General features: G+C 42.4%; 1 pseudogene; it reads right to left on the minus strand.

The window, feature by feature from the left end:
* Positions 1-3,812: 3,812 nt before the first annotated feature.
* Positions 3,813-37,760, minus strand: LOC147438950 (uncharacterized; annotated as a pseudogene).
* Between the last annotated feature and the right edge of the window lie 34,329 nt (positions 37,761-72,089).

Below are 72,089 nucleotides of genomic sequence, written 5' to 3' on the forward strand. Positions count from 1 at the left end.
TAACTAGTTTAAGTTGCATGGAAATTTTCATTTATAGAGCTTTCTGCGATGATTTTGTAAACTATCCCCAAAGAATTGACGTTATAGTTTCATGTGGCCCAAAAGTAGGTAAAAAAGTTTAGTTTGTGTAAGTGGCCCATGGAAAAGCCCAAAATTTCTCTAACTATGTAAAATTTTGCAAAAATGCAAAAGTTTATGAAACGATTTTCTCCTCCTTTATTGGCACTTCCTTAATTCTATAGAAAGGAAAGGTGTATGCCTAGGGAGTTTCAGCCCATGTACATTGGAGCACCCTTCAAATTTTGAAAGTATGTTTTATTCTTCTTCTCTTTAATCTGCGAGCTCATGCAACCCACCTACAACGGATCTGGCTCGCTCCTCTTACCAACAATTTTGAATGGCCAATCTTATACATCATCTCTCAAGGTCTCTCAATTCTCGCTTTTGAATGTCTCTATGTATCTGTGTATGCATGTTATTATATATATGTGTGTGTACATAGGTGTGTGTGTGTGTGTGTGTGTGTGTGTGTACATACACACTCTCACACACACACACACACACACACACAAACACACACTCAGATAGACATTTGTATACATAGCTCAGTTGGCCTCTAAAAGAATTCAATATGATATTTTGTGTGTGTATGTGTGGGCGGGGGGGGATAAATATGCTATATATACGTTTTAGAAAGTGCTCAAGAAAATTATTTGCTACCCACTTCATACAATGTTAAAACTGACAAAATAATTGTGAAAAATCATACGCATGACACTATACTTAATTCTCTGTAATTAATTAACTTAATCAAGTGGCGCGCGCGAGAGAGAGAGAGAGAGAGAGAGAGAGAGAGAGAGAGAGAGAGAGAGAGAGAGAGAGAGAGAGACTCGAATAACAGGTCTTGAACTTTGGTTATTTCATTTCCCTCTTGAATAATAGGTCTTAAGTTCAAGACTTGTTGCTCCTACTATTCTTCATTGGTTGTTTTGATAAACATTTCGGCATTGCAAGGACTTCCTCTCTCTCTCTCTCTCTCTCTCTCTCTCTCTCTCTCTCTCTCTTTGTATGCTCTCTACAACTTGGCCACTACCTTTTTTCCACCCCATGGCTCTTCAGGTCCCCAATCCCATAGGGAGGCTTCTCCCCCCACACCCCCCACGACTCTTCAACTTCTTGCAGGTAGGTGTCCCGACGGCTACTTTTCCCACGTGGCATTGGTTGAATTCATGCCTCCATATTAGAGAGAGAGAGAGAGAGAGAGAGAGAGAGAGAGAGAGAGAGAGAGATACATCACCTTGCAAGATAGTGAGCATGTTTGCAAAAGCAAATTAGCCCTAGACTAACCATCTCAACATGTATTTATTTCACATATCTTTGAGATGCAAGCATAAGGAGATTACATTGGAACACTCACTTTGCCTCCTCTTAACAAAACACAAAGCTCACCGATCTTGTCGACATATCATGCAATAGGTGCATTTCAACATACAACATTCTAAACATGAAGATCATCTATGTGAATGCATCATAGGTGTGCATGCCAACCAAAGCATTGGAACACTCACTTTGCCTCCTCTTGAAAGAACCTTGAGCTTCCTCACCGGTCTTGTGTTGGGCATATCATGCAATAGATTCATTCCAACATACAACATCCTAAACATGAAGATTGTCTATCTGAATGCATCATATGCATGCATGAAGATCATCAATTCATAATAGGGGGAAGAGGGCATGGGAATGATGTCTGGAGAGCTAGTAGTCATCAAGTCCAAAGGTGCTTTGGAGGTGCTATATTGGGGTAGAGGGGCTACCTAAAGGCAGCCGTAGTCGTGAAGGGTGCAGGGTGCCTATGACGAGGGGAGAAAACATAGGGTGTGGTGCTAAAGGGTACACACAAAGTCATATGTAGTGCCACAAGCAATAAACAAAAATGTCACAAAAGGGGCAGGTGGAATTGGCATATGAGCATTAAGGGTAGTGCAAGTTTTATTAAACAACACAAAATAGCAACAAAAGCCAGAGCGCAATTTGTCATCAAAGGTTCCTGCATTGTATAGGGCAGGAGATGGGCTCATTGATGGCCATAGGAAAATCGGTAGCTCGATCTGTACACACATAGACACAAAAAGAGAGAGAGGTTGAAACTTCTAACTGCTTCTCCGCGGCTACTCACAACCCTAAGCCAACAGAGGCTTTTGCAATTGGTCCCCTCTTCTTGGGCAAGGACTCTCTCTCTCTCTCTCTCTCTCTCTCTCTCTCTCTTTGTGGAGTGTCTCTTCACCTCCAGACAACTCCACTACTTCCCCCCCACGCGGACATATAATACACTTTAGCTTCTTCTTTCTCGAAGAGTGTCCTGGCATCCACCACCGCGTGAGCCTGAACATCCCTCTCGTTGAGAGACGTGGAGTGCCTACATGTGGTTCTCCTTAATAGAGTAAAAAGATAATCGTGGTCGTAAGGGAATAAAAGCATCGGACGTCAAAAAGGTGAGTGTGTCCACCTCTCTGCTACTAATCCATAGCCAACCCACATACTACAATTATTTTTCCAAGAGATTTCCCTGCTCTGTTTCTCTCTTTCTCTCTAATAACTTCTCGCTACCATACCATGGAAAGGAAAGTTTTAATTCCACATAGTATCCTTCGTGCAGCTTACACACATCCTTTGGGCACCATTGTTTCTACACATGCAAATAATCACGTACCCTCCCAACGCCTCTTCATCTCTTGTCATCATCGGCTTGGATTTCCCCTCCATCTTCAACATAGGACGTGCTATGTGAGCACGCTTCATGAGTTTTAGCACAAGCCTCGCCACGTTAGCCCCCGCATCATCTTTGATGCACGTCTCATCAAGCCAACCCTTGCTTGCCAGGACAACCCACATATCACCTCAGTGCAGCTTGTCCACAAACCTACATCCAATGCCACATGGCGACCTGCTGCTCTGAAAGGCAATGGCTGCTATTGATCCACCTCTCTTCTCCATGGCTTCTCACGAGTAAGAATGCTGCAATTATGACGGCCCCAACATGGCAAAAACTAAACTAAAGAAGCAAGATGAAACTCCACCAGCATGCTCATGGGTTTGTTGCCTTATTCAATTTGTGTTGGCAGTGCAACACCTATGCCCAAAAATGTTCTTCAAATGATTGATAAAACCAAAAACAGTTCAAAATCTTGATAGAGGGTTACACATTAGTTTTGTTCATACTAGCTGTTGCAATGCCTCTTGCCAAGTTGATGATGACATAAACTTGCTACCTTAGAGGCACAAACTTCAAACAAATCTTTTACTTTGGAAGTTGATGATGCCTCATGCCGCAAACAATTTCCTACTCTACTCAATTGTGACTTTCCTCTTATTTGTGGCTACACGCTCGAACACACCTCTCAAGCCTCTTCAAGGCAATGGCAAGGCATGGAGATGCCACACAGGATCATGCTTGGGAGCATCAACAAGTTGGTAAGCCACTCTCACGACCTAATAGACGTCCTACTGATGAAGAGTATAACTTTAAAGATGAAGGGAAGCAACAATTGGTGGATTCACATGGTAAAAGAGGAGGAGGAGCAGAGGAAGGCACCAGTGGATATTGAACGTTCATGCATAACTTGTTTGGAAATTAAGTGAGCGGGAATTAATCTTCAAGCAGAAGGCAAACAGCGAGCCAAACCCTTTGCCAGGATCAACCACCCCGCCTTCTTCAACACACCCATTTCCACCCTCTGCCTATCCCGCTTTGCATCCTCTCGGTGTCGGTGTCTTCACTGGTGCTGAGGATCACTCTTCTGCAAATGGCGATGCTAACGATGGTGAATATACGACCATGCACGTTGAACCTCAACAATCTTGTCTGGGCCCTTGCTCGCCTCTCGAAGGCCCGCCTCCTCCTCACCCACTGCTCTTGCACTACAATTGTAGCTTCCAAAGGATGGGCTTGCAGCGATTAGGTGGGCATTGACAATGATTGGACTGAGATGCTCACACAAGATGAGCACACTGACAGTGATTGGACCGATGCAATCTGAAGCAGGCCGAGAGGGAAGAAATAGCTACAATTGAGAAGAAACCACAAACAGAGGTGGATGACCAAAGGTTGTGTGCTGTTGATCACCTTCCCTCGATTAGTCTCTCCTCTCTCATCCGTCACCTCCCCCTGTTCACCTCTAATTGTAGGGCATCCTCCTGCACGTCCATGGGCTCGGCATTCTCTTCTTGCAAAGCCTTCGCCCTGGTGGCTATTCACCTCCCCTCACTAGCTCACATGCTTCACGTTCTCTCATTGTGCCACGTGGCATGCCAGAATCGCCTTCTCCATATAGAGTAGTATAGACAGTGACTGGACTGAGGCAAGCTGAAGCAGGTTGAGAGGGAAGAAGTAGTTGCAAATGAGAAGAAACCACAGACAGAGGTGGGTGACCAAAGGTTGTGTGCTGCTGATCACCTTCCCTCGATTGGCGACCATCTCTCCTCTCTCTTTCTTCCTCTTATTTGTGGCTACAAGCTAGTACACTCCTCTCAAGCCTCTTCAAGGCAATGGCAAGGCATGGAGATGCCACACAAAATCATGCCTGGGAGCAGCATTAGCAAGTTAGAAAGCCACACTCACGCCCTAATAGATGTCGTACTCGTACTGATGAAGAGTATCACTTGAAAGATGAAGGGAAGCAGCAACTTGATCCACATGGTAAAAGAAAAGGAGGATCAGAGGAAGGCACCCAGGTGGATATTGAAGGTTCATGCATAACTTGTTTAAAAATACATGTAAGGACATATTGTGTTTAAAATACATGTAAGGACATATTTGGTAGGCTTCTACCCTGGAATCTTCACAGATATCTTCAAGCTTCACAATTCCTTTCTTTCGAGTAAAAAATTCCATCCAGCATGGAATTGAACTGTGGACCTTGAGCACAGCGTCGTTGAATCGTCTCCCCTAGTCATCACATCAACGTTCTCAGTATGCTTCAACGTGTCGCCTACAATTAAAAGAAAAAAACCATTCTCTGTCTCTCGTCGAGGACGAGACCTTCTGCATCACATTGATGGAGGTGATCATGTTGCAAACCCCTCTCCCCCCCCCCCCCCCCCCCCCCCCCCCCCCCCCCCCCCCCTTTTTCCCTTTCCCTTCCCAAAGGGCCAAGAAGTAGTTGCAAATGAGAAGAAACCACAAAGAGAGGTGGATGACCAAAGGTTGTGTGTCCCTTGATTGGCACCATCTCTCCTCTCTTTCTTTCTCTTATTTGCCTCCCTCATGCATTGGTCCGTCACCTTCCCCTATTCACCTCTAATTGTAGGGTATCCTCCCGCATGTCCATGTGCGCAGCATTCTCTTCTTGCAAAGCCTTTGCCCTAGTGGTTGTTCACCTTCCCTCTACCTCCCCTCACCAGCTCATAGGCTCCGCGTTCTCTCATTGTGCCACATGGCAGGCCGGAATTACCTTCTACATAATAGAGCAATATATATAGTCTCTCTTCTTCTTCTTCTCTCTCTCCTCTCTTGAATCGGAGTAAAAGACAGTGCCAATGTCTGTCTTCAGACGCCTTGTTCCGTTCGTCCTCCTTTAAATGGACAATATGAGTTTTGAAACCTACGGGTTCAGACCAGGTGGTGGAAAACCTAGGCACAAGGGCGTTATTTCTGTGCTTGTTGGTTGAAACGTGAGTAGCTCTTCCTCCAGGCCCTCCAAAGTCCTCCCCCCCCCCCCCCCCCCCGCATCCCCGGAAGGGTTGCTATCTCTCTCAACGCCTCTCACTTTATCGCTCTTCCACCTGCAACGTTGTTCAGACGAGGCGGAGGCAAGCTCGAACCATACTTTTCTTCCTTCGGGCTCGTCTGAATGCAGCCTTAGTTTTGACGTCTCTCTCTCTCTCTCTCTCTCTCTCTCCTCTCTCTCTCTCTCTCTCTCTCTCTCTCTCTCTCTCTCTTCAACCGGAGTAAAAGGCAGTGCCAATGTTTGTCTTCAGACGCCTTGTTCTGTCTTTCCTCCTTTAAATGGACAATATGAGTTTTGAAACCTACGGGTTCAAGTGGTGGAAAACCTACGCACAAGGGCGTTATTTCTATGTAACAGGAGCTTGTTGGCTGAAACGTGAGTAGCTCTTCCTTTTGGCCCTCCACTCCTCCCCCCCCCCCCCCCCCCCCCCCCCCCCCCCCCCCCCCCCCTGAAAGGGCTGCTGTATCTCTCAACGCCTCTCACTTTATTGCTCTTCCACCTGCAATGTTGTTCAGACGAGGCGGAAGCAAGCTCGAACCATACTTTTCTTCCTCCAGGCTCGTCTGAATGTCGCCCTAGTTTTGACGTCTCTCTCTCTCTCTCTCTCTCTCTCTCTCTCTCTCTCTTAGCCTGCACACATGCACGCCGTCGGCAGTAGCTTCCGATGGAAAAGCATAGGGAGCCCACCAAGGCCCACCACGCCCTTGCACTAATGTAACGCTTCTTCAACTCCGGCAATCTGCACAGCACCAAGTCCGCCTTCACGTTCAACGCCGGTGGTAGCCCTTTGAGTGGCGGGAGCAGTATTGATTGATCCGGGAACTCTGCACGCTGTTGACAGAGTCTCTCTCTTCAGTTCTCTCACTAAAACGACAGGCACCACAAGGCATGTGCGTCTTTCGGCCGATTGGCACTCGAACACCTTCATCGTACCTCTCTTCGTTGCTGGTGCATGTGCGCACTCTATCTCTTGGCATGAGCACATAGCTCCAGCCAACTGGCTAAAATGAGTTGGGCAGGTGCGAGCGATGACATGGCAAGCACTTTTTGTGGCCGGACCATGGCTGGTTGGCTGGTGTAGAGCAAGGCTAACACTACAAGAGGCTCTTCATATTAGCGACGCTCACACAGCGACGCTCAAAAAAAAAAATTCCCGGCGTCGCTATGAGCGTCGCTATAAGCGTCGCTATGAGCGTCGCAAATTTACAAAGAAACTTGCGACGCTCATAGCGACGCTTATAGCGACGCTCATAGCGACGCCAGCTGGGGTAAAAAAAATAACCGAGCGCGCCCAAAAACTCAGATCTCAGATCTGAGTTTTTCGGCGCCCTCAAGCAAAGAGCAGGTAACGCTCTCCCTCACTCTCTCTCTCTCTCTCTCTCTTTTTCTTTTACACACACACACACACACACACACACACACACACACACACACACACACACACACACACACACACACGAGGAGAGGAAGGAGAGCCAGGTATGCTCCTTCCCTCTCCTCATTCTCATGTTCCCTTCCCCTCTTTCTCTCTCCCTCTCTCTCTCTCTCACACACACACACATACACACACACACATAGTGTTTTTGAGAGAGAGAGAGAGAGAGAGAGAGAGAGAGAGAGCGAGAGAGAGTGCAAAAACGCACACACATACATAAACAAAGAATGCACACACACATTGAGAGAGAAAAAGAGAGAGAGAGAGCATGCATAAACAAAAAACGCACGCATTGAGAGAGGAAAAGAGAGAGAGAACATGCATAAACAAAAAACGCACACATTGAGAGAGGAAAAGAGAAAGAAAACATGCATACGATCCAAAAAAACGCACACACATTGAGAGAGAAAGAAAGAGAAACTAAGGGAGCGTCGTAGGAAACTAATTAAAATTAAAAGACCTAAAGATCTAGCCGACGAGGAGTTGAACTGAAGACCTATTATTCAAGAGAGAAATGGCATAATCAATCTATCATACTTGGCATGGGTGATAGAAAGGTTATACCATTTATCTCTTTTTATTGGCACACACATCCACACACGCGCACACACACATGAAGAAGAGAGTTATAACGTCGTAGGAAACTATCTTAAAAGACGTTAAAGATTAGGTTATATGTAGACTTACATTAAATTAGATTTAGGTTTATTTTTAACTAGATTTACGTTTATTTAAGCTAGATTTAGATTTACGTTATATTAGATTAGATGCGGGTCTCCATAGACTGCGATGCCTGCATGAAGCGGGTGAAGACAGCCCTCAATGGAATATAGGGTATTGCTGCCTTCAATCATGGTGGGCTCCGTCGATCCAAAAGTACTGGTGAAATGTCTTCAGAAGATAGGGAAGAAGGTGGATCTTCAGGGCGGCAAGAGTCACTACATCCCCGACACAATGACCATCTAGACAACCTCTAGTCATTAGACTTACGTTAAATTAGATTTAGCTTTATTTTTAGTTAGATTTACGTTTATTTAAATTTACGCTTATTTACGTTAGATCGAGTCCACGCAAGAATTACTTACGGTTTAGGGTTTAGAGTTAGACGAACAGTGAAAAGATCTACTGTGAAAAGATGTTAAGATGAAGTGAAGTGCTACAGCTAGAGAAGAGGCAAAGGGATTTTGTCCACTACATGCAGTATCATGTAGACGTGGGTGTCTAGATTTCTTGTACCCACAAATATAGGTATTGACCAATAAAGACGAGATTATAACCCGGTGGTTCTGATCTCCGTGCACCTCTAGACCGAGGTGTGCGGGGATTGGACATGACTAGAGAATGTGAGGTAAAGAGAGAGAGAGAGAGAGAGAGAGAGAGAGAGAGAGAGAGAGAGAGAGAGAGAGAGAGAGAGAGAGAGAGAGAGAGAGAGAGAGATAAGACGAAGAATGCCAATAGAATATTAAATTTGTTGTCCAGGTTATAAGTTTTTTATCCTCATTATGAGTAGCGACGAGGATGTGGGACCGTCCAACCGAAACACCTATCTCTCAACGAGGGTCTTATGTCCTTGTAATCAATGCAAGCATGCTGTGCGACGGACAAGACGTGTTTCTTTGCAGCACGTTCGCGAATTTGGCGAGTTCGATCCATCTATTATAGATCGAGTTGTTGCCAATTATAACTCGTCGGACTCTGACGCTGGCCAACAAGCAGCAATCTTGCAACCCAATAGACGTATTCGCAGGCGCTTTGGTCAAGCAGCATATGTGAGGCCACAAGATGTAGCCTCTGACAGCTCGGGGGATGATCATGCAGAGCACATTCCCAACGAGGCAATGTTTGAGCCCGAGATTGATGAAATGATCGAGACGATCATGGATTCAGAAAGGCTTATCTATGATGATATGAAAAGTGAAGCCGATACATCATTGTATAATGGAGCACGTATGTCTAGATTGAAAGCACTCCTGGTTCTTCTCAACATGCAGGCAAAGTTTGGATGGAGTGACACTAGCGTCACAGCGCTTTTCAGGTGATCTATTACAATTAGTTTACTTTAATAGAACTCTAAATGTATAATGATCTGATAGATTTTTACATGACTGTATCATATTTTTATGTTGTGTAGATTGCTGAAAGAGCACATTCTACCAGCTGACAATGTGATGCCAGATTCCCGAGATGAAGCAAGAAAGATTTTGCGAAACTTGGGGATGGATTACAATTCTATCCACGCTTGTCCTAATGACTGCATTCTTTTCAGAGCGGAATACACAGACATGGAGAAGTGTCCGAAATGTGATTCCGAAAGATATCGAGTAGATCTCCACGGGACAAAAATTCCACAAAAGGTTTTGCGACATTTTCCTTTGCTTCCTCGCATCAAGCATTTCTTCGAATGTAAGTCCATGGCCGCCCTAGCATCATGGCATGAGGAGAATAAATCTTCGGATGGTGTGCTACGAATTCCTGCAGATTGCGCAGCCTGGAAACATATAGATGGAACATGGTCGGATTTTGCCAGGGAAGCTCGAAATTTGCGCTTAGGCCTGGCTATGGATGGCGTAAATCCATTTGGTCAAAGATCAACATCTTACAGTGTATGGCCCGTTGTCATCGTCAACTACAACATTCCCCCGTGGTTGACTACGAAGAAGGGGCACCTATGGCTAAGCTTGATTGTGCCAGGGCGATATAAAGTGGGGAATATGGATGTGTATCTTCGTCCACTATTGGAAGAGCTACAACAATTGTGGATTGGCATAGAGGTGGTGGATATGAGCCGACACACAGGACGACGGAATGCTTTGATCAGAGGTATTCTAATGTGGACCATGCATGACTATCCCGGGCTAACAGAATGCTCAGGTGATCTATTGACACTCCTCTCTTAGACACTGTAAATCTTGTTTTTCCCCATAGTTGATCTATTATCATGTGTATACATGCAGGGCTTCAAACAAGCGGATACAGAGCATGTGTCACATGTGGACCTAGACTGAATGCATGTAGGGCACCCTCACTGAAGAAGCAAATCTACGAAGGTCATCAAGCGTAAAATGTGTCAGGTACGTTCATAGTGGACTTTAATATCATTGCATAAAATGTGGACTTTAATATCATTGCATAAAATGTGGACTTTAATATCATTGCTGCACATACTTTACAGTTTATTTTACCGGTTGCCATTGAGGGATGTTTGTCTCTCGACATCCGTAACACAATCTACAAACTTGCAAAGCTGGTGCAATGGATCTCACAAAAGGAGATCGACGTAGACTCCATACCATTCGCCAAACTAAATGCTGCGGAGCTTGTGTGCATGTTTGAGAAACATTTTCCTACTACAATACTAACCATTCAGGTGCATCTTCTTATTCACATAGTTGATGAGGTGGAAATAGCTGGCACAGTTCATTCCAGATGGATGTTCTTCTTAGAGCGTTTCATGAAAACGCTTAAGGGATATGTGCGTCAAAAGGCACGTCCGGAGGGTAGCATGGCAGAAGGTTGGTTGGTATCAGAGTCCCTAGTGTACATTGGAGAGTGGCATTAGGAAATTTTGGAGGTCATTTGGAGGGCCATATGAAGAGAGAGAAAAATAGAGCGCGTCCAATGAGCATGAAGGCTACGTTACGTAGAAAAGTACCTGGAAAAACTCAAAAAATAGGAAAATAGCATAAAACTTTCACGAAACTAGGATTGTAGCATAGTAATTTCTTTACTTTTACCGAGCTTTTAGGTGCTTGCGTGTGGTCCCACTTCTGATATTCTCTCATGGTCATTAACGTACTGGAGGGTGACCATTAAGCCCGCACAAGATATTGGAATTTTGAAACACTTTCCCTCCATTAGAATGCTTTCAAAGTGAATCTCCCTCCACTAAAGCTTTTCTCTGAGAGTTATGGCATCCACGTCTTCTCGCCCAAGAGCCTCAAGGTGTTTACTGTCTCTCACACCAACAAACAACAACGGCACTTTGCCTAGAAGGCCAAGTAGTAGCATATCCTCAATTACAATACCAGCTTCAATAAGTGCAGACAACCAATGGGTTGGACAAAGGATAAACAAAGGTTCATGGGTCCTCATGCAACCAAGAAGACCCAAGAGGTTTAGTGGTATCAACGTTTACCGCTCAGCATGGAAAGCCAGGGTGTTGGATTTCAAAGTTGAGATCGGCAAAAGATCTGTAAAGGAAGTTCTTGTTCAGCATGTGTTTACCCATCCAGAGGTGATAGCAAACGGTGGAAATGTATCAAATATACATCAACCACGTTGCAATTGTAAGTACTCTTGACATGTGAACTTACTGATACTCTCATTATAACTTTTCTTATATATTTTGCAATGTTTCTCCCGCTTGTTATGAGTAATGTCTCTACTCTTCACAACTCAATTACATTAGATTTGTCATTTGTACTTATTGATACTCTTAGTTTAACTCTTCTTTTATATATTGCAGATGTTTATCCCTCTTCTTATGAGCAATGGGAGCCTGTGGAGTGCATAATAGGCCTCTTCCATGTTGTACATGCCCATATTGGTTCTCTACAGTATTCAGAGAGGAGCACCAAAAGATTGGCTGATGAGGGAATCTTTTTTTATGACCACTTTTACCAACTCAGCTCAGGCAATAAGAATGGCATGTTGGTGAAACTACCTCTACCGATTGATTGGAACACTGTGGACTGGCCAGTTCCCGAGGAAACAATGGTGGAGGCAATGCGAAGTAAGCTCTACAAGGATATACAAAGGTCTCTGCGTAGCTCTGTTCCTACCAAACTGGTTCGAATTGCAAACTTTTGTCCTGTTGCACTCTTCATAGAGCTGTTTCATAGCTACAACATCAGAGTTACAAAAACTATGTTCATGTGCAAGTCATTTCAGCAGTCATCCTGTGACAAACTTCTTGACAAAGGATGGTATGCAAAGGAAGAGATTGGTTTACGGTGCGAGGTCGCGCTTGATACTCTAGTTGTCAAGTACATGATTGCAAGCCAATCACTATTACTCTCATTTTGGTATATGCGATCACAAATGCTAAACGGTAAGTACATTCCTATGGACCAAGTTTCTGCAGGTTTGGAAGATAATCCTACTGTGGATGTGGAAGTGATTGATAAAGAGAATGGCCTACTATTGGTGGTTACAATAAGGGAGCTATGCAGTCTTCAGCATTTGCGAAATGACATCATTGAAGAGTCAATGGACAAGGAACTATCAGATTTTTCCTTTTTCTTAGCTGGCCGTAAGGTGATGCGGCGAAGAGAAAAAGATATTTTGTGCAAAGAGTTGGATGGTCGGGTTGAAGTAGTGTCAATGTAACAGATATTCTTGTAAACCCAAGTGTATACAAATGACTTTCAAGACATGAAGTTTATTGATCTCATTTTTCAATTGTGCCCTGTGAAAAAGTGTGCTTGAAATACATTTGTTTACCACGTCAAATCTCTCTCTCTCTCTCTCTCTGTCTATATATTAGAAAAACACAGATAGAAGAATCATCTTAATTCATTAGAAAGTACAAACTCGTCCGTGAACAATGGACTGAGATACAATTTCTGTAAGTATGGAATCAGAATATCTTCAAGGTAAAAATCGAAGGAATGCCCCTCGAAAGAAGGTGGTGAGATAGTTGTTCCCGGCGGATTTAGTTCTCCCTTTTCGGGAGTATCGTCAATTAGTAGTGTATTAGTTGCATCAAAGGGTACACCGATTTGGCTAAACGGTTTGTACAAAAGAGGTAATCCTGGTTTTTTAGGGTGGTAGTGGCCCTCAACAGTAACGCATTTTCTTTGATCATACAAAAAGGCAAAATCTGACGTGTGAGCTTGGCATACACTGCAAACTATTGCAACTAGTGGCGATAAGTTTTGCCTTTGCATTGAAGACCATATGCCAACTCTGAAGCGCGGAAGAAGAAACTCAATAAACTCCTTGGTTCCTGGACGAACCACGACTCGACAAGTTCCCATCCGAAACGTTTGCAAATCATCAAAGGGTCCTCTGTCACCGAGAGGCACCCGCATCAGCAGCAATCCATTGACGTCCAAGATAATCAACCTCTGTAAAAGTTGACAAGTACATATAAGTAGTTAGAAGCTGAACATATTTTGCCATACTTGAATAGACATTACCGGAACAACCGTATCTACAGGTAGCAAGGGTCCATACTGGGTCTCTGTAGTGTTCATGTCATTGTTGCTCTCCTCCGCTTTATCTTCATAGTCATCATTCAAAGCTTCATCAGGGGTCTCCCCCATGGCCCTTTTTGCCTGATTCAAGGTTGATCGGCTTGCCTCATACATCCTTTCCTGATCCATATCATTTTGCTCGTCCCGAGGCCTGCTTTCCTCATCCATATCCTTTTGCTCATCTATAGGCCTGCTTTCCTCATCTTCGGTTTCAGCCATAGGCTCTTTTGGCTGTTCCACAGGCTGACTTGCCTCTTTTATTGTCTCCTCCGGTTGAACCTTAGCTGCTTCCATATGCTCATTTGTCCTTTCCTCATCCTCGACTCTTTGATCTTCTGCTGATATGACACCCTCGGCCCGATGCGATTCCACTGTATCGGATGTAGGGGTTTGTCGTGGTGGCACGTCATGTTTTGGAAGATCAATAGTGCGCTCATCCAAGCCGCTATCTTCAAGCTCTCTAGGGCTAGACATAGTAAGCAGGTGTTGTATTAAACTTACCCGGTATCTTTGCAAATAATCATATGTGTAGTTTTTTAAAGCACTCTGCAAAATTGAAAGACCACATGATGAGAATTCTTTTATAGACTAAACCAAAACTAACTGAATGCATTGCAAAATGGGTACCTTAGTCATGAAAGGTTTTAATGCAAAGTAGCTTTGCAGGACATATTCTGCATGGAGAAGACATCTCCAGCCGCAAGAATTCCCATCGGTTTGATTTGGGACAGGTACTTCTTTGATTGTGGCCTTGTATAGTTCATACCTTCCACATAGCTTGCCATAGGCAAGCAACAACCTCTTTATACAACTGCATTAGGCAATGTCAAGATGTTAGCATGAGGCTTCAAATTTACATGGATATCTATAATAAACACTTTCTGACACAAAACACTTACAGCCTAATTTCAGGGTGGGTTCCTTTTATTGAATTGAACACCCACACTGGTGGTTGGTCAACATCAAGGCATATGAGACTCCAGTGATGGTTGTTCTCATATGGGAAGATGATCACAGTAACTTCCAGCATAGCACAGTGGCGGAACCAGCTCTCAAATGTCCCAGATGGACTATTCTTTTGTCTAATAATTACAGACATTTGTGGATCAAGGAGAAACACCTCTGTGTGAGTGTGCAGTGGGAGTTGACTTTTGATCAGGCTGCAGAGACTCTACCTGAGTTAGCAAACCTATTATCTGAGTTTTCAAAGCTAGCAAGATAGTAACACTTACTTAAGACAAGCATAGATAATTGTGTCTGAAATCTGAGCATCTGGATTCTGCAATAAATCAATGTCCACCTTTTCCAAAGCTAGGCTTCTGGTTCCATCTACAAATGGTATCTCTGCAAGCAAACCATTCTTCATTGAAAGCAGAGTTTCTTGATTCATTGCCTCTATAGACAGGGTCACATTGCACTCTGTTTGTTTCTGGGACACCTCTGCTACTTTTGCTTTCTCCTGAAGCTCTGCTTCCCTCATTTCCTCTGTTTGGCGAGCAATAGTCTCTGCCTTTGCCCTTGTATTCACATCATGTGTGACATCTACAACTGTGAGCTGAGGCACTAGCTCCGGGGGGTATAACAAAATTTCTCTCATTTTCTTGTCCTTGCACACATTGGGGACCAGCAGTTTGTCATACCTCCACCTTATTCTTTTCAATGTCTCACTATCTTTGTCCATTATAGTAACCCTGTGGGCATGGGCTGCAACAATGGTCATGTCACTGAAGTACTCCAGTAGAAAGTCCTCAGCTGCTTCCTGTAGAGCCATCAATGCCACCACCTTCCACCTTTTGGTGCCCCAGGTAGCTTCATCACATATGGACCTCACCATCCTCTGGAAGGGCAGTTTTGGTATGCATAAATCTACACATTTTTGTGCCTTTCTGATTTCTCTGAAAAGTCCCATGCAGGTTTGGAGCTTCTTCATCCTTGGCCCTTTCAGAATTTTATTTGGTTTTCCAAGTCTTTTCTTTGGGTTGCTGATCTACCACTTGCTTTCGATGCTAATCCTGGACCCTTGCCTGCCTTCCTTGCAGTGGCTTTTGTTCTAGCCATCTTACTGTACACCAAAAGAAGAGTCTCAATCCCCTTCTCTCTTTCTATGAATCTCTCTCTCCCTCTCTCTCTCTCTCTCTCTCTCTCTCTCTCTCTCTCTCTCTCTCTCTCTCTGACTCTCTGTGACTCTCTCTCTCTCTCTCTCTCTCTCTCTCTCTCTAGCTTAGCATATATAACTAGAGAGAGAGAGAGAGAGAGAGAGAGAGAGAATCCACATTACTAAAGGCGCGCACAGACCACTGTTTAACCTCAACAAACACGTCCGCGCGCCGTTAGTATAGGTTAAAATAACACACCGATACTCTCTCTCTCTCTCTCTCTCTCTCTCTCTCTCTCTCTCTGCTCAATGGACTGTACTAACGGCGCGCATAGACACATGAACTACGGGTATGACTCTCTACGCGCGCCGTTGGTATAGAGAGAGAGGGAGAGAGGGAGACAGAGAGAGAGAGAGGGAGAGAGATTGTGTGTGTGTGTGTGTGTGTCTGTATTTTTAAGATGTGTGTCTGTGTGTAAGTGTGTGTGTTTGTGAGTGTGGGTGTGTGTGTGTGTGTGTGTGTGTGTGTGTGTGTGGGTGTGTATATGTGTGTGTGTGTGTGTGTGTGGGTGTGTATATGTGTGTGTGTGTTTGTGTGTGGGTGACAGAAACAGAGATAGAGAGATTTAGGCAAAGCCAGAGGGAGAAGCAGACCTTCTTTATCTCGCTGCGTGGGGTTGCTGTCGGAGACGCAGGCTTTGCTCTTGCACACTCTCTATCTCACTCTCTCACTCACTCACTCTCTTTCACAAGGTGTAGTTTTTCTCTCTCTTCACCGCTTTATATGGCGTACAAAAAGTATACGGAAATAATTATGACCACACGTGCGACCGCATGCAAATATATTTTAATTGATTGTGACACGTGGGGCGCCGCCGTGTGTATCCGTTAAAGGTGTGATTTTGAGAGAGAGAAAGAGAGAGAACAATAGAGAGAGAGAGAGAGAGAGAGAGAGAGAGAGAGTCTTAGAGAGACAGAGAGAGAGAGAGAGAGAGAGAGAGAGAGCAGATTGTCACAAAGAGAGAGAGAGAGAGAGAGAGAGAGAGAGAGTCTCAGAGAGAGAGAAAGCGTGATCAGCTTGTCACAGAGAAAGGGAGAGGGAGAGACACAGATTGAGAGAGATAGAGAAAGAGGGAGTCCTTACTCTCAGAGGGAGAGAGAGAGAGAGAGGGAGGGAGAAAGACAGACTCCGCTTGACACAGAGAAAAGCAATGGAGGAGACACCTCCCTTTGAGTTCCTGCAAACCCCACCAAAAAAAGGTGATCTCTCACTCTTTCTCTCTGTATATCTAGCAGTTGGTGTGTGTGTGTGTATGTGTGTGTGTGTGTGTGTTCTTCAACACACACACACCTCAATACCCATAGTTCCATAGACAAATACACAGACACATCCTCTCTCTCTCTCTCTCTCTCTCTTTGCATTTGTCCATTGGACTAAAGGCGCACGAGGAAGGGAAAGTTCCTTTGGCTACTCTCTCCGCGCGCCGTTAGTAATGCTATTTCTCTGGCAGTTGTACTTAAGGCGCGCGGAGAGGTTTGCACAAGGCACATTTCCTTCCTCGCGCGCCTTTAGTCCTATAGACAAATGCAAAGTGAGAGAGAGAGAGAGAGAGAGAGAGAGAGAGAGAGAGAGAGAGAGAGAGAGAGAGAGAGAGAGAGAGAGAGAGAGACTAGGTGTGTTTCTGTTTTGGTGAGAGACAGATATATTTATTTATTTATTTATTTATATTTATAGATATATTTATATCTATAAGGGGAGAGAGAGAGAGATCATGATGGTTTGGTTTTGGCAGAATTGTCATGTTTGCTCATGGTTTTGACTTGTTATGTTTCTTGATGATTAGGATTAAGGTCCAGTAGGCAGAAGAGGCTGAAACCAGATCCAGGGCTTGTGCCAGGATTTCAAACCTTGCAGGCTCAGTTGCTTAATGTATCTGCCAAAAGAACTGTTGACTTTTGTCAGGACATATCTGAGGAAAAGTTTCTTGGTGAAGACCAATCAGAGAGGTCACCAGGGCAAGAAGATTCCTCACCCGACAAGGGTGTGGTGCCCTGTAAGGTACATCTCAAGAAAAATACCAGAAAGAGAAATATAGACTTCTCCGATGATGCAGATGTGCTAGAAAGTACAAAATGTAAAGAAAAGGAGGATGTAACTTCTCTGGAAGACCCAGCTGCAACTGATGAGAGGCTGTTTGATTTTGCAGCATCTTGTGGTGCTGGGGACAAGTATGATCTAATTCATTCTATGTTTAATCCAAAGTTTGACATTGAAGACCTATTAGCTCAGCACAGTAATTTCTTGCAGTCCTACAGAGATAAGTTTGAGGTGATGGTGCAGGTGGGAAGGGTTGTTCTGCCTACTATGACTCTTGTGCATTTAAATGACTGTGGTGGAAAGGGACAGGGAGTGAAGAAGTATAGGGAATTACCACCCTCTTGCCGACATTCAGTCTGCCCTTTGCACCAAAAAGAATGCAAACTCATTCAGGAAGCCTTTGGCTTTATGATTTACCTCAACAGCCTGTTTGGATTCCTCATGCAGAATCCTGATGAGGTGTTAGAGGAGCAGGATGCAGCACCAGAAGAGGAATGCGAGGAGACAACTCATATGCAAGAAGTCGAGGAGGTTGAAGACACAGTCGACCTTGAGGTTGAGGCAATTGAAGTACAAAGAAGTAAGATGCTCTCCGTGAAAACCACAGAAATCAAACTTCCATTGGATGTCAGTAACTTCACTGAGAAGCATGCTCAGATGATGTTGCCAGCTGTGCCTGAGTTCAGGATTGGAGACAGGACCTATATCTTCTTACATGATGTGCAAAGTGTGTTTTATTTAAGGGAGGATTTCTCCCTGGCTATTATTTCCAGAGTCCAAGAGGAGAGGAGTGGATTTGTTTCAGAGGATAGTAGTGATGATGAGGCAATGGAAACATCCAGCAATCCAATGGAATGCCTTCGAAGATGCTTTGAGAAAGCTGAAAAATACAAGGAGACACTACCTGATGAAGCCACCTTCCAAGCAATAAGACAAAGCCTAAGACCATCGAAAAGTAACAAAGAAGTGGAGGATTGGTTTAACCATTCAGGTCAGGGGTCAACTACATCTGTAGACCTGTGGCAAGAAAACCTCTTTCTGCAGGACGAGAGCTTCATGGTATCTCTCTCTCTCTCTCTCTCTCTCTCTCTCTCTCTCTCTCTCTCTCTCTCTCTCTCTCTCTCTCTCTCTCTCTCTCTCTCTCTCTCTGTTTGTGTCATTTCTGACATTGTATGTGCAGTCTTGGATTGCTGACAAGGATGACTTCCTTCGGCGCCGGACAAGAGAGTATCGAGGAAGGGATGCGGCCCTAGCACAGTACCTTTCAAAGCTCTGCGAGTCACCGATAGTAGTTTTTCACAATTCCATGTCACAAGAGGGTTCAATAGCAACTTACACATTCAAGACACTATCACGCTTCTTGGGTGGACCGGTGCTGCCCAAAAGTGCAGATAAAGTCATTCTTGTTGACAAAGTGTTTGCTAGAGATTGTTTTGGTTACTGCCCAGGCTATACAGGTGGTCGGGCAGCGTATTACTACACGTACACAGCAATGGCACTAGCTCTTGGTAGACAAAACCCAGATGAACTTTTAGAGTATGGCAAACATCTCATGATTCGTTACAAGGGTGACGTGCCAAAAAACAAAATTGAACCTGCAAAATCTTGATACACTTCAAGTAGCAATTGTATAAGATCATGTATTACATAAATTTTTTACAATGCCATCCACTCAGAGTATCTTTCTCCACTTGTGATTCACATACACCATTGTCTCTCTCCACCTTCGTTGACTTTCACGAGCTCCGGAGTTGTTGTATGCCATTGATCTTTTAGCTTTTTGTTGTTGTAAATGTCTGATTGCTTGTGCTGTTGCTGAATTTGCCAAGACTTCTTTTGCCTGCATTCGATGAATGATTCTACGATAGAACCATTCAAATAGTTCTCTCAAACTGTTAGCCTTGATTCGAGAGCCACCATGTCGTGTGTGCCTGAAATAAGCATTTCTCGCCATGTAATGAGACTTTTCCATCCCTTGGGTATTCCATATTGCCGGGTTCCCATACTTCTGTATAAAATATGGCAAATGATTGAAGATGATGTGCTGGATATGAAAACAGATTAGTTAGAATGTTTTACACTCACATATTTGCACATAAGAGAGAAAGAAAAACATGATAATACCATGTAGTGAGTAATCTGGGTGTCTGTCCATGCTGTCTTGAATGATTTTTTCAGAAGGTTGAGATTTTCCTTGAACTTGTTCATATCACCTTGTGACCAGTCATCTTTGTCGCACATCAAAAATAGGATGTCTATTGATCGCCAAACCTCAGCCTTCGCGTTACGAGTAGTTGGTTCGTGGTCTTTGACTGCAATATGTAGCTTTTTCCAGCTCTGATACTCTACCTTGCTAACATAAGATGTGTTATATATTTTTCCATGTTTTGTTAGCTTTGGATCTCTTGTACCTTGGGGCTTAGATAAAAACCTCCGTGCCTTCACCCCACCGATGGATGGTTTGCATGGGACATCCTTCTCAGCAGTTGATCTCTTTTCATCCCGCTGGATTTTCACATTGCCACCATGAAGCCCCATATCCGACAGTACCATTTCTAAGCACTGCAAGGCTACTTGTCGTTCTGCAGAGTTCTTAATCTTCCAAGCAAACCCGATGTATAAGTAGACCAATTTCTCTACAATTCTACAAAGGGCATGCATTGTACAAATGTGAACATTCACAAGTGGTATTTTCAAAACTGGTCGAAAAGCAGGATCCTCAATGTGACGTGTTGGAGCTTTTCTCCACCACTTTGGGTTCATGACCTTTGCAGGCTCCATGCAGAACAAACACGGTGACTTTGCCATTGCACCCATTCCACAATTATACATGCACTTTAATGTTTTAAGGTCACCTGCAAGATGCCACTGAACTTGAAAGTCTCCCCTTCCATCTAGACGTAGTACCTCTCCCTGGTTAGTCTGTCGATCAATCAGCTCCGGAATATTAGTTCGATGGAACACCCAATATAGAATCTCATGATCTTCTTTCTTTACCTGCAACACAAAATAAATGAGACTTAAGTAGATCTGAATATTTGAGCTTACTTGAGAATATCGCTTACCTCAAACGCACCAAGCCACCATATGTTAGATTCTGATTGAACACTAAAATATAAAGGATCATCACTGGGACACTTTGAGAGGGCTCTATTCATTAAAGTAATAGTAACACGCTCTAGCTTTTTCTCTTTAACAAGCTCACACTCATCCAGTTTTAACACAAAATGTAATAGTCCACGTGACTCTTCAAATGTGATGTTGTAAAACTCCACCATTCTCTTCTGTAGTATCCGCAGGTCCATAAAAATATTGTTGAACTCATCATATGCCACAGTGTTGGCTCCATGGCCACTGTAAGTTGCTTTAATATGAAAGGGCTGTCCAAGATAGTCTCCCTGTGCCTCGTTAAGCTGAAGCCTCTCTTTCCAAACACTTGAGGCTGATGGTAGAAGTTTGGATTTTATACCCTTCCTAACAAAGATGGATGAGACAGACTTTTGGATAGCCGAATATCCTCTTTTGCTTACACCAAGTGAATCAAGTGTGCCTTGTATCTCTTTTGCAGGCACTGAGTTCTCTGAAATAAAGCGGTCCACTACATTTCTTTGTAGAACCTTAAACTTCTTGTCATGTACTATATTTGCTGCCAGGCTTCTACTTATAAGTGGCTTCAATCTCTTTCCTATATTGGCTTTGGGGTCAATGTTTTCCTTGTCAGGATAGATTGAGTCTCTACATGAAGACAATGCATAAGTAAATAACAGAAAATTTGCTTCACTAACACTATTTAGGCACATGAAAACAATGCATAACAAGAAAAAACAAAGAGATTACTTAACTAAGACAATGTAGCCAACCAAGAAGCATCACCTTAATGCTCGGATTCTTTTCTTGAGACCTCCTGATGCAACCTGCAATGTTTCAAGATTGCGCAATTTCTTCTTTCGGATACGACCACCCAAGATGGTGTCCTTCATTTGACAACTTCGCACCTTTTCTTTCAGTTCTTGTACCTCTGTTTTATGTTGCAAAATGGTAACCTGATCTGTAGAATGTAAATGTGAAAGGCGAACAATCTCACATTGTTGAGATTGGAAAATGCTCTTGTAAGTTCCAGCTTCTCTTGTAAGTGATTTACAATAACCCAGAAGGCCGTTTTCTCCATCACCAGCAAAGGTCAATAAGCTTGTAGGATTGACAAACGGTGGAGACGCATTAGTTATTGGATTCTTAGGGTAGAGAGAGCCTCTCGTCCAGATATCTATGTGTTTAGCTCCTTGAGCTCTGAGCGTGTCTATGGAGGTGGGAGGTATATGTGTGTTTGTTTTACTGCGCTTAATCAATGGTTGGTACTCATTGTCCAAATCAATGTGAAGGTGATATTTGGCTCGTTTGTGGGTAACATTTGTGCCATTTGAGGAGTGCGCCATTAGCCAAATGTGCAGGTTTAATCGAAAGTGAATAGCGGCTGCGGATTTGTCCCTCCATGTTAGCCTCATTCCCTCCGTATTGACGTTGTTCATTCAATACAACTAAAAAGAGTATTATCCCTCAATCACTACGAACGAATGTTCAGAGGGGTAAGGAATCTACTTAAAGTACACTTTTTGAAGTTTTACTATGAAAGACCCAGCTCTTTTATTTGTCATTTTTTCTAGAGAGAGAGTGCAAAAAATACATTTTCTTAGAAGGCCCTCCAAATGACCTCCGAAATTTCCTAATGCTAGACGGATTTGATAAATCCCGGGACACGCTATGGCGAACCATAGATGATGAGCGCATATCTGGGATTGTCATGTGCAATCTCGGTGTTGAGAAGAAGATGACGGAAGATCTAGAGGCTAAAATCAACCGATTTTGCATGCTTCACAATCCAGTGATGCAAAAGTGGATTTCACAATATGAGGATGCAAAGCAAGAGCGACAAAGGGCACGAATCGAGTGGAGACGGGGAAGACGACCACCGATGCACTATCCAGCGGTTCTGGAGAGCCTACCAACCTTCATGAGCTTAAGATGGTTGCACAACCAATTGAAAAGCGCACAACAATGCGGTGACGAAGTGACTGAAGAAGAGTGGGAGTACTCTCGGGGTTGCGCGACCAAGGTAAGTTTGCAATGTACGACTAGCAAGTGACTTTATTTATAAACGTTTGAACGGCCACTCATAATCTTTGTTCGTTGTAGTATAAGTCATACACAGCAGCATGGTGTAAAGGTCGACATTTTAGGGTGGAACGAATCGACAAAAAGCGTTTTACTCAAGATTGTGGAATCATGGCAAAATTTGAACAGTCTAGTCGACGACGTTCCTCTGATGCAGATCCCGTGGTGGCGGAACTCACTTACTTCGGCACGCTGCAAGAGATTTTGAGGATCGATTACAGAGGATTTTTTGTCGACTTGTTCGACGTGCAATGGTTCAAGATAATCATGGAGGGTCGAAACGCTACTGTGCGTAGAGGAGAGTCTGGTTTTCTTGAGGTGGATTCTACTAAGAAATGGACTGACCTAAGAGACACTTTCGTACTACCCGAGCATTGTGAACAAGTAAGTATATAAATAGTTAACATCCCCCTTTTACAAGTTATGTGCTTGAAAGCTCTCATGTAAGTTATGTGGCTCTGGCAGGTAGTATTTCATCCTACAAAGTCTACATCAAACTGGTGGTACGTCATAGAGGTAGCCCCTCGTAGTGCAAGGACGTATGAAGGCTACCATGTGCCAATCACAACGACATCAATGGAGGAGATCAGAGAAGATGCTCAATCAGAAGCCGCTGCGGTGGTGCCAGACGAGCATCAAGATGCTACTACTCTATATGGGGTGCATGCAGAGGAGCTACAAAATGAAACAGAGGATATGTGTTTAAACGGAGAGCTCTATATAGATATAGGAAGTTATGCTGAGTTATGCGAGGATGAGAGAGAGATCTCTTAAAGCCACAAATATTGTATTTGAACAATTTTGCTCCGTGCTGTAAAAGCTCTAGCTCTCTAAGTAGCTTTCTCGGTGTGTAACGCTCTTTTCTACTCGCGCTCACATCTTTTGATTGAAAATTCTGAGTTTTCGACTTGCCTCTTCTATCACTCGATTCATTGCGTCATTGTATTTATATGCGTCATTACGTCATTGTATTTAATGGTCTTTGCGTCATTGTCTACTCTATTCATTCAATATTAAGTTTAAATATTCATGTGTTTAATGCAGGTATGGATGATGAGGAGTTTCTTTCTTCTTTGTCACCGCAGCAGAGACAGTGGTACGTGGAGCGTCATCGCTCTGGCGCATCATCGCGCGTTCCTACACCATCCGCATCTCCCTCTCTTTCGGAGCATTCGGCGCGCTCCGAAGCTTCGGCGTCGACGAGACGAGCGTCACACTCGTCTAGACACCGGCGCTCTAGTGGTGGCGGTGGCGGTTGTTGTGGGGATTCCGCCACCGATGCCTCCACACCGCCTCGTGTTCGACGAGGCTCTTTACCCTCCCCTTCTTTGCCCGCCCCCACACCAGCCACAGCATCGCCGTCTACGCCAGGTTTTGCACGGCTGACTGTTCCTAGAAGCTACACACCTCTACCTACTCCGCCAGGAGCCACCCCACTCGACACTCCTCGCTTCGGCGCCCAGACGCCGATGGAGACACCTGACGTCCGTACCCCCATCGACACGCCGCTAGAGACCCCTGCCGGGACACCCAGGTTCACACGTCACCGGCCAGAGGGCTTGCCTTACTCCGTCGACATCAGCGGTGGCATCATCATGGATGATGACGGCAAGAAGGTGATCTCGCGCATGCGTGGTCTTTGCTCTCAGCTGTTTAGACACTATATACTAAACAAATGGAGTGAAGTACCAAGTGATTTAAAAAACAGAGTCATCAGTATACTTCATGATGAGTTTCCCGTTCCAACACGGGATCAGCGCTTCAATGAAGACCTGATGAAGATTCGAATGCGCGAATACTGCAAACACAAGCGTTCCGAAGTGCAAAAAGCAATCAAGAATGGGTGGAATAGGCCAGATTGGCTGGCCAAAGAAGATTGGAAGAATGCGAAGAAAGCAGCGCGCGAGAATCCCGACAAGTGGAAGCAACAAAAGGATGCAGCCAGAGCGCGAGTAGAGGCAGGGAGCTCGCACCACTTGGGGAGCGGTGGATGGGCATCATTTGAGGCCGATTTTGTAAGTCTTTTCACATTGCTCTTTATGCATGTTCGATAGTTTAGGGTTTATGAGTTTTTTAGTTCTAACATAATGAAATCTTTGTATGTTTTGACAGTGGTCGATGACAGGACGTGATCCCACACCGTACGAGCGCGAGTACGCAGGCAGGAAGGGCTTAAACGCCCTGATGGACATTCTCAGTTCTCGCGGCGGCATGGTTAGTATTAGGGTTTACTCTTTTTTATTTTTTGTATTGTTTTATAAATGTCGTTATATGTTTATATTTACTGAAAACTGTCTTATTGTCTTTTTTTGCAGAATCCGACAGATACGCCGCTTGGACGCGATGAGACGTCTGATTAGACGACTTCAGTTTAGCCGTAGCTAGATAGCATTAGTTTAGGGTTTCTCATAGCTTATGTATCATGAGACGGATTTTATACGTCTTTTTGAACCATGTATATTATTACATTTGTCACCGCAATTCCTTTTGCCAATCAATTCTTTATGCCTATGATGTTGTACAATTGTCATTATTACATTTGCCAATCAATTCAGTTTGTCTATGATGTGTACAATTGTCAATTTTGCAAACAATGCGTCTTGTGGGTGACTATTTTGGGTCTATTATTTACCTTTGCACTTTTTTTAAAAAGTGAATCAAGTACAATATGGTTGATGGGTGGCAGGGCATTCAATGCCCTGCCACCAAAAAAATATTCTCTCAGGCGTCGCTATAAGCGTCGCTATTTATGGCTCTGTAGCGTCGCTATATGCGTCGCTATACTATTCTGTGAGAGAGTCGCTATCTGCGTCGCTATAGGCGTCGCTATGAGCGTCGCTATATAGCGACCCCTATAGCGACGCCTATAGCGACGCCTATAGCGACGTAGATAGCGACGCTCTCGTAGCGACGCTTTTAGCGACGGTTATAGCGACGCCGGGGGTTATAAAAACCCAGTGTATTTCCGTCGCTAAGAGCGTCACAAGAGCACACAACCTCTTGTAGTGTAACCCTCCCTGGCAAGCTTTCTGCACGTACTGCACTCTCTTCCCACGTAGTTCTCTCCTAGCTGTCGTTTTCTGGGCCTTTGATCCTCCGACAGGCAGCCCTGTTGTGCTTAAGATCAACACTAAGGCAGTCGGCTACCTTCTTCTCCTCCTTGCTGGCTGGTTGGCCACACCGGCTCCATGTGCTAGAGATATCTCTCTCTCTCTCTCACGTGTTATTTCCAGAATCCCACAAGGCAAACCCTTCACACCCGCTCAGCTACGACTTTACATTGTACAATTGCTCTTCCTTTCTCCTTCTCTCTCTCTCTCTCTCTCTCTCTCTCTCTCTCTCTCTCTCTCTCTCTCTCTCTCTCTCTCTCTCTCTCTCTCTCCCCCATGGCATCCACTCGCCATGAAAGGTCTCTGTTTGTGCTCTATGGAGCTTCTATGACCGAATATTCATTTCAAGTAGGGGGCTGGGGAGCCTCTCGCACGGATTTGTATGCTCGCAAGGTCTCTCTCTCTCTCTCTCTCTCTCTCTCTCTCTCTCTCTCTCTGTGACAGAGGACTCTTGGGATTGTTCCTACTTCTATTCTTCTTCTTCTCTCAAGCTAGCTAAGTGTAATGTCGAGTCCTTTCGTTACTGAATTCGTCTCCTGGCCTCATGGTTCAGGCTGATGTTCTACTTCGGGGATACAGGGGCTGGAACACTCGACGAGCTCTTGCTGCTTTGAAGGATATATTTCCAAAGGTAGTACACCTGCACGCACATTCTCTCTCTCTCTCTCTCTCTCTCTCTCTCTCTCTCTCACACACACACACACACACACACACACACACACACACACACACTTTTTTTTGTAAATCTATTGGATTAATTTACATGTGGGAAGCCTCAACACTAGGAAAACCCACCATAAAGATCTATACAATGGAAAATGAGGAAGTCACTCTATATAGGAGCAAACTTCCAAACTAGAAACGTCATAGAAAAGTATCAAAGTCGTGATGTCTATGTATTTTAGTCTACAACAATCAAACAAGGTTGTCGTAGAGAGCCTCTAAAGTGAGCGTAGAGTTGAAACTTTCGAGATTGAAAAAAAGTAACATTTCTTTTGGACCAGATCGAGGAGAAGGCCCAAAATGTGACCCAATGCATGAAAATCGCATGCGGACGCAATTGCAGTGTGAGTTTTTCGAAAACCTAGAAAAGTTTCCCAAATGCAGCAAAAGGAAACCTCGAATACACATTAGGAAAAGTTTGGACTAAAAAATGGGCCTTGTAAGAAATGCCAAGTTAGCTTAGAGAGAGATAATAAAAAGTCCCTAATTTCATTTTTGATGTTCACTTTCAAAAAAACTGGATATCAGATTTGGGGGGTACGTTTATTAAAACTCTCAATTAGTGCTCAGACAATGATAACATACGACCGCTCCGAATTGAATGCCGATTATCTCAATCTTTTGGATTTTTCAAAACTAAGATTTGGCGCTCAACAAGGTGCATTGAATGTTATTCTTCTCCTCAGTTTCGCGTCTCTCTTGCTTTCCGCCTGCGCCCGCGCAGTCTCTTCCCTTGAGCTCTCTTCCATTTGCTCCACTCTGGTGCTCTCCTCTGTTTTGAGCTTTCTCATTCACCAAGTCGTCTCAATGTCATTATCATCTTCACACAGAACTCAGACGAGGAGTCAAAACGATGTGTATCATATGCATATTGAACTGTCCAAAGAATACGAGCCCCTCCAGAAGAAGAATAAGCGAGGCATCCTTTTCGAAGCTTCAAAAGAGAACTTTAGACTTCAAGGTAAAAAAAGCGTCGATCTTTGGGTGGATGGCAGGATGTATCTTGAGCATCCTGTCACCAACTCAACTCCACCGTTCAGAAACATAACGTCATTGCTGAACTACGCAGGAGACGGTTATTCTGGTTTATATGGCTACACCAAGCATTTGGCGACGGCCAGAAGTGATATTGTTAAGCTTGAGAGAGACCTTGCACACAAAGAAAACTTGTGCTTGAAGCAAACTGTGACAGAGTGCGCTCAGCCAACTGAAAGGCAAGGATGAAAGCATCACGCAGCTCACGCAGGATCTCAGAGAAAAAAATACTATCTTGGGTCCTCGGTTAAGAGAACGATGCTTACGAGACATTGAACAGTTGAAGGTTGGTTCTGGAGGTTTGAAGAAGAGGGTTAAAGCAATCAAGTAAGATTATCATTCAAGCAGGTTTAATTCATCTTTACATTTGTAGTTTTATATCTTACTTTTCATATTTATGCTTAGATCGTTGCTACATCCTCAGTCAAATATTGACAGCAACACACCAACTTCTTCAATTCCTTATGGTCTCATACTAAAACGCAAAGATGTCGCCGGACTTTTGGATGATAAGCGCTACTGCAAGATTGTTTCTAAGCAACTTGACACTCTTTTGAAACAGAATCAACTCTAAGCACGTGATGTTCAGTCAATTCTAGATGAAGCCAGAATATCCAACAAAGGTTATTCTATAATTTTTAGGTATGTCTGGTGTTTGAATCAATGTCTTCGCCTGTCAAATCAAATGTCTGTAATTTTTAGGTATATTGGGTATGTGTAGCATTTGAAAACTTGGAAATAGTACATTTACTTCATTTTCTGTTTACAGAACTATGCAGCAACAAAGTAAGAAGTTCAATCTCAACCACACGTTGCTGTCAAATCCTTTCTCCATTCGAAAGACAAGACTGGAGGTCAACCAGGAAGTGCTTCGGACATTGGGCACTCCTTTTCACATTGAAGCAATGTACAGATCGCCATCAGCAGAGGAAGTGGTCTATGATAAATACAATAATATATTTTATGATTTAGTAGCTTTGCAGACATATATTGTTCAATTGTTCGAGGTTTCTCAAGAGGAATGCAATGGAGTTTTGAAGTTTGTGCTTAAACTGGATGAGTGCGAGCTAGTGAAAAAGACAAAGGTTGAGCATGTCACAATAACACTTATGAATAGAGCATTAGATGAAAGCATTGCTTCAGACAACCCTAGAAACTTTAGCGTGCAATCCGAAAACAATATTTTCTTATTAGCCACATTCAAGGTTTGATATCAACAAGTTTTTGCTTTACAAAATGGTTAGACATATATATTTCATTTGATTGGTTTGGTTTTCCCATTTCACGTGCCTGCAGAGAATTTCGATATTCTTAATTGGATTTTCCATCAAACAAGTATTCCTGAAGTCATCAGTGAACAGAGAAATGGAAAGACACTCGATGTATTAGGCAATCCGAAAACAATATTTTCTTATTAGCCACATTCAAGGTTTGATATCAACAAGTTTTTGCTTAAAAAAATGGTTAGATATATTTCATTTGATTGGTTTGGTTTTCCCATTTCACGTGCCTGCAGAGAATTTCGATATTCTTAATTGGGTTTTCCATCAAACAAGTATTCTTGAAGTCATAAGCGAACAGAGAAATGGAAAGACACTCGATGTATTAGGCATGGGTTCATACACAGTAGAGTGGCATGGCATATTGCTGGAGATCTCAAAACCTAAAGTGTATGTACAATATCTCAAAAGGAGCAACAAGTAAAAGCCCTTGTTTGTATTGCATGGGAGGAGTCATTGGTCTTGACAAAAGAAATTGGAGGAGAGCACCGGACAGGCACTTGCAGGACCTTAACTTTCGCTCAATGTTGGATATTCCACTATCTAGAGTACATATTTGCACGATGCATGCACTCTGCAGAATCATTGAGAAACTTATGTTTCTGTACATTTGTTTTGCTTGGACCACTCGGCCAACATCAGCAAAACAAAGGGCTATATAATCATTGGAAACAGTTTTCTCAGATATGGGCTTGCATGGAGGACATGTGAAAATAGAGCAGGACGAGAAGAGGTCTAAGAATGGTCGAGATGTGCCAAAGAAGTCGTCTATTGGCGGTGTGAAAGCCCGTCTCTTCTTGTCGATGCCAACAAGTGGCAGACAACGCAAAAGCCAAAGTGCTCAGGAAAGGTTGACATTGAGATACAACCGGTGGAGAAACCTGCATAATGCAGTGGTTGACCACGCAGACAATGGTGCAGCAAGGACTCGCAAAGCGAACGTGTGGAAAAGTTTGGATTCCATATTCAAGTTTTGTGAGCTCAATACTGGAGAGATACTGACTATACATTGTTTCAAGATGCTCTGGAGACCTTCCACAGGTCTTTCATAGCTGCATGGACAAATCAACACATAACTCATTACATGGTATATTACTTTATTTGATAAAATTGTGATTATATATTTACATATAAACAATAGGCTGGTCTTTTTTGCAGCATATCATATGCAACCACATGCCTTGGTTTGCTAGGCAGTATGGTAGCTTGGCTATACGGTCTACACAAGGTATGGAGAAAACTCACTACCAAGCCCGTACTGGCTATTTCAGCCACACTCGTCACGGAGGTGGTGCAAACAAAGCCAACAGTTTGGAGGAACTACATCAATGGACTTATCGAAAACTTATGCATAGAACACACCGAAAGGAATGTGTCAAAGACAGTCAGATTGGCCAAGCAATGAGATTAGCAAGCAAACGACGGAAGAAGGAAATATGGGAGGCATCTTCTGCGGCATCGCGACCTGCAGCGTGGCGACTTTAAAAGGAACGCATTGGAAAAACTTGGACAACTCCGACTCAAGTTGTTTGAGACTTCCTAATGAGAGCACATTGTAACACAATATAATTTATTGTGCCAAGAGAAGACAACCAGTCACAAAAGTGAGAAACATAATGTACTCATTGTTTTGATAGAAAATGTACTATTTTTTGGCATTGACAATATACATTGGAGCTTCTCTATTCTTCATCTTCATCAGGAAAAGTTACAAAATATTCTAGCCTTCTTGCCTGCTATGTGTTATCGTCTTCTTCTTGCCTTGGTCTTTTGCAACCTAGTCCTGCAGGTTCGTTTGTCGACAGTACATTTGTCTCCACCTCCACAACCACAAGAGACATTTCTTCAGTAGGCAGATGCGCAATTGGTTGTTTATTGCAAAACATAGCATGCTTGTCATACTCTAGTAATTGCACAGGGTCAGTGATTTCGCATGCCAAACCATATGCTGCTTGGGTCAAAAAATAGCGACTACACAAACCATACATTCCTGGCCCTTGGCCAAACATATACAATGCGGCCTTTTTTTCTAAAAGCATTATTTTATCTGTGTTCCACCTAATGAAGGCCCCTCCTAAATATCTTGAAAGTGTCTTCAACGTCATCAAGGGTAGCTCCGCGTTGTCATTGGAGAAGGACGAATGGAAGACCAAAAAACTCGGATACTTAAGATTCTTTATGTATTGGCCGAGAGAGGAATTCTTCCCTAAATCTCCCATGCCTCGTCCACGAGGGCGAGGAATGAAGGTATCATCATAGACCACCAACTGTAACAAATTAAAGTTATGAAATGAAATAAGTAGAAACCAAAAGGTAAGGCAAAAAAAAAAGATTACCTTCTGGTTTTCATCTTCTTCAAGTAAGTCCTCATTCCATAGGTTGATGCCGCCCTGACCTCCAGTGGGCGCATTGGAGGTTGAGGCCAAAGATGATGAAGAAGTGCTTGCCTTACCCATTTCTTCAATCCCTAGATTTTTTTGCACTTCCATGAACTCCTTTTCTGTTGGAAGCGTGTTCTCATACCTAGAAACATCATTGTAAATCATCACAAGTGCACTTGCGGGGTCAACGAACTCATCCTCATTTGCATGGGCATCTATAACAGAATACTTGTCGTGCTCAGGGTCAATGATAGCATCATCCTCTTTGAGATTCTGTGCCACAATGGCAAGGCAATAGTCTTCTCGAAGGTCAAAAAGCTCCATAATGTCATTAAGCATGACATACTACAAATCACCAATAGGTATGGTAGGTAGAACACTAGTAGGCAAAGCACCCTCCTGAAGCTGAACTCCCTCTGAAACCTGCAAGGCAAGGCTTTCCCGAGACTTGGGCTCTTGACCCTTCCTAGTCTGATCCTCTAGCGAGCCCTCTGCAGCATCAACATGCTCATCCAAAATTAAATGCAAATATAAAATAAAACCTGCATAATATTCAGCCACTCGACACTTGCGGTTATGAAGTGTACACTTGTAGTCTGTTATCCGCAAGTGCACTAGCAGCTTAAGGCAACTCCTAGAAAATATGTGTTTCTTGGAGGAGTCCGAATTGATATCCTTCATGTAAACAAAACGAACTCCTTGTATCTCGATAGTGCCACCGGATGTTTGCTATTGGTAGGTCTGCTCAAAACCTGATAGGTAATGTTGCGCGGAGACAATCCACTCATGCAAAGAAAAATCTGGATTGAACATCAGCTTGATCTCTGTCTCACGCTGCTGAAGCCCAATGCGGTATAGAAAATGAGATGGTTTGTCTTGGGGGGCATCTTGAGAGCAAGGCACTTCCTCCTCTGCTTCAACATTGAAGGGGTCCATAAGAGAAATTCAAAAGCGAAGATAGACGAGAGAGCACAACATCCAAACAAAGGGCAAATGGGGGATCAAGTCAAATTTATAGGACTCCCGAGGACATGGATGACATCGATTAACGTGTATCATGGGATTGCCGTGCATCATGCAGTCGCCGTGATGATTACGCCATGTGTCAGTCGCCGTGGAACGGTCGTGCCACAACGCGAAACTGGTGCCGCCACTCCACAGAAGCACCGCTATCGCGTTTTGACGCGACAGCTTCTTGTCGCGTCATAATGCGATACAGCCAATCCAGAGTACTCGAGAACGCCCCGTATCGTGTTGTGACGCGACGCCTTTTTGTCGCGCCACAGCGCGATACTTGTGGTCAAACTAGCCGGGACCTTACTTATCGCATTTTGACGTGACAACATTTTGTCTTGCCACAACGCGAACACTGCAATTCGGAACCATCAGGGTCCGCCTCCTCACGTTGTGCCGCGACATACCGTTGTTGCTAGGGCAACCCGTTGGGGCGCTTCTTTCCTCGTCATGCCACACCGCAAATAGGCAGTGCCACTAATTTCGGCACCACCAATATCGCGTTGAGTCCCGATGTGCCACGTGACGCGTAATCATTATACTCGCACGCTTCTCGTCATACCTCGCAATGTCATGATTAATGCAGCCGCCTCGTCTCATGATTAAGATGTGATTATACTTATTCCGCTAATATAAACACCCCCCCCCCCCCTTTTTTCTTATCATTTTTTCCGAAGTGTCTCTAGTCACTCTACGTTTTTACCCACATCCAGATTTTCATATTTCCTCGCATTCTTCTCGTTCAGGTCATGGCCCGCACAAAGCAAACAGCAAGGAAGGTTTATCCTGGCCAGTCTGGTCCGCAGGGCCAGGCTAGCTCGTCTGCAGTGCAACTGTCAACATCGCAGGTGATTCCGGGCAAGACCATGCCGCAGTTACGGGCAACAATGCGAAGAAGAAGATACGAGAAGAATAGGAGCGTTCTATTCGAACTTCGTAAGCTCCAAAAGCACATTTCATTGGCAATACCTAAACTGCCATTCCACAGAGTTGTTCGCGAGATTTGCGAGAAACATAACTTGAATTTCCAGTGGTCTCGAAGTGCAATGGGGTGCTTGCACGAGGCCGCCGATAATTTTTTTGTAGAGCTTTTCCAAGACAACTACATTCTCTCGGCCCACGCCCATAGGGCAACATTGATGCCGCGAGACATCAACACACTTCGCCTTCTCAGGTTCAGGTATGACAAAACAATATCGCCTGGCGGTATTTCAGACCGAAAGATGCACAATATTCTTAGAATACCACCTATTGACAAGGTCAAAGTTCATGAAGTGTCTACACAAATTCATCGATACAGCACTCGTCTCAACACCGAGCGCGACACAACAGAAGACGATAGCGAAAGATTGGAGAATTTACGCATTGAGATGATGGAGGAACAAATGGCAGATGCCATCAACGACGCCAACGCTGATGATTTGTCATTGCTGTTTTCATATTTCCATGTTGGCCTTCCTCTGTGGGGACGCATTCTGTATTTTCCCTATCACCCCCACGAGATTGCAATTTTATAGAACCGGACGAGGGAACTCACACACTCAATCATCAATTGCTTGCTTTGGTGCGTGCTATTCGTTTTTTCACAATAAATTCTTTTAATATATTGAATTTTGTATGACACGAATTTCTTTACAGTTTTGTAGTTTCAAATTTGCCTTGGAATATGCAAAATGATGTCGCCGTCCTTGACTCAAACCTCTCGGTCGTTTTGATGGCCGAGAATACATCTTTAGTGGAAGTAGTTGACTGGTTCCAGTCAGTGAACATGGAGATGGTAAATTTTTTTGTTTTGGCTTATCATGAAGGGTACGCAATGTTTTCAATATTAAAATTATTTTATCTTGAACTCTAATTTGTTGTGATGACATATGTTTTGCTTATGTTTATTTGTAACACCGCTCATTGGAGTCTTGTTCTCTTACACCTTGAACGAAACCGGTGCTACCTTGCTAATTCATCCCATGGATTTCATGGTGAAGTACATAGGTAAGAGGTTTTGTATTTTGTTCGACATCGCATAGAATTTTGTTAAAAGTCTCTTATGAAATTTAATTGTATTTTGCGCAGATCTGTTCGGAAGCTTGTGTCTGCTCTTGAAGCTTTAACGCAAGAGCAGATATATGATAATCTTACGATTATTAGTTGCAAAGTCCCTAAGCAGGACGATGCCTACTCTTGTGGATGGAGGGTTTTAATCAATGTAGAAATTTTGTTAGGGGTCATGCTTGATGGAAGTTGTAGAAGTGTAAGCATTTGACACTCGTTTACAGATTTGTATCTTAATAAGTTAGTAGCTATGTTAATAAACATGATGTTCTTAACGCAGGTAAGAAATTTGGCAGATTATTCAAAGGCTGATGTTTCTTCCTTTAGAAACAGAATGATTGAAAACTTGATCAATTGCGCGACCATGCGTCCAGACGGAGCACGTGATGCTTTTATCCCGCCAGCACCAAGGCCTCCGCCTAGGCCTCCGCCGACAAGATATCCCTTGTCTGCCATACCGACACAAGCACATATCAATATCTCCCCAGATACCTCCCCAACCCAAGATCCCACCAGCTCTCGTCCTCAAGAAACAGCTCCAGAACCCTCAAACCCCCCACCCAGCACCTCTCCTGCTCATGAAGCAGCTCCAGAGCCCCCAAACCCCCCACCCAACACCTCTCCTACTCATGAAGCAACTCCAGAGCCCCCAAACCCCCAAGCCACCACCTCTCCTCAACCTCAACCAACAGCCCCCACATCACCGCACGCACAAGATTAGAAAGAGATTATAAAATGTACTTTTGACAAATTGATTACAAGCAGTGGATCGAAATTTGACTTTTGTTTTGATTATGGTTCAAAGTTTACAAAAGTTGTGTACAGCTTTCCAAAAAATTGGGAGAGTGAGAATCCAATGGTGTTTGGTAATGTAAAGAGATGCCTTTGTCGAGTAATCTTTGAGAATAGTATTTGAATCATTGTGTACAGTTAGTTCACTATTTCAAGTCTGTCGCTGGTAATCTGTGCACAAAGAGTTTTATTTTCTTGTCTGTGAGGTACCTGCAATGCAACGTACGTGATAAGACATAGGGATACATGAGCACGATAGAAACATTAACGTATAAAAGTAATATATGTAGCTTAGTACCTTTCGCATGTTACACTTGAAAACAAATTTTGAAGGCAAATTGAGATCGGACTCATTTAACAGATCCTCTCGAACCTGTCTTAAAGTGACATTTGATATGACCACAACAGCTGTAAGCAAATAATTTGAAAACCATATCTCGATGGACATCAAGGGATTAAAAGCATTGTCACTTAAATCTTGATCCATAGCTACCAACTGACCGTTCACTCGATGCCACCTCATGTAGTAGAAAGAAACTATAAAATTCTGTGATACTATCATACACTTGCACACAACCGAGCGCTTGTCAACTTTGCACAAAATGCCTTCAGAATCACTGACATCCCAATTATGATCCAAAAAATCAAGGCAAGTTTGGGATTTGCAGATGAACATGGTTTTTGTTTTTCTAACCTCCTCATCGTGGAAGAAATCTATAAAGACATGTAATGGCATAAATAGACTGACTCGTACTTGCTTACTTGCAATGTTTGGTCGCAAACACTTCAAAATTTCCTGATGAAGCTTGAGTTTAAAACACTCAGAGGTTTCTGAAGTTGGAACTGGCCACTTTGGGGAATCTTGTTGGGGAATAGGGAAAGGTTTCAAAGTGCCAAATCCATGGACAGAGCAAGGGGCGTTGTAAAAGTAGTCGTAAAAGAAAACTCCCCTCTCTGTGAGAGCTCTTCTCGCACTAGTTCTGTACATAAGTTCTCCCACCGAAGCATGAAAAGCATCAAAAATACCAATTATGCAGTCAACTGGTTGCAAGTCTTCTTTGTTAGAAGAATACATATCTGCAAAAACAAAAGATAAGAGAATGGTCACAAGAAATAGTCAACAAAATAACTTGAAGGATTTTTAAAGACTTTTTAGCAATATAGTAGTCACACAGTTTAGTCTATGAGTAGGAAACCCCAAAGGTGACTGTTGTAGTCGTAGTTCGGAGTGCATATATACATGCTCAATGAGCACCTCTTTCACTGTCTTTCCCGTTTGAGATAAGCGAAAATCTTTCACACGTCCTTTGTAGTTGTTGATGAATTCATTTTTGATCCGTTTTCTTCTTCTTGTTTGAAGCAGAACCCAACTACCAATGGTGACTGTGGTAGACATCCAGCGACCATGGTCTAAGTCAAAGCTGTTGAATAGTTCCACAGATTTAACAGAGGCAGATGGTCGCCATGGTCGTCTTCCTTCCATCTCTGCTTCTATTAGCTGCGAAGTGACACTACGCAAAAACGATAGAAGAAAAGAGGCTCACTAGTTTACACAAGAAGTAGTAGCTTGAAAAGTGTTCATCAAAAGGTGTGCCTCATTGAATGTGAGTTATGGCACATTCGGTGTTCGTCGGCCATGGCAGGGGAATAATTTGCACAAATCGCGTCGTATCTTCTTATTCAGATCTTTTTAACATAAAAAAACTCTTTTTTGAAAACGCAAAAATTTGAGATAAAAATCAAATAAATTGGAGCTACCGTTGTGGTGACTCAAACTCTATTGGTCGAACAACATTCTCTCTCTAACGCCAAAAAGTCCTTTTTTGAGTCCAAACTTTTCCTAATGATTTCCTTGAAAGCACAAGCAAGAAATCCCAAGAGTCGGGGCAAAACCAAAGAAGATGAGGAACTGATTCCATTCGATTCGAGCATCTTCGGCAAGATGAAGAGGCAATGCGACGAGAAGCCAAAATCTTACCCACCGGTAATATGCCAAGCATGAATCTCCATAGAAACACTCTTTGTTTAAATAGAAACTTGCTTTTCCAATTGATGGAAAGAACCATTTTCCACCACCGCATTGACTTATGCATGTGCCAAAGCAAATTTCCATGAGACTGTATCCACGGAGGAGGCACAATAGCTCTGTAAATTTGCCTTGAAGTCCAATTCTGCATAGAAACAAGTTTGGAACCTGGGGAATTACCAATGAGTTCCCAATCTTTAAGCCTATCCTCCTCATTGAGTATTGGTATAGGTATAAGAGGAGCAAGCAAAGCACATATGTCCCTCCAAATTGGTCGATGGTGCATGCCCAAATTAAGTGTCTGACAAGCACGGGGAAAAGATAAGACACAACCATTTTCATCCACAACATCCTCAATACGTCTAATACCCATTTTCATCAAGTTGTAAGCCTTGACCGGTTGAGTAACTGCCAAGGGAAAAGGAAATACTGCAGACCAGTGAAGGCTTTCTTTCGCAATGAGTTACCATTCAAAGAGGATCTTCCGGACCACTTAATCTGAGAAAGTACATGGTTCCAATCCAATATCAATCTTGTAGAGTGAGGGCAGCGAGGTATGGTACCTTCAAAGCGACCCAATACAACTTCCCATTGATCAGTGATCCAATTACCATATGCCTTTGTGTTCATAGAACTGCACATAGTAGCTAGCATGCATGACCAAGGTTGTACTTGCACGAAAAAATCAGCCAGCAGTGTAGCTTTGCGTGCCAAAAGATGGAAATGTATGTTCAATATATTAAGCCCACCATGCGATCTTGGTGTACAAGTAGACTGCATTCTCAACAAGCGTAAAGCTTTGCGTTTGGGATGTGTCTTCCATAACAATTCCATTGCCTGCGACATAAAGGCTGAAATGTCTTTATGCGTCCAAGACAGCAACGACAAATAGAATTGAACATGTGCCATCACAATGGATTATACTATTCGTAGTCGTACGTGAAGAGGCCAAGTGGACAATTTCCAATATCTCAGTTTCTGTGCAAGCTTAGCAGTCACCCATTCCATTTGTTGTGTCGCTGTAATGAACCAACCAATCGGATAACCAAGGTGACGTATCACATCATGTGGTGATAGCAGTTGTCCAGGCCATAAAATAGAGTGCCAGTCGCAAGAATTAAGAGGCAACAAAATAGACTTTTTGAAGTTGATATGCAAACCAGCTGCCATCCCAAAATCTGACAAAATCTTCATCAAAGCTTGAAGATCCGCACGATCATTTTTAGGCATAAAAAAAGAGTCGTCCGCATATGCTTGAGGAAGAAAAGAAGGACTCATTGGAATTTGCACTCCATGTAACAAACCAGCGTCAACCATCTGGAATTTGCACTCCATGTAACAAACCATCTTGTCAACCATCTTTTGAATCTCTGGACACTTCACAGGAGAACATCACCTCTTCATGAATAGGTGCCAATCCTGGCATGCACCTCTCCCAAAGAGTTGCACCTCTTGCAAATGAAGGGTCGCATCCCCTTGAGATTCTCGGCCCTGGAGTATGCCCCTTGCCCTAGCATGCCCTTCATCCTTGCGCCTCTTCATCAATCGATGCAACCCAACATTGGCAGCTCTTCGTAAAAGTCTACGCATGACGTTTAAGCAGCAACGTATACTTTTCTTTTTAAACCCACTTATTAGCCAGCGATCTTGTTATCAAGTGGCCAACCCCATATTTTTTAAAACTCATGTGAAAGCACCCTTTATTTTATAACTTACGAAGTCAAAAGAAAAAACATAGCCAACATTCTCTCCTTACGCACGCTGATCCCACCCTTTCCTTCAATGCTGGCCCCTCAGCAAGTACCGTACTCCAGCACGATGGCAGACGAATTCCAGTATGTGCCCATTCCGTAAATTTTATATATAGACCAAGTTCTTGAAGAAGCAGTATCAGTGAATTCCCCTTGAGGATTTGCAGGTGCTCCCGTCCCAGAAGGAGTACTCGCCTCAGAAAACATGCCCTTGCACCTGTTCGAGAGTTCCTTTTGAGGAATCACCATGCCGACATCACAAGACGACGTCGAACAGTCGAAAGACGCCCTCGCTCTCATCAAAGAGCAAATGGCCACACTTTCACAAGTCTCGCATCACTACACACTCGTTTGGATCAGATGCAGACGCAAAACAATTCCCAGAATTGTCCTACAACTTCTCGAACTACACATGCTAATTCAACACCTTCTTCTGACGGTTTAGTGGACGAATTGAACGAACCAGATTCAACTGATGAGGTAGACAATCGCGAACTTCAATTGCTTTGTAAAATTTTTAATGATGCACAGAAGAAGAAAATGGATGTTAAACGGCCCAAGCCTTATAATGGTTGTTGCAACAAGCGTGTGTTGGACCAATGGCTGTTCAAAATGGAGGTTTACTTATCAAACACAGATTTGGTCGAGAGTAAAAAAGTTGCACTTGCTAGCTCTCTACTCAAATACACAACATTTCTTTGGTGGCAACGACGGGTTGCTGATGGTAAACACACACCTTCTTGGGATAAATTCCGGCGTGCTATTCGCAAGGCGTTCGAGCCTGCCAATGCGGATTTTCATGCCCGGTCCTCTCTTCGCCGCCTGAGCCAAACAGGTTTCTTGGCTGCGTACATCACAGAGTTCCAAAGGCTAACTTTGGAGATAGAGACCCTTAGTCCCTCTCATAAACTTCACAACTTTATCGACGGACTCGAACCCAACCTAAAGGACGATGTGCACAAATACAAACCTACCACCTTGGATGTTGTAATAGCCTATGTGGAGCGTCTTGGCGATAATTGACGCCTTACACGGAATTTTCTCCATGGTGATGAGGACAAATCTTCAAATAGCTCTCGCTTTTCACAACGCAATCGCAGAGAAAACCATATCCAAAGTCAACAACATCAATCTTAGTCCAGACAGCAAGCAACAAAGCCTTATTCAGCTTCAAGGTTCTATTCTCAAGGTCGAAAATCTCAAAGCATATCTTCTTCAAATACTGCACACTTGATCGTGGTAAAGGACGTGATTTTTCTCAAGATCGGCGTTCTAATACTCAGCAAGGTTCTTTCTCAAATGCATCTTGGACTTCAAAGAAGGATGGTTTATGTACAATTTGTGGTGGTGACCATAGATGGTATCAATGTCCAAAGAGACCAAATCCGTCTAGTTTGAAATTGAAATTCCAACGCGGAAACATCATCGAATTCTGAACAACCAGATTTTGCTAAGGATAAAAGAAAATCCGTGGTCAATACGATTTGTGTCCAGAGGATACGACTATGCTTATGAAGCATGCTCAGTGCAATTCTTCAGTTTTGGAGCCTCTCTCAAAGCGAGTTTTGAGCCTTCTTGGAACTATCAATGGTCGCTCCATCAATATTTTGGTGGACAGCGGATGCTCGAATAATTTCGTCAGTACTCAGATAGTTCCATAGCTTGGCTTACCAACTCAGAAGACATCTCACTTATATGATGTGGAATTAGCAGATGGATTAATTTTACTTGTGATGAGACAGTTCGACAGTTGCAGTTCGGTGTTCAAAATTATGCAGATCGATTGGATTTCGAGGTCATGCGCTTTATCTTACTACGACACGATTCTTGGTCAGCATCGGTTATTTCAATATGATCCAACCTTTAGCTTTCGAGGACATACTATCAATTCGTTCAAAGATGGATGCAAACTGATTTTACATGGGCTTTATCATGCGGAACGAGTGATTCAAGCCTCACGTGTACTAGTCAAACGGCATGATACAATGGATTATGAAGTAAATATGATCTCCGATGTAGATGCATAAATTATTATTGATGAAGAAGTTTTTCCAAGTGATACTTTGTTACCAGACAAAGATAAGGACATAGTTGCAGATTCCGAGTCTGAAGACGACTATACTTTCTTTGATTCTTTGCTGGATGATGATATGCTAATAGCAAGTCATGAAGTAACAGTTTCTGAAAAAGATTCTGAAGAGTTTTGGGATTCATTATTGGAAGATGATTGTAGTCTCAATCTAAAATCCTCTCTAGTGATTCGCAAAGTTGAAGTTACCTCATCTGAAGAGTGCCCTGAGAAGATTTCCTCTTCACCAAATGTTTTGCAGTTATCAGAAGATCTTAAACCAGAAAACTTACGTCGCATGAAGGATTTTGAAGATCAGTCTCTTGTTGCAGTCAACCTGATTAAGTCAGATTCTTCAAAAAAGTCTTTGAACAATGCAATGACATGGGATTTTGCAGTCAAAGCAAAAAGGTTTCGCAAGAAGCAAAGGTTCAAGACAAAGGTTTTCGATAGCTCATAGATTGAAGATTTTCAAACATTCAATGCTTTTCCAGAGTTCTATCAACATCAGAAGTCATTTCTTTGACACGGACTCTCATTTTAAAAGGAAGGGAATGTCACGATTGTGACTATGTTACAATATTACATCTACTCTTAGTTGCAGATACGCGAAGTGCCATGCCAAGAAGGACCCCTACGCTTGGATGGTCAGGACCCTTCGCTCAAGAGACATCCTCTTCACCAAAATCCACACTCCTTCGACGATTGGTCACACCCCTTCGCTCTATGGGTGCGACTCTTCGCTGTGCCTTTACGTCTAAAGTCCGCGTGTCTCGTCACCATGAGACGTATCTTTTCATTTGTGTCTCTTCGTCTCCTATATAAGGAGCCTATTGTAAAGTGATTTAGTTTGTTTGTTTTTGTCTTTTCTTTTCTTCTCTTGTGTCCCTTGCTTTTATAGTTTTATGAGTGCTTTATTCCCTCTTATAATTCGTGAGTTCAGACTATTCTGAACTTATGAAGGTACATTCATTCAATCAATCAAACACACATTCAGTTTCTTGAGTCTTAGTTTGATCTTAAGTATGAAGTTTTAATTCTTAAATATAGGATTAGCACCACTAATCCTCACAATGGTGCTTCTTGAATGATGGAATTCTCCAAGAAAAAATGGGAGAGATAGTTGTGCAAACAATGCCAAAGACTCCAAAGCTAAGAGGTTGATCTGGATGGCACCTTCCTTTGTTGCTAACAAATCGTGACACTTGCAATCAATATTTTCATGTTTGCATGTCCAATGATGTGATCTATCATGTCGAAGAATTTATGACTGCAAATATCCATGCTAGGATTTCTTTATATTGAGGTGGTCGAGCACGCACACCAAGTCAACTACCCTCTCGCAGGTGCACCACAACCGTAACCCCGGGTTTATAGTGTTATCATTTCCTATGCTCAAGGCTCACAGTCCTACGCGCAATGGCAGGTCTTGCAGTTCCCTAAGTGAGAGAAGCGTCCTTGGGCGAAATGCTACAACTCACGCTCAAACATGAGAGAGAATTTTTTTTTTCAAAGATTAGCGGATTAGTGCAAAATCACAAAGCTTTGATATAAGAAGTAACCCTAGCATCAGCCCTAGTGTTTGCAGATCAGCCAGCGTATTGCAGTTTCTAGCGTTGGCAATATGCTCACCATCTGCATTGTGAGCCAATTTGTGCCGGATCAGTCGTGCAGCCCTGCATTTTCAGTTTTCAGCCCCTTTCCTCGCTGGAAATGCGGTGGATATGCTAACGCTAGCACCTCTTTCCTGTAGCCCGGTACTTCGATAGCCCATTGAGCCTCTCCTCGGCCATTCCCTCGCCGCATCGAGTGCTCCCATTGCTGTCCATTATCGGCTCCATCATCATCTGCGTTTTCAGCTCTTCTCACATCGGGAGAGCAAATCAGCCGCACATCTTCTCCTTAGTGTCCATCAACAACCCCTCATCGACGGATCCAAAGGTGCATCCAATCAGTCCTGGAGGTGCTTCATTTTGACATTCCCCATTCTCTCTCATGGACACACATATGTCCCATGGTTTACGTTGTGCCATTGGTCAGATACGTACATCCTCGCATCAGCTCGAGATTGAGACTGGTAGATTCAGAGGGATACCACCAGACAGCAGGTTATGCCGCTTATGCGAGATAGAGCCAGAGACAGAGTTACATTACATATGTCATTGCACAGTGTACTGTGAGATACGGGGCCGTTTCCACTGCCTATTCAGAGAGGGTTTTAGTCCTTTATCTAGTCATGAGTTATGAGGATCAAAAATGTCTTGGACTATATCTACTTGAGCTACACAAACATAGAGACACTTTACTGGGGAGAGCTAGAGAGAGACAGTCTCAGAGACAGATTAGAAATTTCTTTTCACTAGATATGGGACAGCCAGAGGAGCAGCCACCACCGCAGACCTCGGCCCAGACTCACTCGACAACTACTGGCACTCTTATCGACCGAGCATTGGAGCTACGGAGATCCAGATGACCACGACTAAGGAGAGGAGCTACACAGCATAGACGGAGACTACAGCAGAGGATTCGAGCTATACTTTCTTGACACTCAGAATGCAGATGAGGATGGACCCTCACCATTTCTCCACCCCCCATTTTGTCATTGTTTCACATTCACATAGTTCTAGCTTGTAGCAGTAGTATTTTGTTCTAGTTTTTCTTGTACCCAGACATGGTATCTGATTCACTATTTTGTAACAAATTGGTCTCATAGGTCATTATGGCCTTTTGAAGAAGTTAATATAACATTTCATTTCATTTCATTTCTCTCTCTCTCTCTCTCTCTCTCTCTCTCTCTCTCTCTCTCTCTCTCTCTCTCTATATATATATATATATATAAAACTGGAACCATCATTCGTGCTAAGTAGCACACATTCAAGCAAATAAGAAAATCGCCAATTTAACATGTTGGTACTTGATTGATTGGCCGGCCTGATTGAAGGCTCTGTGCTAGTGTAGTCTGCCCTAAGGTAACCAATTATTCAGCCCATCCTCTTTCTCAAAACAGTGACAAGAGGCCCGTGTATTCTCTACTGAAAAGGGGACTATCACTGCCCTAAAGAGGTTGCCTCAAAGGCTGCTGAATTGCAGTTGAAGAGCCAGTACGTAGAGAGCATGAGTGAGTACAGAGGGCAGCCTTCTGCAGCGACCACCTTAGGACCACAGAAACATCTGAGCTATCCATCCAAATAATGCTCTAAGGGCTTGGCAAGCACCCTAGCTGCCAAAACTACCTACTATGGTGCTAGCATGCCCCAAAGTCTTCCCCATGGCTGAAAACAGCCGGTCTCCAGCATGTGATTCCTGCTAACTTCTACAATCACACACGAGGATCCATGTAAATAGAAACTGAGAAAATACAGACCAACTCCCACCACCAGCTGGCATGTTTGCGCCTTGCTCACAACCACTAGTAGTGTCCACTATCACCCTCTTTGGGAGTGAGGTGGACCTATCAAGCTGGATCATCAAGGCCCATAAGCTCTAGTAGTTTTGTTCATGTCGCCAAGCCATATCAAAGAGAGCAAGACGTTGCTTTGGTGCCTCACCTCGATCAAGGACTGGGCGTCCCATATCAACAACCCAGACACTAGCTTGGGTGTACATGCAAGCATTGCCAAGGGGCTATTGTCCAAGTGTGGTGATCACACAAGATAGATCACAAAATAGCCCAGGGTCATATTACAGGACTTGATATCCCAAGGGCCTGGTTCACACTGGCTGGTATTGCTCAGGCACCCATCTTGATGTGTAGGGACGTACGTAACAGTGTCAATGTGGTTTGCTCATGTTTTTTTTTTTGCGTCTCATCAAGAACAGCTGGCTTGATAATTCAAATTGTATGCAGACCCAAATGGTGTTTGCATGTATTGCTTTGGATGTATTGCTTTTACCCTTTTCTCATTGGAGAGACGCAAATAGACCCTCACTCCTCACAGTGGCATTGTTGTTTGCTGATATCATTAATTCTACATAATCTATGTTAACTGACTTGACACTAATTAGTTATACAGACTATTGTCTACAATTTATGGATTTTACACTGTTATTATCCTAAATAGAGTTGCTGAAAGACTGCTGCTAGTTGTTATCCCGACAAGATGTAACTCGTGTGCTATGTTTGTTTCAGTGATGGTTTGCATTTGACAGCTGAAGGAGATAAGAGTTCTATTCAGTGAACTAATCAAGGTTATAGAAGAGGTTCATTGGTCTCCAAGCTTAAGCAGTGATTCAATGGTTGAGGATTACAACGAGCCTTCAGTTTATGATTATGTGCACCCTTTTTTTGAGTATTCAGATGATTCATACTTACGGTTGTAAATCTTATCAACATTTATCTGCTCATATTCTTCGATTAAGGAAAGTCGTTTGTTTGTAACCATCAGCTAAATTTGTGTCAACTCTAGTGCGGTGTCCAATGCCATGCTTGAGCGAATTGTGTCTTTTTATATTCACAAATAACCCACAAATTTGTGCTTATTGTGAAATTTTATTGCTGAACTTGTTGACTCTTGTTGTGGAACAATCAACAGAGTCTATACTTGACTGCAAAGCAGATGTCCTTTATCAAAGTTTGCCCTAGTTTTTAAGGTTGAGGAACTCTTCTCGTCATTTTTGGTTTGGTCCTGAAAGAACAGGGTCCATGTGTCAAACGATGTAGCTTGGGTTGTTTTTTTTTTCCCCTCTGCTTCAATCTCTTCTGGTTTTTGTTCGTTGGAGCTACTCTCTCTCTCTCTCTCTCTCTCTCTCTCTCTCTCTCTCTCTCTCTCTCTCTCTCTGTGAACTGAATTTCCATTCATTACAATAGCATGGGAAAATGTCAAGCGACAGGTCAGGTACGTGGGCTAGAAGTGCGGATGGAGGTGGCAAGGACGGCTTAGGAGGAGCAACATGTCTACAAAGCGACATGAAAGAGGTAGAAGTGATGGTGGACTTTGTGGTGGCAGATGGGTACACAGGCGATAGAGCATGAATGATCACCAAGCTAAGGGCATGCCTGATTCATGGCCAACCACATCTCTAGGTCTAAAAAGTGCCGAGACAACGTCTGCGGCTGGTGGACCCATGTTAGGAGAAGGCAGATGGGATATTGCCAACCTGTTTCCATCAAGGGTGCATACCAGCTTTCTCAAAACATCGATTTTCATCCATAACCTCTTCTTTCATAGGCTATATCACGACCGCACTCTTAAGATGGTGAAGATGTGATTTTTTTTAAAGACTCGAGAGAAGCATGGGAGTAAAGAAGAGGTCCGTCCGCATAAGAAACTGGACCTGATAGGGAAAAAGCTAATGTTGTTGCTGCCATTGGGAGGAAGGGGGGAGGTAGGGATCTTGGTTATTCGGTCCTTATACCTTCTAGCTAAGTAGAAAAAGGGGAGAGGGTGTCCACCTTGCTGCCAAGTCTGGCGACATTCCCCTCCACAGCATTGTCATTTTTGCATAGTTGGGCAAGCCGGTTGGGCTTTATGTCATAAGAATTTGGGCATTTTTGGACTCTAATCTCCTCTCAGAAACGGCCTTACATTTTTTCCCTCTCTCTTAACATTTTATGCATTAAATGGCTTTGGTATGTGGTGTCTCTAGGCTTGATGCTTTGCATCTATCAAGGTGCAACGGTGACCTATGATGCTTGTAAGCAATCATGCTCTGATACCAGCTACAACCATGATGGTTGCATTCACACTCTCTCTTCAAACTCTCTTTAGGACATCCCCCCACCATTAAACAGACTTCACATAGTGCTCCACGACACTGCATCCCTCCAATTTTCTATTGCAACTCTACATTACGATGCTCCTTTACGGGCTCTCACCATTCTCTGCTTTGGTGATTTATTCAACCCATCGATGCCACTTTGGCTGTACACTCTTGGCCCTCCTCCATATGGAAGCTTTGTAGAATCTTTGACACCTTGTTGTTGTAACATAAAGACTTTATGTGACACTTATGCATGCCTTTGCCATGTTGCTATCGTGAGTGCTCGCTCATACACTTGAAGTGGGGACTAAGGACTACCATGTTGAGGCAATTTGCCAGATCTGTTGGAATTAGGGTTGCAGAGAAACACACACAGCTTGGAGAAGACGAAGGAAGCTCAAGGCACACAATAGAGAGTGTATTACTTAGTGTGCAATGGAAAGATAGATAGCCCTAGAGTGATGGGCGTATATACAATGCACGGGGGAAAAAACCTCCTAAAGAGGGAAAAAATGCCCCGGCGGTCCTAGTGTGTTCACACACATCACTACCACATGTATATGGTAACAAATCCCCCCTGGAGTGATGCGGTGAATGAGAGCTGGCACATGAGTAAAGGGAAGTGCCATGCCCTGAGGACAAGATCAGTCCACAAAGGGGAGTAAGCCCAAAGCTTTGCGGAAAGCTTCAAGCTTCTCACGAGACAATGCCTTTGTGAAAAGATCTGCAAGGTTGTCCTGTGTTGGCACATAAGCCAAGCTGATCTCTCCTGCTGAGAGCCTCTCCCTGACATAGTGGTAATGCACCTCAATGTGCTTTGTGCGAGCATGAAAAACTGGGTTCCTCGCAACTGCCAATGCGCTCTGACTGTCAGTGTAGATAGTGTTGGCAGTGTCCTGTCCAACACCCAAGTCAGCCATAAGGCGTCTGAGCCATACACACTCAACCGTAGCTGTGAAGACTGCCCTGTACTCAGCCTCACAACTCGAAGTGGCCACAGTAGGTTGCTTCTTGCTCAACCATGATATACATGAACTGCCAAGCATGAAACAAAAACCACTTGTGGACACTCGCGTGTCAAAACAACCAGCCCAATCTGAGTCCGAAAAAGCATGTAAGTCTGGCGGCAATGATCCCCCCTTGGGATAAAACAAGCCAAGATGTAAAGTGCCACTAAGGTAGCGGAAAATCCTCTTGACAGCCTGCCAATGCTTAGACCTTGGGCTATGCATAAATCTGCTGACCTGCGAGACTGCAAACTGAATATCTGGCCTCGTGTTGCATACATAAATGAGGCAGCCAACAGCAGTTTGGTAAAGAGTGACATCAGCAGGATCGCCAGCATCATGTAGACTCAACTTCAAACCTGTTTCCATGGGAGTGGCAATAGGTTTGCAATCCTCAAGTCCAAACTTACATAGCAATGTCTCTATGTAACTTTTCTGACACAAGGCAATACCACCATCACACTGCTTAAACTGTATACCCAAGTAATGATGCAACAGCCCCAAATCTTTCATCTTGAAAGTAGCATTCAAATCAGCCTTAAATTCAGCAATATGTCTCTCATTTGGTCCAGTGATCAGCAAATCATCAACATAAAGAACCACAATGAGAAATACATCATCCTCACGCTTTACATACAATGTGCTTTCTGTTGGACTGTTACGAAAGCCTCGTTTAACCAAATGAGTGTCAGCTTTCTCATACCAAGCACGAGGAGATTGCTTCAACCCATACAAAGCCTTCTTACATTTGCACACTTTGTCCTCTTGTCCTTTTATGACAAAACCGCGAGGCTGCGTTACATAAACTTCCTCAAATATGTCACCATTCAAGAAAGCAGTAACAATGTCTGATTGATGTACATCCCAACCAAAATGAGCTGCCAATGCACATAGAAAACGCACAGTAGTCATACGACAAGTGGGAGCAAAAGTCTCTTCATAATCTATGCCTTTTTGTTGTGCATAACCCTTTGCAACAAGTCGAGCCTTATGGCGATCGATCTCACCATCCGGCTTGCGTTTCAACTTGTAAACCCACTTGGTACCAATGGCCTTTTTGCCAGGAGGCAAATCACATAAAGTCCATGTGTCATTCTCTATAAGTGCATCATATTCTGATTTCATGGCAGCAATCCAATTTTCTGAATTCTGTGCTTCATCAAAAGACAGAGGCTCCTCAACATCATGTAAACTAGACACAGCCAAAGCATAACAATCTGATGCATAAGATGCATGGCGAGAGCCTGAACGAGTACGACTAGATAAAGGTGCATCCAATTTACTATCACGTAAAGTGTGCACCAGCCATTTTGGCATACCTCTAGCCTGCTCATTTTCAGCCCTTTCCTCATCAAGTACATCATGTACATCTGCATCAGTAATAGGCTGTTCTAAAACATTTTCAGAAACCCCCATAGGCTGTACATTTGCCTCATTGGAACTTACATTCGTATTTCCACCACTGAAAAGAGGCAACAAAGTGTCATAAATGTCCTGTGAGCTTACATTACTGTCTCTAGTACATGACAGCAAGGGTTGAACAGAATCTTCCACAAACACTACATCCCGTGAAACCAAAATACGTTTTGTTTGCGGATGATACAACCTGTAACCTTTGCTTTCAGCACTATAACCAACAAAAATACATTTGACAGCCTTATCATCCAATTTTCTGCGCTGCACTTGTGGCACCAAAGCATATGCCAAACAGCCAAAAACACGCATGTGCTCAATAGAAGGTTTTCTATCATGCCATGCTTCATATGGAGTAATAGACTGCAAAGCTTTCGTAGGACACCTGTTAAGTACATAAGTGGCACACATGATGGCCTCAAGCCAAAAAGAATGCGGCAAAGCTTGACTTTTGACCATACATCGTGCCATTTCCGTTAGTGACCTGTTTTTCCTCTCAGCAACACCATTTTGCTGAGGTGTATAAGGCACTGTACATTGGTGTTTTATCCCACGACTAGCCAAAAATGCATTAAATTCATGAGACATATACTCCCCCCCTCGATCGGAACGGAGGGTGCCCATAGTACATTTTGAGACATTTTCAGCCATAGCCAAAAATTGTTTGAAGCACATAAAAACTTCGGACTTTGCTTTAAGCGGAAATACCCATGCATGCCTGGAGTAATCATCAATGAAAGTCACGAAGTATAGGTAATTGCCCAAGGACGGAGTTTGCATGGGCCCACAAACATCACTATGCACAAGTTGCAACCTGCATGTGGCCCTAACTGAACCATCCTTTGGAAACTTAGAACGCTGCATTTTACCCAGAATACAGCCTTCACAAACATGTTTGATAGGTGCTTCAAGAGGCGGCAAAGAAGCAACCATATCAGATTTCTGCAAACGCAGCAAACTGGCAAAATTCAGATGACCAAAACGTGCATGCCAAAGTTTTGCATCTGAAATAGCCCTTGAATCTGCAACAGCATTTGCAAAATTTTGTCCACACTTGTCATACAAAGTGAGCTTATACAGCCCACGGCACAAAAGCCCAGATGCAACAATTTCATCACCAAAACTGAGATCATGAACTGTGCATCTGTCATCCACAAATTTGACTACAAGTCCAAGTCTAGCAAGTGCGGATACAGACAATAGATTCTTCTTGATCCCAGGTACATAAAGTGCATCAACAAGTGTGAAGGAACTGCCATTAGCAGCAGTGAGCACAATCTTTCCAACTCCCTGAACTGGATAAGAGGCGTTGTTGGCACAAGTGACTGAATTCCCATGAGGGACAGACTCGAGAGAGGTAAACAATTCACGATGTGAGGTAATGTGCTTTGTAGCACCACTGTCGAAATACCACACATGTGAATCTGCAGCAACTGACAAGCATGCATCATGGACAGCAGGATTGTAAGTGCACTCTGCGCTAAAAGCCCATTCTGCATCAACATCAGCATCACAATCTCCTTTCACAGAAGACTCAACAATGGCTGCATTTGTAGTGGAACCAGCATTTGCAGTGGAACCACCCTCTTTCTTCTTAGCCTCTTTGGCCTTCAACTTAGGACACGACTTGATCAAGTGATCATTGGCTTTACAATAATGGCAACGCATTTTCTTTTTGCCCTTATCACCAGAATTGCCAGACGAAGTGCTGCCAGCAGAAGCATTAGGAACAGAAATTTTGCCACTCGCAGCAGAACCATAAGAAGTGGCTGCATTACTGTTACCACCCTTTCTTTGAGAAGCAATAAAAGCCTGTTCAACTGCACGCTGCCTAGTCCTGTTTTTTCTAGAAAGTGACTCTTGCAACAGCAATGTGCATAATGCATCAAACTTGACAACTTCAGGATTTCCTTGGGTCATCAGTCTCCAAGTACTAGCAAAAGTCTGGTAGGAATCTGGTAAGGCATCAAGAACAGTCTGCACAAGGGAACTGTCAGAAATGACTTCACCTGCAGAAATGAGTTGCTCATTGATATCCTTGACACTAGCAAGGAAAGTGTCCATATCATCTTCCTCATGCATAATCTTCGACTCTAGCTCTTTACGCAGCAAAGCAATTTTAGCCTCATTGCGGCTTGCATAAAGACCTGCTAGAATATCCCAAGCCTGTTTTGCAGATTTTGCTGAACGGATGTGAGGAATAATGGTGCGCTTCACAGACAACGCAATCAATGCATGAGCCTGCGCATCCTTAACATCCCAACGAGCTTGTTCTGCTGTAGGCAAAACAACTCTAACAGCTGCAATCCTTGCAGCAAGACCTGCAACATCCTCAATATCGCCTACATCTTCAGAACCAGGACGTACATCAATGCCCTGCACAATGTTCCAGACACCTTTTGACACAAGAACGTGTTGCATCATATAAGCCCACATAGGGTAGTTGTCCCCATCCAACCTGTCCTCAGCAGCAAACATCTTGAACACATCTGTGTTGTTGTTGTCAGCCATGGTAAATGCTGCACCTGATGTGAAAACTGCCCGAAAATAGGAGAAATGGAGCGGGAACAACTTGTGCTATATAGCACAAACCGTAGAAGACTATAAGGCACCTGTTATGCAGAAAACGGCACTGACAGAAAATCTGCACAAAATGACGAAATAGCCTGTGCAGTACTGCCCGTAGTGGAAACGGAGGCCGAAATGAGCCCAAATCAAAATTCTGAGCAGACCGAGCTCTTTGAGCTCGCCCAAAATATTTGTCGACCTGCGAACGCTTGCCAAAGCTCACTGAAATCGGAGAAAGTGAGCAGGCGTGTGCTGGAGCAGCTGGCGACTAAGCCCGGGAGGACGTGACCTGCTCTGATACCAATTGTTGGAATTAGGGTTGCAGAGAAACACACACAGCTTGGAGAAGACGAAGGAAGCTCAAGGCACACAATAGAGAGTGTATTACTTAGTGTGCAATGGAAAGATAGATAGCCCTAGAGTGATGGGCGTATATACAATGCACGGGGGAAAAAACCTCCTAAAGAGGGAAAAAATGCCCCGGCGGTCCTAGTGTGTTCACACACATCACTACCACATGTATATGGTAACAAGATCATAATGCTCCTTGCAACTATTTAAGGTGAGGAAAATCTTCCCTCACTTACCCTTGGGCTCTATACCTTACAAGTGATTGAGAGAGGGAGAGGATGAGAGACAGAGAAGGTGGAGAAATTGTGAGAAGATCCCTCACACTTAATGAGAAAAGAATGGTTAAGTGGATGTCCTAGGGTTGTAGAGTTTTTGGTTAGGAATGAAGCAAGATGGTCTTAATACTAAGTTGGTGTGCGGACAGCTTGGGTACTTGACCCAATGTTTAACCAACCATGTAAGTATTGTGAGAAGAATTTATTGTGGGTTTTTGCTACTTTCATGAGAGATGCAACAAGTGGCTCCTTCTCCTCTATGTTTTTGTCACACTATGTGGTCACCGACCTGGTTCACCATGGGGGTGTCGCCTAAAAATGGAGGTAAAAACTCTTGTTCGGATATTGCTTGTTTGTGTGTGTGTTTGGGTTTTGTCTATGGAGATGGCTATTCTAGCTGCTGCTACCTCTCCTTCCTCCATTAATAAGGTAAGAATATAGTTATTTGATGCAAAAATTCTGGTAATTTTTTCTTAAATCAAAGACCTTTTTCCTAATATCAAAACCGTTACATACAAACAAAAGGAGTTATGACTTTTTGTTGTGATAGGTTGTTTACGAAAGGAGGTTTTCTTCCACATATACCAAGAACTTCTAGAGTAGTAGCAAAAACTAATAATTTTTAAGTACGACATGGATCACAATTGATAGGTTCTTTGACACCTGTAAAACGTATCGAAGGCTAAAGAATTTGTTGTCTTGTTTACATAGATGCACTTGAGAATGCTACCTTTTCTTAAAGTGGTCTAGCTTCTGATTTTGAAAATGAAGACCTTTTTCGATCTTAATTTCACCTATAATTTGTAATCTTGATGACTACAATTATTAATATGATTACTTATTTTGACCTTATTGTACAAAAATGAATTAAATATTGAGTTGTTTTTGTGCAAACCACCTTCCAGTTGTCTAAAGCCAGTTATTGTTTTAACATTATGTTCTTTTGTGTATAATTATTAATACAACACACATAGATCCTAAACACAAGGACCTCGTAGGGTGCTGGGTGGATCGACATGCTCGCTTTAGCTTACGTCTTGTCTTTACGATCAGGCTGGCCCATTGTTGATAAGTCCTTGTTAAATTACAGGTATTAGGTGGTCACTTTGTGGCTATAGGCGGGGTTCTACTCACGATCGTAGTAATCCTTTGGCTTGGCTGGTTTTAGGATGCAAGTTCTCCCAATGATACCTCGATAAATATCTTTTATAAATTCATTCTCTTGATTTTATAAAATATCTACTTTTGGATGGACTGCTCGAATGCAAGTTATCTACGGCCTTGAAAAAAATGCCAAGATAATGGAGAACATCTTACAATATGTTAATAAACACCCAACACACAAAATCCGTCCCTCTAAGGCTAGGCTCTAAGACTAGGCCTTTTCTTGATAGGAAGGCCAAAAGCAAAAAAATTCTGTATATAGACTAGCTTTATCTTCTAAACTAGTCTACCACTTTTTGATATAGCCTTTTGGCATTAAACTAGCTTTTGAACCTCTTTCTATGGCTAGCTCTCTGGTACTTCGGTGTATTAGGAGCTTGGATGCTTCACAACTAATTTATGCCCTCTTTATCATTAGAAAATAGATCCTCTATTTTACACATGTCAGGCCTAAGGTAAGACCGGGCAGGCCAAGGGCCATGAGACACATGCAATAAAGGGGGACCCTATAATGAGCATGGCCAAGGGCCTATATAGGGCATTCTTGGGTGGTGATCCGCATGTGCTAGTTCCTAGGTTCTCATATTGGTATCAGAGCCTAGGGTAGCCATGGAGGAAGGGGAGACACAACATGAAGCGTGGAGAGATTCTCTCGTTCTCTTCTCTTCTTTCTTGTCCTCGAGGTGAGATGGTGGGCTCATGACGGGCCGACACAGACAGGGTTGTAGGAACAATCCCTCCCATGGAAGATTTAGGCAAGCCGAAGGATAGCAGGGAAACCGTCCCTTAGTCAAAGGGAGGGGAAGAAGTCATTATTCATGAAATCTAGAAAGATTGGGCTCGTTGAGATGTAGGGAGCAAGGCAGCTCTTCTCATCACTGGTGTCTGCGGGGCAGAGGCGGCTCGTGGGTAGTGCCATATTCTTTTTTGGGAAAATTACCAAAATACCCCTCTAATTTGTGGAAATTCCCAAAATACCCTTCAAATTTCAAAAATTCCCAATGTACCCCACTTATTTTGTCATAAATTCCCAAAATGCCCTTCAAATTTCCCAAAATACCCCTGGTTGTGAGAGTAAATTTATCCAAAGATTTCTTTTTTGTAGCTATTCATAAGAAGACCGATTGTTTATCAATACAAGATACTAAAACTAGAATTTGAGCTCGTTATGTAGGCTTTGGAGATGAATTGCTTCATTATTTTTAGACATAATTGTCTTTTTCTGGGAGGTAATTTGTGACAAATTGCATGCTAAGCACTCAAAAACGGATCTCCATTGTCAATAAAGGATAAAGATTAGGAAATCGTGAACAATCCAGCTAAAATAGATACAAGGGTTATTTTGGGATTTTTTGAAATTTGAGGGGTATTTTGGTAATTTTCCCTTCTTTTTTTCTCTCTTGCTTGGTCGTTAATGTGTAGTGCGATCACCAAATAGGTTTTTGACTCTTTCTTTATTTTTTGAGTTTTGAGGTGCCCTATTTTGGGCACCCCCCCATGCTATGGTGCTTACCCACGTCCTCAAGGCAAGCCATAAGACGCTTGGAAATTAAAACCGGTTCAAGGTCATATGCACTGGCATGCGAGCAGTAGAGTACAAAAAATTAGCATCGAGCTTGGGTGCGAGAAGGCTAAATTCACAACAAGCCCCTTGAATTTTGCATCGGCTTCGAGCTAGAGTAGGGGAAAAAAATTGCAGATCCATAGTAGATCTCGCCCTTGGAAATCGTTCACGAGCCGAGAACCAAGGAAATCGTTCACATCAAGTGATTAGTTGAGGATCGGTTTGAGAATTGGAGAATCTTGAACTCACAGATTATGGGACCGAGAAGGCAAGGCCCGTTGCTCCTAAAGTAGAACCATCAAGGATCAATACAAGCTCTACGAGTGGGATTGGCTATGAGCTGAGGCAACCGTTCGGATTTTGATGAAAAGCCGCTCAGAAAGAGCATGGATCCTACACAATTTTTTGAACTCGGTATAGTAAAAAACGGACATGATAAATTCATTGTCGGCAAGCTGGATCCGATGGGTTTTAAGGGTAATTGGCAACGAGTGCATGGAAAGCAATAACAGTAAACCCAGGTATGCTTTGTTCATACACTAAAGATAGATGTTGATTGTCCAACTTTTATGCTTCCAATACATAGTCTTACTCAACACGGTCAGGGATCGACAAGCTGAATTATCTTTAAACTCTGTCTTGACTTTGAGTATGGACAAGGTAGCATATGGGAGTATTGACAATGAAAGGGACATAAGGAGGACATAATTTTGGAGCATGGCTCTGTATGCCAAGGTACATTGATCATGTTTTGACTATTGAGTACAACTCCTTACAAGACTACCCACGAGCAAGGCTTGTGTAGATAACTGAAATGTTACCACATTCACAATGTTTGAAGCTTGTGCCTCCCAAAAAGTGCAAAGGAATGGGCAAGCCACTAAAATCTAGGGAAAAGCAAGGCTTTTAGGAGCACGGCCCTATATCTATCTATGCATTGGGTGCATGGTCACTCTCAAGCATATGCAGCTTGCCGGATGCAGGTAAAATAAAAACACGAAACATATTGGAAGCACATTGGCATCCACAACTATGAGCTAGATCCAATGTCGACAACCATATCACATGATGCTTTGACTTTTGATGCCAAGGGTGGAGAAAGTTGGTAAGTACGTTAAGTTTCAGTTTGAAATTTTGAACTTATTATTCTTGCATACTTTTCTACAATGCCAACTCGACAAGCAAATATGTTGCTTTGGTCAAGCAAAGTTTGGCAGTTGAGATGAAATTTTCTAGCTAAGCTTCCTCACCTATCTATTTCAAGCTTGGGCAATCATGTTACCATATACGTGTGGTAGTGATGTGTGTGAACACACTAGGACCGCCGGGGCATTTTTTCCCTCTTTAGGAGGTTTTTCCCCCCGTGCATTGTATATACGCCTATCACTCTAGGGCTATCTATCTTTTTATTGCACACTAAGTCACACACTCTCTATTGTGTGCCTTGAGCTTCCTTCATCTTCTCCAAGCTGTGTGCGTTTCCTTGTAACCCTAATTCCAACAATTGGTATCAGAGCATGTTACGTCCTCCTGGGCTCACTCGCCAGCAGCTCCAGCACACGCCTGCTCACTTTCTCCCATTTCTATGAGCTTTGGCGAGCATTCACAGGTTGACAAAAATTTTGAGCAAGCTCGTAGAGCTTAGTCCGCTCAGATTTTTGATTCAGGCTCATTTCGGCCGCCGTTTCCTCTACAGGCAGTACTGCACAAGCTATTTCGTCATTTTGTGCAAAATTTTTGTCAGTGCCGTTTTTTGCAAAACAGGTGCCTTACAGTCTTCTATGGTTTGTGCTATATAGTACGTGTTGTTTCCGCTTTGTTTCTCCTCCTTTCGAGCAATTTTCACATCAGGTGCAGCATTTACCATGGCTGACAACACAGATGTGTTCAAGATGTTTGCTGCTGAGGACAGATTGGATGGAGACAATTACCCTATGTGGGCTTACATGATGTAACATGTCCTTGTGTCAAAGGGCATCTGCAATATTGTGCAGGGCATTGATCTACATCCTAGTTTTGAGGATGTCGGCGATGTTGAGGATGTGGAAGGTCTTGCTGCAAGGATTGCTGCTATTAGAGTTTTTTGCTTACGGCAAAACAATCTCGTTGGGATGTAAAGGATGTGCAGGCTCATGCATTGATTGCATTGTCTGTGAAGCGCACCATTGTCCTCACATTTGTTCAACAAAATCTGCAAAACATGCTTGGGATATTTTGGCCGGTCTTTATGCAAGTCGCAATGAGGCTAAAATTGCTTTACTGCGTAAAGAGTTGGAGTCGAAGATTATGCATATGGAAGATGATATGGACACTTTTCTTGCTGGTGTCAAGGATATCAATGAGCAACTTATTTCTGCAGGTGAAGTCATTCCAGACAGTTCCCTTGTGTAGACTGTTCTTGATGCCTTACCAGATTCTTACCAGACTTTTGCTAGTACTTGGAGACTTATGACCCAAGGAAATCCTGAAGCTGTCAAGTTTGATGGATTATGCACATTGTTGTTGCAAGAGTCACTTTACAGAAAAAATAGGACTAGGTAAAATACAGTTGAACAGGCTTTTATTGCTTCTCAAAGAAAGGGTGGTAACAACAATGCAACCACTTCTTATGGTTCTCCTGCACAAGTGGCAAAAATTATGTTCCTAATGCTTTTGTTGGCAGCAATTCTTCTGGAAACTTTGGTGATAAGGACAAAAAGAAGATGCGTTGCCATTATTATAAAACTAATGATCACTTGATCAAGCAGTGTCCTAAGTTGAAGGCCAAAGAGGCTAAGAAGAAAGAGGGTGGTTCCAATGCAAATGACGGTTCCACTACAAATGCAACCATTGTTGAGTCTTCTGTGAAAGGAGACTATGATGCCGATGTTGATGCAGAATGGGCTTTTAGTACATAGTGCACTTACAATCCTGCAGTCCATGATGCATGCATGTCAATCCTGCTATCCATGCATGCATGCATGTCAATTGCTGCAGATTCACATGTGGTATTTCGATAGTGGTGCTACAAAGCACATTACCTCACATCGTAAATTGTTCACATCTCTCGAGTCTATCCCTCATGGGAATTCAGTCACTTGTGCCAACAATGCCTCTTATCCGGTTCAAGGAATTGAAAAGATTGTGCTTACTGCTACAAATGGCAGTTCTTTCACACTTGTTGATGCACTTTATGTACCTGAGATCAAGAAGAATCTTTTGTCTGTATCTGCACTTGCTAGACTTGGACTTGTAGTCAAATTTGTGGATGACAGATGTACAGTTCATGATCTCAGTTTTGGTGATGAAATTGTTGCATCTGGGCTTTTGTGCCATGGGCTGTATAAGCTCACTTTGTAAGAAGTGTGGATAAAATTTTACAAATGCAGTTGTAGATTCAAGGGCTATTTTAGATGCAAAACTTTGGCATGCATGTTTTGGTCATCTGAATTTTTCTAGTTTGCTACGTTTGCAGAAATATGATATGGTTGCTTCTTTTCCACCTCTTGAAACACCTGTCAAACATGTTTGTGAAGGCTGTATTTTTTGTAAGATGCAGCGTTTGAAGTTTCCAAAGGATGGTTCAGTTAGGGCCACATGCAGGTTGCAGCTTGTGCATAGTGATGTGTGTGGACCCATGCAAACTCCGTCCTTGGGCAATTACCTTTACTTCGTGACTTTTATTGATGATTACTCCAGGCATGCATGGGTATTTCCGCTTAAAGCGAAGTCCGAAGTTTTTATGTGCTTCAAACAATTTCTGGCTCTGGCTGAAAATGTCTCGAAATGTACTATGGGCACCCTCCGTTCAGATCGAGGCAGGGAGTATATGTCTCATGAATTTAATGCATTTCTGGCTAGTCGTGGAATAAAACACCAATGTACAGTGCCTTATACACCTCAGCAAAATGGTGTTGCTGAGAGGAAAAACATCACTTACGGAAATGGCACGATGTATGGTCAAAAGTCAAGCTTTGCTGCATTCTTTTTGTCTTGAGGCCATCATGTGTGCCACTTATGTGCTTAACAGTGTTTCCTACGAAAGCTTTGTAGTCTATTACTCCATATGAAGCATGACATGATAGAAAGCCTTCTATTGAGCACATGCGTGTTTTTGGCTATTTCGCATATGCTTTCGTGCCACAAACACAGTGCAGAAAATTGGATGATAAGGCTGTCAAATGTATTTTTGTTGGTTATAGTGCTGAAAGTAAAGGTTACAAGTTGTATCATCCAGAAACAAAGCGTATTCTGGTTTCATGAGATGTAGTGTTTGTGGAAGATTTTGTTCAGCCCTTGCTGTCATGTACTAGAGACAGTAATGTAAACTCACATGACATTTATGACACTTTGTTGTCTCTTTTCAGTGGTGGAAATTTGAATGTAAATTCCAATGAGGCAAATGTACAGCCTATGGAGGTTTCAGAAAATGTTACAGATCAGCCTATTACTGATGCAGATGTACTTGATGAGGAAAGGACTGAAAATGAGTAGGCTCAAGGTATGCCAAAATGGTTGGCGCATACATTGCGTGACAGTAAATTGGATGCACCTTTGTCTAGTCGTACTCGTTCAGGCTCTCGCCATGCATCTTATGCATCGGATTGTTATGCTTTGGCTGTGTCTAGCTTACATGATGTTGAGGAACGTGTGTCTTTTGATGGAGCACAGAATTCAAAAAATTGGATGGCTGCCATGCAATCAGAATATGATGCACTTATAGAAATTGACACATGGAATTTATGTGATTTGACTCCTGGAAAAAAGGCCATTGGTATGAAGTGGGTTTACAAGTTGAAACGCAAGCCGGGATGGTGAGATCGATCGCCGTAAGGCTCGACTTGTTGCAAAGGGTTATGCACAAAAAAATATGAAGAGACTTTTGCTCCCACTTGTTGTATGAATACGGTGCATTTTCTATGTGCATTGGCAGCTCATTTTTGTTGGGATGTACATCAATCAGACATTGTTACTGCTTTCTTGAATGGTGACATATTTGAGGAAGTTTATGTAACGCAGCCTCGCGGTCTTGTCAAGAAAGGACAAGAGGACAAAGTGTGTAGATGTAACAAAGCTTTGTATCGGTTGAAGCAATCTGCTCGTGCTTGGTACGAGAAGGTTGACACTCATTTGGTCAAATAAGGCTTTCATAACAGTCCAATAGAAAGCACATTGTATGTAAAGCGTGAGGGTGATGTACTTCTCATTGTGGTTCTTTATGTAGATGATTTGCTAATCACTGGACCAAATGAGAGACATATTACTGAATTTAAGGCTGATTTGAATGCTACTTTCAAGATGAAATATTTGGGGCTATTGCATCATTACTTGGGTATACAGTTTAAGCAGTGTGATGGTGGTATTTCCTTGTGTCAGAAAAGTTACATAGAGACATTACTATGTAAGTTTGGACTTAAGGATTGAAAACCTATTGCCACTCCCATGGAAACAGGTTTGAAGTTGAGTCTACATGATGTTGGTGATCCTGCTAATGTCACTCTTTACCAAACTATTGTTGGTTGCCTCATTTATGTATGCAACACAAGGGCGGATATTCAGTTTCCAGTCTCACAAGTCAGCAAATCCTCTTGATAGCATTGGCAGGCTATCAAGAGGATATTTTGCTACCTTAGTGGCACTTTACATCTTGGCTTGTTTTATCCCAAGGAGGGATCATTGCTGCAGACTTACATGCTTCTTCAAACTCAGATTGGGCTAGTTGTTTTGACACGAGAGTATCCACAAGTGGTTTTTGTTTCATGCTTGGCAGTTCATGTATATCATGGCTGAGCAAGAAGCAACCTACTGTGGCCACTTCTAGTTGTGAGGCTGAGTACAAGGTAGTCTTTACAACTACGGTTGAGTGTGTATGGCTTAGACGCCTTATAGCTAATTTGGGTGTTGGACATGACACTTCCAACACTATCTACACTGACAGTCTCAGCGCATTGGCAGTTGCGAGGAACCCAGTTTTTCATGCTCACACAAAGCACATTGAGGTGCATTACCACTATGTCAGGGAGAGGATCTCAGTAGGAGAGATCAACTTGGCTTATGTGCCAACACAGGACAACCTTGCAGATCTTTTCACAAAGGCATTGTCTCATGAGAAGCTCAAAGCTTTCCGCAAAGCTTTGGGCTTACTCCCCTTTGTGGACTGATCATGTCCTTAGGGCATGGCACTTCCCTTTACTCATGTGCCAGCTCTCGTTCACCGCATCGCTCCAGGGGGGATTTGTTACCATATACATGAGGTAGTGATGTGTGTGAACACACTAGGACCTCCGGGGCATTTTTTCCCTCTTTAGGAGGTTTTTTCCCCCGTAAGCTAAACTGTGTGAAAAAACGGATCCTGTTTTTGGCTTTTTTCAACTTTTTGCAACTATACCACTCTTGAATTCATGTTTGTGAGGTCTATAATGCTAGAGAACTATCTTTGGTAGTCCTCAACATGTCGTGATGCTTCTAGGGAGAAATAATTGTTAAAGTTGTAAGTTATGACCAAATTACAAAAATTGTCAAATCCTGTTTTTTAGCCAATTTTAGCTCTTCTATGATTTTATTGGTGGCTTTCATGATATCCAAATGCAGTTTTGATTTTCTATGTCGCATATTGTAACATAAAGCTAATATTCCTTGAGTTTTGGGGCACCTAATACCCTATTTTGCATAGTAGACAACGATGGTTGATTTTTTCAATTATAGAAGAAAATGAAACATTCTAGTATATCAAGTATAGCTTTTTCAATATTGTTAGTTTCTTGTGCATTGTATATACGCCCATCACTCTAGGGCTATCTATCTTTCGATTGCACACTAAGTAACACACTCTCTATTGTGTGCCTTGAGCTTCCTTCATCTTCTCCAAGGTGTGTGCATTTCCTTGCAACCCTAATTCCAACAAAATAAAGGACTCTCAATAAGATGTACGCTTCGGCAAGGTTGATTCTCTATGACAACTTGACAAGGTCGATTTTCGTTTGCTTTGATATTTGGGTATCAACAAGAGCACTTGTTAGCTGTGAGCACTCATGATCCATTCTGTCTTGTTTTTGCGATGGACTTCTACTAAGCAAGGCTTCACTTTTGAGCATATTGAATAGAAATTTCCAAAGTTTGGAATATGCTATCAACATACAAACTTGGAAAAACTTTGCTACATGTCTGCGTGAATTTTCCCTGGAGGTTGGTATGAACCAAGCCATGAGGGCATATGGGGTACATCTGACAACTCTAAATTTATCAACAGACATGACTATGAGCCAGATTCAAGTGAAGGTAACTAGTTCCAAAGGGACAACAAGGTTGGCCAATTTCGAGTTCTACTTGTTTTTGTCTATAACCTTTCACTTGGAAAATATTTCTCTACTGTGCAAAGGAAAGTTCTTTGATAGACTTACCGTGAATTAAGGTTTCTACTCCATGCCAAAGTACTATCCATTGACTTAGGATCAGGGATAATAGCACATAGGTTCAACAATTTCGTAATAAAAGGATATAAGCTCACCGTTTACTACGAAGTGTGATATCCATGCTAGTACAATCGTGCAAGGCACATATGGCATCGGCTCAAACTGTTGTTTGAGAGTGTCATTGAAGCCAAGGGCTTATCATCACAACCAAGGGCTTATCACTCTATTTTTATGATATGCATACATGTCATGCCAGTATGGTGGGCTTCATTCCACTGAATCACTATTTATGCTTTTGGCTATAACATCAGCTACTCTATTAAGGAAGAATTGAAGTTGGTAGATTGGCTTGTGATTCTTGTATATGCCTATAGAGGCGGACACTTTACACCATTGACTCTATGCACAAGGTGCAACCAATATAGATAATGATTTTTGTGGTAGCAAGTAGGCATGGTCTAGCTATGGAGCAACTAATTCATGAGACAACATGAATAAACTAAGAGAGACTCAGAGTAGGTAATCTCTTATTTTAACACCCAAGAAAATCTAGTATGACTACCTTCTTTGGGGTGTTAGGAATTTTCATCTTCTGTTCATAGAGAGATTTGATTATTTCAAGATCCAGTTGTGAATAATATTCTAATTTGAGAGGATCTGCTGTTTGATTTTTAGCATTGATTGTGTCTATGGAAGTGGTATTTCCAGGGATATGACCTAGCTAATGCCAAAAATGCTCCACAAGTGTTGAAGGTCATTGATTGGCCTTTTCACAATTGTACTTTCAAGGAAACAAGTCCTCAATCTTCCAAAGAATAGTGGATAAGTTCAACTGCTATTTTAAGCAGTTCACATAGAGAATCTAACCAAGGGGTTTAGAATTCCAAACTTTAACCAAGGGGTTTGGATTGCCAAGGAAACACCCAGGGTTACCAGTTCAATATTGCTTGATTTACTAAGTCTTTCATGCTAGATTTATTGCAATGTACCTTCTAGGTTGTACCTTTCATGCTTGGGTGGTGCACTTGACTCTGGGTATGTGTACGCTATTTTTCACCTCCAAGTAAGTCTAGAATTTGGTTTTATTCATTTATGCGTATGCTTTGATTAAGTTTTCCAAGTAGGATGTATAATCTAGAATGCTTTCATCCATTTCGGTCTTCAAACACATGACAAGGTCATGGAGGAGCAAAGAAGTTTGTGAAAAAAGTGTACCACATACACTTATTCACCCTATAGTTATAGTAGGGTTTTTTTTGGCACATGTTGTCACAATGGATATGACATGGTCTAGGAACTCATGGAGATTGGTTTAGCCAGTGTGGAGCAAGAGTTATGAGGGTCCCTCTCACTCATGTTGCTGAGTGTTTATAGTTACCTCCACACTCAAGTACATCTCGTACTTGAAGGATGTCATTTTTTTGAAAATCCTTATATGAGACATATTCCACATGTGGAGAGTATGAGTCTCTGAGACAGACAATAGTGCCTGATTTTCAATTCTATGTCGTGACAAAGTCCCTAAGTGCTGGTCAGATCCATTTATTAGACCATTTTGAGCACATCGTATCAGGGACAATATTAGTGGCCAAAAAATATCGGATACCTAGTAAGACTTGTTAAGATTAAAAGTACAGTTAAACAACTCTAATGGATGGTTGTTCATACATGTAGAAAATCTATGTTCTACTAATAAACATGTTTCATTTGGTACCTAGATGTGATTGATTTTCACATTCTATTATGGTTCAAATACGTTAGCACGGATTTCACGTGGTTCTTTTCCTATGGGATGTGAGCATACCATTAGCCATAAGCATTGGCAACTATGGTAATGGATATGCATGTTTACCATTTGAATCTGTTTTTGCTAAATGAATGCACACTAGGTTTTATGGGACCTCGTGTTTAGGAAAGGTTTATTTGGAGTGGCATGCACATTCTTGACATTAGTGGCTTCTAAAACATTTGAGACTCTATGTGCGATATCTCTATGAGATTAATTGTGGGTCTACCAATCACCAACAAAGGTCATGGCTTGATTTGGGTGCTTGTCAATAAGTTGATTAAACTTTTTAAAGTTTATTCAATCCACTTTTCTAAACTCTCAAGTTAACCAAGTTGGGTGGGGAAACACACCTCTGTTTTTCTAATCATCCACAGAGGATAGGAAGATTACAAGTGTTAATCTTATGCTAAAGGATATGCTAAACATGTACGTTAGCACCAAGAAATCCAATTGGAAATGTTATCTCTCTAGTTGGAGTTTTCTTACCATGAGGCAAAGCATGTTGCGACTAAGTTTGGTCCCTTTATCTTTCGATGAGGTTCTCAACCTCGATCATCAATTATAGTGGGGTTGTTTACTAATAAACAATGATAATAAGTCAAGGATTTAATCTTTGCTAATGAGTTATGTCAACATGTTACTTTCATGAAATTGAGAAGAGGTATTCTTTTAGACACCTCTTAGTTGTGGTAACTCATTTAGCATACTCTAGTGAGTTATAAATAGAGTTCACTATGTTGGGTCGGTCACAAAAAAAATGGTTTCAAAGGGACAACAATGTGAAAAATCAAGGCGTTCTTCTTGATTTCATTGAACCTCCTACTAAACCATGTTTTGATCAAATGGACAGCTGGATCTCGGAAGCATTCCATTGTGGAAAAATTTGAAGATATCATCACTTTTGTTTTCAAGGACAAAAACGCTTCTCCAAGGGGGGAGTAATGGTAAGACTGGGCAGTCCATGCAATAAAGAGGGTCCTATAATTAGCATAACCAAGGGCCTATATAAGGCATAGCTGGGTGGTGATTCACATGTGCTAGTCCCCATGTTCTCATAACACATGCTCTCCTTTAATGATTGGGTCAAAATCCTCGCCACTTTAGACAAAGTACCTAACATTAGGAGAATCTTGGACTCACTTTTGGGCTTTTTAGTTTTAGAGAGAGAGTGGCACTCGACCAATGAGGAAACGGATTACGTTACATTGAAAATTGGTATTTTGGAGCCAAACTCGTTTAGAAAAAATGGAGAAAATAATATTTTTGTTCTTAAAATTATACAATGTCACACATTCAAAGCATAAATGCCATGAGTCGTACTAATTCTGTACCGATGAATTTTAGAACTTGCATTGAGGACTCTAGTATCTATGTTCCCACCCAAATATTGCTTTGAGTAGCTCTACTTTCCTCTCAAAATTATCTTCCCTTTTTCATATTTTTTCTAACTCTATTGTGTATTCTAGTGAACACCATGACTACCTCTCGAAGGCCTAGCACTACCATTGACTCTGTTAGCATTTTTAACAGTTATACTACAGATGATCGGGCATGGATACCATCTAGAATAACGATAGAAAGTTGGGTACTATTGTAGACGAGGAGGCGAAAGAGGAGGCAACGCAATGATTTCATGGAGGCTTTCAAGAGACAAGTTAAAGAGTTAAAAGTGTGTGCACAAAGCAAGCGGGTGAAAGAGGTCCTTATACAACATGCTTTCAAACATGCAGATTCTGTTTTCTATATTGGATATATTTATCCATTGAACAGGATGGACTGGCAACCAGTTGAGAGAAAGTTGGGATTTTTTATGCTTTCCATGCATTTATTGGTGAGAAAATGTACCGAGGAAGACAACACAAGGAGCTTGCAGATAATGGAATATTTTTTTATGATATTTCATATTTGGAACTGAGAATATCCTTTGGTTGGGATCGTGTAACTCCTTTGCCACTTCCATCCTTTGATAGCAAGGATTGGTCTTTGCCAGCTTTCCAAACTAGTGAAAGCTTCATGAATAGGTTGTTTCAGGATATACAGAAGTCCCTCAAGTATTCTATTACTACAAAGATTGTTAGGCTCACTCTATTTATTCTTGTTGAAGTGTTTGTAGTTTTCTTAAGAAAATTAGAACTACCAAAACAATGTTCATTTGCAAGTCTGAGAGATGTTTGGACTTTTTAGATTATAATTGGGATAGGAAACATTCACAGTTAAAAATCCAATTTTCAAGTACATTATGAGCTCTCAAAATCTCATAGTGTCATTTTACTATTTTAGATATCATCTTCACGCCGTCTATCGATGCTTTCCTAGATACCTTGTAACAAATTTGAGATATCTTAGGGTCCTCTTTGATTTTGACATTTCCTCCATGCAAACCAAATGTCTGAGAGCACTCCCTCTAATGCTTTGATGACTCTTTTTGACTCACTCTTTGGCTTTAAGGTTCATGCAAAACATATGTACAAATGAGCCACCTTTGACATTGCCTCCATGCAAACCAATGTATGAGAGCACTCCCTCTAATGCTTTGATAACTCTTTTTGACTCACTCTCTGGATTTAAGGTTCATGAAAAACATATGTACAAATGAACCACCTTTTCAATTATTCTGCGGATTGCATAAAGTGTACAAACGTGAACTCTGCTCAAAGGAATATCAAGCATTGGCCTAAAAGATTTATCTTGAAGTTGTTTGTTGGGAGCTCTACTCCATTGCACACTCTCAAAAGATTGTGCATCAGTCATGCAGTATAAGCATGGGTTTTCCATAGTTGCACCATGTGTTATGTTGTACATGCACTTAAGAGTCTTTAAATCACCTGCCATGTGCCATTCGACCGTATAGTCACCAAATCCTTCCACTGAAAGAACACCTCCGTTTATTTGTTCACTGATGATAGAAGGAATTTGGGTTTGACTAAAAACCCAATCAAGGATTTCAAAATCTTCCTTATTAACTTGCAATGAAAAACAAAAACAAAAAATCAAGAACCAAATATGCAATATTTTTGTTATTATACAGTGAACTAAATATATCTGAAATGATCCTAGCGTCAGAATGTTGTTTTTGGATTGCATGCTGAAGTATTGTGGGTCCTCTTTTGGTTATTGATGGATCCAAAGCTCTGTTCATGAGGGTAATGGTGACTCTCTCTAGCTTCTTGTTATTCAGGATCTTGCACTCGTCGAGCTTCAAAGCAAACTTGAGAACTTTATTGCACTCCTCTCAACTCATGTCAAAGAATCGAATTGCATACCTTTGCAATGCTTCAAGATCAACAAAGAGATTGTTATGCTCGCTATATTGTACCTCTCTACCCCCCTTCACTAAGAATGTTGCTCCAATATGGAATGGTGACCCAAGTTTCTCAAACACCTCATCAATTATGTGCCGACGTGCAGCCTTTACATGTGATGGATTTTGACAGCAATGATCCTCTATGTAGTTTATTTTGATACTTTTATTGCTTTGAAGAGTGCCATGTATCCCATCTACGAGATGCCACTCTTATCAAGTATTGCTTGCACTTCCATTGGTTCCAGCTGGCTCTCCTTCATGAAGGAGGTAAGGAGTCTCCCTTTCAATTTATGATTTTTTTTTGAGTTATCATTTCTTCAACCGCTTGTTTTGAAACTAGACAGCTGTAATGTACTCTGACATTGAAACCTACTCTGTTTGAGTTTGGATGTAGCAAATGCCTGCAAAGATAGCACCATGAGTCATGATCAATAGTAAGAACATGTAACGCATATATAGGATACAAAAGCAGGAACAAACTTTGAGCTACCTTAAAGCACGTATTCGTTTTTCATGCCGCCACTACCAATCTTCATATTCTCTATGTTGCATAGATATTGTTTTCTTTTCCAACTCCAAGCATGGTGTCTTTCTCACGCAAACTTGTGGTTTTCTTCTCAAGGCTTTGGATTGTCTCTCGATTTGATAAAATCTTTTGAGCGCAGGTCTCGTTATGTTTCTTCAGTTGCATGTTCTCCATCGCTAGGAAGTCTCTTTGCTTTTTGTATTCAATCCTTGTATTTCCAAATGTTGTGTGTATCCCAATAGCCCATCCATGCCATCGCCTATGAGATATAAAAGTTTAGTGATATTAGCAAAGGGAGGTGGGGAATTTTTTGTAGGGTTCTTTGGGTAGATAAACCCATTATCCACAAATCCAAATGATGTTCCTTGTTTGCCCTTCTAAGTTCTTTCTCCCATTGAGATAAGAAAGACTCCCTCTTACATTTTTGCAATGGTGCGTACTCTTGCAATACATCAACGTGAAGATGATGTGTGAAGTGTTGAAGATGAAGGGGTTGAGGATTGCAAGTTCAAATTGGTGTTTTCATAAAAAAAAGAAGCGTTCTCCATTCCTAGAGTTAATAGAGAGACAGATAGACACTCGAGACTGAAAAAATATTTCAAGTTTTGGGAGGGAAGGCTATAGAGTCTCATGTTTAGAGTTGATAGAGTTTCTGTAGCTTAAGTTTTTGGAGGGAGCGCTTGTAAGTTGTCATTTCAAACCATTAGCCATACGGCTAGTTGGATTTTTTTGACAACAGAACGAAGGATAAGAATGATAAAGATGATAGCTACTTAACAAAGAATGTCATTTTGGCTTTTTGTTGGTGCAAAAAAGTATCACATAAAATGTACTATTTAACATTTTTAATTTCTCTCTCTAAGATGACGTGGAACTTCTTATAGGGCCCAAAAGTGAGTCCAAGTTTCTCATAATAGGAAGGGTATACAATGATTGTTTAATAGTATCCCAACTCCCTATTTTGGCGCACTAATACAATCAAGATTTGGCCCACTTCTTCTTATCTGATGATGATCTCGTAATTTTTTGAAGAAACTTTGTTGCTTGAATCCTGCCTTTGTCATCACTTTAGCCACCCCTATTGTCTCTCAATCTACTGGTCTTTTTTGTTGGGATAAGGCTACCTTGAAACCCACCTCTTGAAGCACCTTCTAAGCATGTTTGTGAAGGTTGTATGTTGGGTAAGATGTTGGGTTCAAAGTTTCCAAAGAATGGTTCAATAAGGGCTACATGTTGGTTACAGCTTGTGCATAGTGATGTTTGTGTATTTTCCTAAAGCTAAGTCTAAAGTGTTCAAGCAATTTTTGGTTATGGCTAAAAATGTCTCTAAATGTACTATGGACACCCTCCGTTCAGATTGAGAGGGGGAGTATATGTCTCATGAATCTAATGCATTTCTAGATAGTAGTGGGATAAAACACCAACATATAGTGGTGCATACACCTCAGCAAAATGGTTTTGCTAAAGGAAAAAGGGGTCACTTACAGAGATGGCACGGTGTATGGTCAAGAGTCAAGCTTTACTAGATTTGTTATGGCTTGAGACTGTTATGTGTGCTACTTATGTACTTAACATGTATCCTACCAAATCCTTGCAATCTATGACTCCTTATGAAGTATGGCATGATAAGAAGTCATCAATTGATCATAGATGCATTTTTGGTTGTCTAGCTTACTCTTTGGTTTCAGAAACACAATGCAAAATATTGGATGACAAGGCTGTCAAATGAATTTTTGTTGGTTACAGACTTGCAAGCAAAGGTTATTGGTTATGCCATTCACAAACAAAACATATCTTGGTTTTGCGAGACATTGTATTTGTGGATGATTTGTGCAACCTTTTTTATCATGTACCAAAGACAATAATGTAAGCTCACACAACATTTATGACACTTTGTTGCCTCTTTTTGGGGGATATTTTTTGGCGAGCATTTTCTGGCGAGCGCTTTTTTGGAACCGGAGATCAGATTCCAAAAAGATTCTTTCTCCCTTCTCAACTTTGCTCTCTCTCTCTTTCTCTCTCTCTCTCTCTCTCTCTCTCTCTCTCTCTCTCTCTCTCATTCTCTTAGATTTTTTTCCTTGGCAACACACCTCGATCCCACATCATTGTCACCATCACTTTTGCTCCTTTTTTCTCCCCCTTGACCCTCTCTCTCTCTCTCTCTCTCTCTCTCTCTCTCTCTAGAATAAGTATACACCTAAATCAATTTATATCAATATTATTGCTAACAAAAAGAGAGATTAAAAGTTGTATAAGCCAAGATAAGCCAAAACATATTTGCCAAAGGTCCAACTGCTACCCAATCTATATCAACTTTGCCAACTACAATACACGGCAGAAAATGTGTCACAAAATTTTACAATGGGCTTCACTCTAAGTTTGGAAGTGTGCGTTCACGGCTAAGAGCATTGTAGACATGTACTTTGCTTAGCACGGGTTGATGTATGAACATTGTTTAATTTTGGCTCAATCCAGGAACTCTCAAGAAAATGAAGTACAAGTGCTTGCAAGCCAAATAGGATTTTTTCTTTGCCTCCCTATCGGTGAAATCAGGGCATGTGCAATAGGGTTCATCCTTGATGTGCACCTCATACACCCCCACATGTCCATCTACTGTGTGATGCTCAACCTTGAAGACTTCATGTGATTTGTCTACTATGCATTTCTCTTCAATCACCTTAGCCTTTAAACAAAGAGCGAGCCCAATTTTCTTAGCTACCTCCTCTAAAATGAAAGTCCAAAATTTGACTCTAATGTCGTTTCTTAGTATTGAACCACTGCTACTTTCTTTTGTTGAAGCGGAAGAGGAATCACCTCCACCCCTAGGAGGAGTTCGCATGGTTGTTGCACTCTCTCGATCTCTTCCAACTGTCTCCACTTGAAATCCTTCTTCAAGTAGTACCTCAACTTCTTCATCTATGAGATTTTTTCCTAGATCAACCCGCCAAGTTGTTGTTGGAGGAGCTGGCCTTGGTTCTATATTATGATCCACCACATAGCAATGAATAACATGTCTGGGACAAAACTAGAACTATTGTCTGAGTAGCTCATTTAGATGTTTTTTATACCCCTTAAAGGATGGTGTAGGAGTCCCTTTACTACATGCCACAATGTTTTGTCCACATCTTTTTCCACCACTAGTTGGGGTGCCACTGCATGTCACACGACTACCGATTGAGGTTCTTCTGATTGCCCACATAGCTTCATTTACCTTTCGTTCCAAAACACAAAACTTCGTCTTCTCTTTGGAATTCTCACTCCCATCTACTACCCCTGAATCTTTCGTGAAAATGATCTTTCTTGGCCTTCCATGTGTTGTGCGGTCTCGTGTTTTTGCATTGTACTCTAGCTTATGTGTCAATTCATCCTCAACATCAATCACAATCGATGGCCCTCGCTTTTGCCGAATGTTTTCTTTGTCTCCTTCAAGCGGGGTACGAGCCTTATACATGGGTGTTCCAGATGTAGCCTCATTTACTACTCTTATCACTTGTGCTGGACTAGAGGAAATTGTCTCCTTGAGCCTCTCTAGTGAAGGACCCTTTCCAATATGCTTACCTTGAGAGTAAGAAACTACCTTCGTGCTTTGTAGTATTGCATTTTCCATATCTGAAGTACATGCATCATACGATGAGATTTTTCTTTCGAACCCTTTGCTTGCAAGCTAGCTACCATGCTTGCTCTTAGCCAAGTTGGTTCTTGGAGTGTTTGCCCCATCATCACTTCTCTCTATTGTTGACATGATGCTCCCCCAATGTGCAATACGCACCTCCCACCAACTCAACCAAGAGTCCATTGCAAGGATGTTTTTATCCATGCAATTTCCATTTTGCCACCATTGTCAAAGTAGACAAGACTCCGCTGCAAGTGCCTCTTTAGAGGGGGCTAGACGCCACTTTTTTCATGTCTTTGTGGGTTTGTTGAGATGAAGAGACAATGTACTTTGTGGTGTGTGCTACCATGCTTTATTTCCAATGAAAAAGGCAAGATTGCTCTCGATGTTGTAGAACATTGTTTTTGCCACCATTGAACACTGTGCGAACTGCATTCCAGTTGGCTTGAGCTTCATTCGCCATGAATCCATGGAA

This window comes from Adiantum capillus-veneris, chromosome 16 (assembly GCF_014529385.1).
Source record: "Adiantum capillus-veneris isolate H3 chromosome 16, ASM1452938v2, whole genome shotgun sequence".
NCBI lineage: Eukaryota > Viridiplantae > Streptophyta > Polypodiopsida > Polypodiales > Pteridaceae > Adiantum > Adiantum capillus-veneris.